Source organism: Nomascus leucogenys, chromosome 20, assembly GCF_006542625.1.
Source record: "Nomascus leucogenys isolate Asia chromosome 20, Asia_NLE_v1, whole genome shotgun sequence".
NCBI lineage: Eukaryota > Metazoa > Chordata > Mammalia > Primates > Hylobatidae > Nomascus > Nomascus leucogenys.
This window is the reverse complement of record NC_044400.1, coordinates 56,084,916-56,157,004: the sequence shown is the minus strand read 5'-3', so window position 1 is coordinate 56,157,004 and position 72,089 is coordinate 56,084,916.

Sequence of the window (72,089 nt, the reverse complement as noted above, 5' to 3'; positions counted from 1 at the left end):
GACATAATGAGGTCAGGAAAATGATTTGAAGGTTTTAATTAAATGGTGTACTTTTAATCCATCTTGCTCTTTTCAGCCCCTTTCCTCTATCTCTTCTACCTTCAGAGCTACTGGTACCTCTAATTCCAGAGCCTTTCGATGTTTCCATAGCAAGTTTTCTTCCTTTTTGTTGCCTCCTCACTCACAAGTAGTTGGATTTCATCCTTTTATTCTATGTTAATTCTATTACCAAACATCTGCCTATTTTAAATTCTTACAATTTTGTTGGCCTTGCTCATCCAGTGTCATTTCTCTAGCATTCTTCTGCTTTGTTAGTGTATACCTTTTCTTTTCATTATAATTATTTCTAAGGTGTTTTGGATATATACAAGCTAAACATCTGCATTTAAGCTTTCATGGATGTTATGGACTGAATTGCATCTTCCCAAAATTGTAGGTTGAAATCCTAATGCTGATGTTACTATATTTGGATATAGGGCCTCTAAGGAGGCAATTATGGTGAAAAGAGATCAGAAGGGTAGACCTTAATCTAACAGGACTTGTGGCCTTATGAGTAGAGGAAGAGATACCAGGAGTGTGTGCACACAGACAGGAGGGTATATGAGCACACAGTGAGAAGGCATCCATCTGCAAGTCAAGGAAAGAGGACTTACCAAAAACAAACCCTGTTTGCACCTTCATATTAGACTTCCAGACTACAGAACTGTGAAAAAGTACATTTTTGGTTATTTAAATCACTCAGTTTTTGATATTTTGTTATGGCAGCCTTGACAGATTAATACAATGTGAATCATTAAATATCACTTTATATTTCTTAACAAATTAACCATCTCACTCATGATTGTAACAAACAGATCATTCTCCGTCAAATTGAGGAATTTGCTCAGTCTATTCAGGGTACTGTAAGTAATTTGGGACACTAAAACATTTATAGAGTACACTTTTGATTTTTGTCAACACTCATCAATTCTCAATGATAATATATTAAGCCTGTATCCTCCCTTGAAAATATGCTGTTCTTTGGCTTATTTATGTTCTTATTTATGTTCTGTGGCTTCTTTTGGGTCTTTAACATGATAGCCCTACAATGTACTGTGCAATCTTTCTAAATTCATTACATAGGGATCAATCTCAGATGTCCTGCTCCATTCCAGAGGCTCTGAAATAGTGAATTAGGGCTCTCCTCCCGGGTCTCCGCAGAATCCTAACCTTTTTCTCTTTCTCTGTCTTGGTCATGGGACTCTAATCCCTTTCTTCTAACATTTTATCTTTTATGCTTCATTTTCTCACAGTCATTTACTGCCTCTTCCTAGAATGGCTCCACGAAAGTGATTAAGTCAGAGGTTGCAAACTCAAAGTATAAGTTTTGAATTTCTTCTATAGATTTTATTCTATTTGTATTTTATTTTGGCCAATAAAATGTTTTCCTATTTCAACCAAGTTTTTAAATTATAGATCTCAGTTCTCACTTGAAAAAATTGTAGATCTGACAACACAGACTACTAAAATATCTATTGGAGATTAGTAATGCTACCTAATTTTATGTGAAGGATGAGTATTTTCCTTATAGAATGGATGCGTGTATACCTGCAGTCAGTCTGCTTCTCTCTTTACAATGTCCAATGTCATTCTTATATACATTTGATTTGACAAAATAAGTTTTTATTTCAAGAAGTAGTAGAGTGACTACAAAGAGTTCCGCAGGCTGGGCACCAAACAGGCCCAGAAGATGTAATTTACATAGGTCATTAAGTGGATGACATTGCCCAGGTTCGTGTGCTGGAAACCTAGCACAATGATACAACTATACACAATAATCCTTAAACTTTGTTTTTCTCTCATATTCTTCTTTTTCTTCAGACATAAATATTCATTAGGCAAAGAAACACAAAGTTTTGTTTACCTCTTAGAATGGAGATGGTAAAAGTATCAGGACAACAAAACAGAAGTTAATATCTCAACAAATTATCCTAACACAGTAGTATATAAGAATAAACATTATTAAGATATAATCCATAGGAGTAAAATATTTAACACAAATGTCGCTAAAGACTGAAAATACTTGTAAAATGTTAAGGGCTTTATGAAATTTCCTTGACAGATAAGTAGTCTGTTATGGACTGAATGTTTACATTCCCCCTAATTCATATGTTAAAATCTGAATCCTCCATATAATGGGATTAGAAGGTGGGACCTTTGGATGGTAATTAGGCCATGAGGATGGAACCCTCATGAATGGGACTAATGCCCATAAAAAGAGACCCCAGAGAGCTCTCCAGCCTCTTTAGGTCATGTTGAAGATACAGAGACAAGTTGGCAGTCTGCAACACAGAACAGGGCCTTCACCAAAACTTGACCGTGCTGGCAACTTGATCTCAGACTTCTAGGCTCCAGAACTTTGAGAAATTAATTACTGTTGTTCATAAGCCAGCCAGCCAATAGTACTTTGCTATAGCAGCACTAACTGACTAAGATAGAGTCTAAATAAAACATCAAAAAATTGTGATTGCCATTGTAGTAGAGTACAGGACTGCAAACTGGAAGGTCAGAATTCTTATTCTTAATCTTCCCAGGATGCACTGCCATTATCTATTAAAAAAGGAACTAAACTAAGTGATTATTCAAAACGCGTTTAATGTTTAGATTCTTTGAATATAATAAGTACTACAAACTCTTTCAATTCCTAACTCCGGAAGAATATAACATTGACTAGTGAATGCTCTTTTATGGTTGTTTCTAAAAGAAGTTTTTAGTAGAATGATGTTTGTGCTCAGAGCAATCTTCTACTGACTTACGTTACTTGTAGTACCCTCATTTGTGATAGAAGAGGCTTTGGTTTGACTTGTTTTTTATTATTATTATTTTTCTGGAAGCCACTGCAGATTTAATTTCCCTTTAAGCAGTAGACTAATCACACTCTCTCCTTCACCCCACAGCTTGAACAGATTGAGAGTTTTAATGGTGAAAACATTCAGTGCAGGTAGGGAAAGCCCAGGAGGCTCCAGGAAAAGAGCCCTAAATTTAGTAAGTAAGAGAGATATAACAGCAGCATGAGTTCTGCTGTTTGGCTTCCAGGAAAAATTCATTCTTTATGCATTCTCATATTCTCAGTTTCTCCCTCCTCTTCCCCCACCCTGTGCAACCTTGTTCCTATTTTTCTGAATTCTTATCCTTTCAGTACTCAGCAGACCCAGAAGAATAGAAAGCTGCTTGCTGCCATCTCTTCATCTAAGCCCCTCTTCTTCAGATTAATTCTTTATCTTTTGTTTCTCAGATCTGAAATATATTCTTTGCAAGACCATTACATTTCTAAGATTTTTCAGAACTTCATTAATATCATAATTGGCCAGCATCTTAAAACACATTTTGATGTATTGTATTTGGTGATTATCACTCAATTTGTCAATATTTATTGAGTACTCATTGCAAAATCAGAGTAGCAGGAAAAGAATTAAAAAAAAACACTATAAAATACAAGGTCAGCTATGATAAAATGTTAGCTGGAAAGGCATATCCTTTAGATGAGACCCTAATCATCTCCTTGTTTCGGAACTATATATTCTACTGGAACTAATAGGAGGAATGAAACAAGCTATGGCAGAGAATCTATTCAAGGACTGAACTTTCAAGTTCAGAGGATCTTTCTTCTCAGCGTTTATCTTCCTAGAATCTAAATGAAAGTCCAGTTAACAATATTTTTTTCTTTTACTATTGCCAGACTTCACACAAATTGGAAATATTTTATTTCAAAAATTAATGAAGCTATTCTTGATCAGACATTTCAACTTTTTTTTATTTAGCCTTGATTATTAATTTTAAGTATAGTATGATTTTATACCAGTGTGGTTACATACCATTTGAGGGGAATGCTAATTGGTTATTATTTAATGGAAAAGTAAAAAATAGAAAAATAATAAATTTAATAACCATATCAAGACTTTATATTTCATGAATAATTGAATATGAAGCTGTGTATTTTGTATTTAGAGTGGTTTTTTTATTGTTTTCTGGAGGTTGCATGCTGCTGCTTTTAAGTCTTTTTTTACCTAATTTCTCCAATCTAAACTCTTCCTTTCTCCCTCATTTGTTTTTGTTGTCCTATGTAATTGACATCCATTTTTCTGCTGCCTTGTTTGTGATTTCTCCACTGTTTTTAGGAAGCTTTTCGTAGATACCAAGGCCCACTGTGGTAATTGCCTCTTGCTCTTCACTGTAATACTACATATGTTCTGCCGTGCTTAGCAAAAGCAGACTGTATTGCAGAAAGTTTCAGACAAGATGTTTTGTAACATGGGTTCAAGTTACTGCTCCTCCACTTAAAATTTTTGAAGCTATAGTTTTCCATTTCCAAAATGAATTGAAAATGTTTTCTATCTCATGGGTATATTGAGATTTAAATAGGGAAAAATGTAATATTGCACAACATGTTAGGTGTGACTTGTCTTCAAAAATACTGTAGGCTCTGTGAAAATAGGGATTAAAGTTCCTGAAATTTTTTCCTATTGTTTTGACTAAATCTTTGAACAATATAGGTATTCCATAAATGTATGTTGGTTAGTTGAATCCCAAATAGAGCTGTTGAAAACAATGCTGAATCTCTGTTATTAGTCAATATACTTTTCTTTCTAGTACATGTAATAAATACATAGCTGTTGGTAGTCATTATATTTATTGCAGCACCATTTACAATAGAAAAAGCTTGGATCCAACCCAAATGCCCATCAATGATAAACTGGTTAAAGAAAATGTGGCACGTATACACCATGGAATGCTATGCAGCCATAAAAAAGAATGAGTTCATGTCCCTTGCAGGGACATAGATGGTGCTGGAAACCATCATTCTCAGCAAACTAACACAGGAATAGAAAACCAAACACTACATGTTCTCATTCATAAGTGGGAGTTGAGCAATGAGAACACAAAGACACAGGGAGGGGAACATCACACACCAAGGCCTGTCAGGGGATGGTGGGGAAAGGGGAGGGAGAGCATTAGGACAAATACCTAATGCATGTGGGGCTTAAAACCCAGATGACGGTTTGATAGGTGCAGCAAACCACCATGGCACATGTATACCTGTGTAATAAACCTGTATGTTAAGCACATGTATCCCAGAACTTAAAGTAAAATAATTTTAAAAAAACATATTCCATACTACTGTTTTGCCTTTGAGTGTTCCTTTAGAAAGTGCTGACCTCTGTAAAGACAGAGAGATAGATTTGCAGAAAGTTATTTGTTGTATTTTCTATGAACTAAAATTTTCTGTTTGCTTCATATCTTGGAAAGGCAGACAAAGATAATTTGAGGGAGAAAATCTGTCTTCAAGGCCACAGGAAATGTTTAGTTGAAATACGTTTTTACACTTTTATGTGAAATTCTCATTTGGTGCTACAAATATCACCTTTAAAAACACTAATTCCATTTATTTTGTATAATTTCTTATAATATTCTCTTTTGCCTTTTTTCATGGAGGGCTGTTTCCAGAAATCTCAGGTCAAATATGGCTCTTACATCTTTGAACTTCTATAGAACTAACTTATTTGGTGTAACTTGAATGGCCTTTAACATTATTTGTTGTGAATTTATTTTATTCTTGTCTTAATACATTTTATGAGCTTCATGTGGACAGATAAAGTCTTCTTTTCCTCTTAGTAGGTACAGTAGGCTGATAATAGCTCCCCAAATTAATCCACATCCTAAATCCTGGACATGTGAATGCTAATTTGTATAACAACAAAGACTTTGAAGAAGTGATGAAGTTAAGGATCTTAAAATAGGAACATTATACTGGATTATCTGGATGGGCACTAAATACAATCACATTTATCCTTTACAAAGGGAAAGCAAAGGGAGGTTTGACTACACAGAAGAATAAAAGGCCATGTGATCAGGAAAGCAGAGATTAGAGTGATGCAGCCACAGGTCAAGGGATGCTGGCTACCAGAAGCTCCAGGAGACACAGAATGAAATCCCCCCCAGAGCCTTCAGAGGGAGCTCGACCAATCTGAAACATTTATTTTGGTCCAGAAACACTGACTTTCGCCTTCAGAACCGTAATAGAATAAATTATGGTTGTTTTATGCCACTAGGTTTGTGATAGCATTTTTATAGTAGCAATAGGAGACTAAGATAATGGGCAAGGTCTTTTTTTCTGTTTCAGTAGATGAATGTTTGGTGTTCCTTAAGAGTTTTATTTTGTGCACTTTCTCATCTCTCCTCTTCTCTTCTTACTTACACCACATGTTTTCCCTGGACAATATCATAATCCTTTAATTTCAAATTATATCCATACCAGATGATTTACAAATGAATCTTTAGACCTGATCTCTCTCTTGGGCTCTGGATGCTTACATCCAGCAAGTTAAGAAAATCTGCTTTTTGAAATCACTAAAGCACCACAAAAATTAACATGCTAAAAAGGGAATGAGTTATGCATAGCAACATTCTTCTTCTGAATTCCATATCTCAGTAATTAACACCAATATCCAACCAGTAACCCAAGCCAGGAACCTCGGAGTCAGACTTGAGTTCGTTTTTTTCTCACCCACTGTTTCTCTATAGCCTCTAAATTTTTAGATGATAGCACCAAACATTTTCTCCAATATATTCACTTCCAAAACGCCATGCCACAAGTTTTCTTCAGGCCACTATGAAGTCTTACCTTAAATGGCCTCCTAACTTTGCTTCCAGTATTGTACACCCCAAACCTGACTCCATGCAGTCAGAAGAATATTTCTGTAATGCAAATTTGCTTACTCCATTCCCTTAATTAAAACCATGACATGATGTCCCATCAGCCTTAAGATGAAGTACAAATTATTTAAGGAGCTCTGCAAACCCCTTGGGTATCTGAGTGCAAATGATACCTTGAGACATAATTTCACATCTCCATTTCAAAACCTTACTCTCTAGTCATATTACATTTTTATTAGAAACAGCAATGTTCTTTTATGCCTCCAGAACATGGCTTATGCTATTCTCTGTGCTAGAATGTTCTTCATGCTTCCCCATTCAACCGAAAACTCAGTCTTCAGATTTCAATGAAACTTCAGGTTTCCTCTGTGAAACCTTCCCTGACATCTCACAGACTAGATAAGCAGCCTCCATCATGTGTTCACACACATATGTGTTCGATATTTCCCATGGTAGCTGTCCTCATAGTTTATTTTATTCTGATTGTATACTTGTCTGTCTCTCCTGACAGACTATAAGAATTAGAAAGGCAAGGGCCACATCTGTAGCCTCACCCCTAGTGATCAATTAATGTATATTTGCTGAATAAAAGACTATGGGTAGAGAACAAACTTTAAGGCTGCAGGAAAAGATGCAGCATTTATATATTCCTCTGGACTTTAATACTATATTTGCTCATAGAAATTTACTTCAGATAATAAAAACACCAAGGGTTGAACATCTGACCTCAATACTGTTTTCATTTTAAGAGTATATTATATTAATATAACAGAAAACTTCGGTACAAAATGACTGCCAGTATAGTAGATTTCTTTCCAATTAAATTTTCTGCAACATGCACTTTTTAACTTTGCCTTCCACTCACTGTCTGCCGTAAATGAAACTCAAACTTACATGCATCAGGTCTACAAAACCTCACATGATGATCAGGTGATGTTGTCTGCCTGACAACATTTTGATTTCACAGGGTTACTTTCTTGCCTCATGTTTATTTGTGCGATTACTTGAATTTTTATTATATTTTGCCTTTGCTACCCCATAAAAATTTCATTGAAAAATGAATATAACAATGCCAGCACTCATAGATCTAAGTATTATAGACTCACTGACTTTTCTCAGGACAGAAAGCCATGTTTTGCAGAAGTGGGACATGTAGCTGAGTGTGACTCCTGTTTGATAGAAGCCAGTTATAGTGTCCTCTATGAAAAATAATAGTTTGGGCATAGTCATGTGACTCAGGTGCATCCATGAACTGTGATAAGAAGTCTTCTGAAGGAAGTATGGGAAAGTTCACATTCTTCTTAAGAAATGGACATAAGGTGCGGGCATTTCTTTTTAGTTCGACTTAGGCCATTTTTTTCTAAAAGCAAATATTGGATGCAACTGCTGCTGCCATCTTGACTCAGAGAGGTTCCAAGAAAATCACACATGGGCCCATAGAGAGCCGTAACTTGACTGAGCTCTGAATTTTTTTAAAACAAGTATTGGATGTGCCCTACTTCAAATTTCTTATATAAACAGACAAAATGTCTCCTAATTCTTTATGCCTTTTTTTATCAGTGTTTCTTCTGTTTCTAAAAATGGTACCCATACATATATTGTAACTTAAAGATAGAAATTACTAGGCATGATAAACCTGTGAAAACTCAAATCCTAAATTTAAGATTCTAACTGAGCTTAGTCTATCAACTATGTATTCAAATATAAAGAAAAAGAATCACATTCAAGACCATGTGTGAAACGGTAAAATGATAACATAGTTTGCATTAAAAATCCAAAATATAATTAGGAATTTTATGTCACTTTTCACTTTATTGTGAATGAAAACTGTTTTGTAATAAATAAGCCTGACTTTTTTAACTTCTGTGCCTCCCACTTTTATGTGTATGTGTGTCCGTGTGTGCGTGCGTGTGCATGTATGCTTATTTGCAATTGTGTAACTGTGTAAAAGTCCAATCAAATAATATATTTACTTGATTTATATATATATATTTTACATATAATTTTTATTCTGTATAGCTAATCATATTTGAGAGTGAGTACAATTGTGATCTCATCTGCTCTTAATTTTCTATCATCATTTCTCCAATGTTTATAAAATTCTTCAAGTAGTAATTTTTGTTCTCCAGATAACGTGATATAAACTTACTAAACACAACAAAATCACATTCCTCAGTCATTGCTGGGTACATAATTTATTCTGGGTAATTTTGTTATTCCTGAATAAAGCAAGGCAGTGCATTTTCTCTACAATGTGGTCAAGATATGTAGGTTTCTAATATCAAATAAAAAAGTAAAAAGAAGCAATCAGCACAAAAGTTCCTTAAGCCATTTATTAAATCTGTGACTTTCAAATCCCTATCCACTTTTTTGAAAAGTACTTCTAACCAAATAGCTTTATTATTGTTTTTGGGTTTTGTTTTTGTTTTTTTTTTTCTAGTACTAAAATCATGATCCATTTTACTTCTTAACTTGTGGGGAGAAAAGTTTATGTGTTTTTCCTTCTTACTTGGTTCCGTGTCTATCGTTTAATAAGACCAAAAGTGAAGGCACCTCGTTCATCTTACTCCCCTCAGGTATATTCTGATTCACAAGGCTGAAAGTCTGCTTGTCTGATTTTCCTTTGGGGAACTTACTGCACTAATGAGCACTCAGGTGTAATTCATTGGAAGAAGTTTTGCAGGTGGAAGCTGTTTGTTACTTAGGGTGAAAATGAGCATACTATACCAGTGCAAAATGATTTATTACAACTTTTTGCAATACAAGCAAAATGATTCCTACTTGCCAAGTTTTGCTTTATGCGCAAAACTTTATATTTTAACAGAAGTCACCATATTCTTGATATTAATTATGGTAGTATTTCCAAATAATATAACTTCCAGACAATGTTTGGGTGCTACTTAGAAAAACTTTTCTCGAGGCAACATGCCAGATGTATAAATCTTTTGGTAGAAGTCTTGTTAAAAAAATAAAAATTTACAATCATATTTTTAAATATCCTATAATGCCACATTATAATCCTATCTACTAGAAAAGATCAATCTACTTAAAAATATGAGCATATATTCAAGGGCTTTCTATTAATGAAAATTACTCAAACTGCCTTTACTTTCATAGAAATGATGTGATCTCATGTGACATGACATAGGCTGTTCACCATTTAGTTTTACACACACATAATATTTTGAACAAAGTATTCCTATATTTAATAGGGTTTTAATTTTAGCTCCTTCAATTTTGGATTGGTCTTCATGTATTTTATGTTTAAAATATTTATCTTGACATTTGTAGAGGCCTCTTATATATGATAGCATATATCATCTTGTTTCTGTAAAACGTATAATAAATAAGTCAGTGGTAAAAAGAACCCAGGATACCATTTTTTTTTTTTTTTTTGAAACAAGTCTCACTTTGCTGCCCAGGCTGGAGTACAGTGGTGAGATCTCAGCTCACTGCAACCTCTGCCCCCGGGTTCAAGCAATTCTCCTGCCTCAGCCTCCTGAGTAGCTGGGATTACAGGCAGGTGCCACCTTGCCCAGCTAATTTTTGTATTTTTCGTAGAGACAGGGTTTCACCATGTTGGCCAGGCTGGTCTTGAACTCTTGACCTCTGGTGATCCACCTGCCTCGGCCTCCCAAAGTGCTGGGATTACAGGCATGAGCCAACATGCCTGGTCCCCAGAATACCATTTTAAAGAAAGCTGGATATTATTCTTTCCTGAATAGCTTAGCAGGGCCAGTGTTATCGTTTTCTACCTTTATTTCTGTCATCATAATTTGTCAGAAGGAAACTTCCAAGAAACATTACTAACATTCTGTCTTCTGCATTGGATGAAATTCTGTCAGCTGATGGGTTATTAGAGTCTATTCTCTTTCAGTACCTAAAATGTATAGTTCAGCCATGAGGAAGAATCTCTTCATAGTAAGATCTTTGACTGGCATGAGCTTTTGTACTCAGGATAATTCTGAAGCTTTTTCTGGAGTGGTTTGCAAACATGGCTTTACAGACTCACTGAATTAGAATCAAAGTTTTCACATCACCTTCTCTGGGGTGATGACTGCAGCCTCTCTAGTATCAGACTAAAGACCTACATTTGGCAATTTTAGTCTAGCAAGACAAAGAAGGCATTGGAGTGGCTGGCTCACTGCTATCAACAATGGTGGTGATGGTATTGTCTGTGTTAGGGACCAGAGTCTCAGTTGGACATCAATAAAGCCTGGTGATAGTCCCAGTTTTGACATTGACTAGCTTTGAGACCATGGCACTTGCTCTATCTCACAGGACTTCAGCTCCTGACATGTATAATTAGGAAACTGGACTAGATGATTTTCAGTACCCTGACAGGAAATTTTATGACTCTTCAATATCCTTTGCTCTATGAAAAGATATGGTATGAATGTTTTTGCATCTACTTACAGGTTGTAATGAACCATTTGTTTTGATTGCCTTCTTGGCCCCACGTAGATTTTTAATCACAAGAATACCAACATCATTGACACAATACTTAGATTGGATGAATAAATATAATTATTATGAAGGTTCTGGGGGAGAATCAGTTCCATCTCTCTCCCCTATCTTTTGGTGGCAACCAGCAATCCTTGGCATTCCTTGAATGTAGATTTAACACTCCATTCTCTGTCTCTGTCTTCACTTATTGTTCCTCCTATATCTCTGTTTCAGATTTCCCTGTTATAAGGGCACCAGTCATGTAGCATTAGGGCCCATGCTAAGGACTTAATTTAACTTAGTTAAATCTGCAAAGATCCTACTTTCAGGTAAGATCACAGTCACAGGTACTGGGGCTTAGGAATATAATACACATTTCTGGGAGTTACAATTCAACCCGTAATGTTCTTTTCATAAGTTGAACATTTTCTTCCACAAAAATAGTAAAAATTAATTTGACCTCTATTTTCAAACTTTCAGCATTTAAATTAATTTTCGTATCACTGATATGTGCCGTACATTTTTCTGAACAATTAACCCCTACTATCTCATTAAATTTCCAGCACAAGTTTAAGCAGCAGAGATTTTAATCTTTTCCTTTCTCTCCTTTCTTCTCACTCTGCCTCATCAGTGTGATTCCAATCTGTCCTCCAGATCTTCCTCTGTGTTGCCTCTATATACATTCTAGACATCCTTCCTCATTACTCAAAAGGCATACAGTGATATTATTTTCTACTTGTCATGATTTCAAAAATAAAACTTCCAGACTGGGCGTGGTGTCTCGCGCCTGTAATCCCAGCACTTTAGGAGGCCAAGGCGGGCAGATTACTTGAGGACAAGAGTTTGAGACAAGCCTGGCCAACATGGCGAAATCCTGATTCTACTAAAAATACAAAAATTAGCCTGGCATGGAGGCTCATGCCTGTAATCCCAGCTACTCGGGTGGCTAAGGCAAGAGAATAACTTAACTTGAGCCTGGAAGGCTGAGGTTGCGGTGAGCCGAGATCACACCGCTGCCTTCCAGTCTGTGCAACAGAGCAAGACTCTGTCTCAAAAATAAATAAATAAATAAAATAAAGCTTCCAAATTAGCCTGCTCAAATACATATGAATAGTTATGGATATATGAGTTGTCCTTTCTAGGCCTGATTTTTAAAAGTTGAGGCTTTAGAAAGAAAAATATATGTATCATCTAACCATAAGGTCTAGTAATTATTTTAATGGAAATTTATAGGCTTGAATTCAAAAGAGTTTGATGATGAATCTGTGCTCTGCCACAAAGTAGCTGGCATATTGAGTTTCTTTTAATTTCTGTAAAGTAGGGATATACAGACAGCAGGTTAACATTGTCATTTCACAGATGAGAAACTGAGGTAAATGAAGGTTGAGTAACTCACTCCAGGCCACTATTTATAAATAGAAGCAGTCCCAAGCCTGTATTGGAATAGACTATTCTACTTTTATGAGGCTATTTATAATAATTAAATGAGATAATATGTTCTCCCATAGAACTTCTTCACATTTTCTGCTTCTTTAAAACATGACTGCTTGGCAATGAAAGAGCTCATTTCAGTTATTAGTCACGTTACAATTTTCCTAAAGACCCCTTGTTATTGCAAATCAAAGACCAACATCATGTACTCTTACCTTTGATTAATTCTCATAACCCCAGGCCAGAACTAAAACCAAATTAATAATGAAAAAATACATGAATGAATGAATCATTAAAAAAATATGTTTACTAATGTAACAAACATATCTGTAATATGCTTATATTTCTTTTTCTGTGTTACACACATTTAACAATATTTATGACTGTCTTAGCTCATGCTTCCATAACAAAATATGATAGGCTGGGTGACTTAAACAACAGTCATATTTCTCATAGTTTTGGAGCCTGGGAAGTCCTGGGGTGCTCACCAGTTCCATGTCTGGTGAGGGTTCTCTTCCTGGCTTGTAGGTGGTTGCCTCGTTGCTGTGTCTTCACACACATTTTCTTGGTACATGCATATGAACAGAGAGAGACCTTGGGTTCTTCTGATAAGGCCTCCAATACTATAGGTTTAGTACTCTACCCTTATGACCTTATTTAATTACCTCCTAAAAGATACATCTCTAAAAACAGTCATATTGAGAGTTAGGGCTTCAACATGTGAATTTTGGGGTGACAGAATTCCATCCTTTGAGTTACTCTTACCTATTTCACTTAAAATTATTTATATTTAGATAATATGAGACTGAAAGCAGAAAAAAACATGAAACAATTTAAAATGTATCATAATGAATGAGTTTCATCTTTAAATTTTACAGTAAGTCTTAATTATTCTATAATGATTAAAGCATCAGACTATTTTAGCTTGCCTATGGATATCTGTATCTAGATTTGAATTTTCTTGTAACATTAGGTAGAGATTGTTTTTCCTATCGACACAAAAACTATAAAAACTGTTGGCATAATCTTATTGTAATTAAATTCCCATTTATAGAAAGTCTAGTGTTTGAACTGAAATTGTTCTATTTCCATAAAACTTAATATGCAGAATCTTATTATCAGTGTTACTACTCAAATGTTAAAAAGCTCAGACTGTGAAAACATGGTTATATAGTCAATTTCCATTTAAACATAGAGCTTTAATAGAGGCATCAAATATGCTATTTACTACATTAATACTTTTGCAAGTTTTCTTGAAAGAAGGCTTTTACCTTCCTTTTTACAACTGTATTAAAGACAATTATAGAAGAGCTCCCTCAATTTTTAGATCTAAACTCATTGCCAGTAAGTCCATTATCATGCTCAAGTTATGCTTTGAAAGGGAGGCACTGTGCTTAGGGTGTTCCAAGGAGGAACATTATAGCAGTTTTAAAAGCTTCAGGGCATCCCTCACAGTATAAGCTGGTTATATATTCCAGGCATCAGTGGGCCACGGGATACATATACTTTCTCCCATTTTCTATACCCGTACCTCATCACTTCAGCATCTTCAGTAAGATGGAAAAATACCAATTTTAAGGCCAAAAATATGTGGTTCTTTGAATGCTTTTTTTTCTTGGTATAGTTAGCAGGCAAATAACATACTGTCCCTCTTATATATGAAGACATTATCTATAGTTGCCTATTAACAAGGCTTTATCATTAGGGTTTTATATTATGTAGGAGTGATAAAATTACTTGTACCAACCTACATGCTTTTTTTTTGGTATATACTTGTGTGTGTTTACCTGTATGTATGTGTGCTCCAGAGAAAGGGAGAGAGTAGGGGATGTGCGGTGGGGGAGTGGGGGGAGAGATAGATAGATACATAGATACATAGAGAGAGAGAGAGAGAGAGAGAGAGAGAGATTATGATTTCCTTATGTTCCAATTACCATTTTAGATTCTGAGAACACCAAGATGAACTGGCTCTTTCTTGTTAAAAGTCTATCTTCTGGTAGGGAAGACAAAGATGAGCTCGAAGCTGTTAAAGTATCGGTTCTGTGTGAATTTGTCTAAAATAAGAGAATACTTTAATATACTTTAGTAGCACAGAGAAATGCATGATAAATTCCACTCTACGGCTTAAAAAAGAAAGCCGGGAAAAGCTTCACAGCAAAGGTAAATGTGAAGAAAAGAATTAACTTTACCCAAAGAGAGGTCTTTTTTTTTTTTTTTGTCCTGATTCCTGATTCTTGGAAGGTAATTTCTAAACCCTTCAAATTTCCCAAGTTATAAATGTGTCTTTGTTATTCATGGTGAACTCTTAGACCACGTTATAGAAAAAAATGTATTCGATGATACTTGTCAAAGCATGGTAAAAAAGACTTTTTTTAAAGGACTATCTGGTTAGATAGGGACCATGGCAATGCAATTTTGCAGTGGATAAGAAAGATTAGGCTCAACCCCAAATACATGACAGGCAAGTGGCAAATTACATTTAGAGAGCATGGTGAGTGTTGGTGGATGGAAAATTACTAAGAGAAAACTTCAGAAGTAAAAAATATCCTGGCTAAACCCACCTAACAGAATTTTTGCTGAAGATAGACCAGGGTGATTAGACATCATCATGGGATAGTGGAAGATGAGGAACCCAGTCAACGATCAAGAGTGATCAAATATCAACAGTGAGAGGTTCCTGCTGAACTGATTTAGCAAAGTTTGTTGTTAAAACTGGATCTTACAAGGAAGTATTAGATGAAGATGAAGAAGTTTCAGGAGCCTGACTAAAGTTTGGCCAAGCAAAGAATCATTGTCAACTACACCTAATAATTCTCTTTTCCAGATTTTTTGAAGTTACATTGACAAATAAAAATTGTATATATCTGAGGTGCACAAAGCAATGATTTAATGGATATATACAGTAATATGTCCATCACCTCATAAAGTTACCTTTTTTTTTTTGTCATGAGAACACTTGAGAACTACTCTTACCAAATTTCAAATATAAAAGTTGTGTCAGTATAACCAAGCATGTGATTGAAGGGTTGGAATTTTTGTCACCCATATTGCCAATAATTCAATCAACTGTGCCTATTTAATGAAGTCCTAATAAAAACTAAGAAGATGAAAGTTCAAAAGAGCTTCCTGGTTTGGCAATACTCCATGCAAATTATCATGAAACCACCTTTGCAAAAATATAACAGTAAGAGAAACCTGACATGACTGACTCCATCTTGCTTCTAGCTACACAGACTGGCTGTCTTTGCTCATTCCTGGACTTGGGCCAAACTAACTTTGGGAGAAATTTGGTTTGTAGTTTAAATGATAACAGCCCTTCCGCCAAACTAAACTGTTATTGTAAAACTAATTAAATACTACCAAGTTAGAAGGGTGACTTGAATTCTAAATAATTACCAGGCATTATTCCAGAAGTCATAAGATTTGCAACATTCCCAATTACTCGTGCAGTAACATCACTATTGGAGAACCCATGATGGGCCTTTTGAGGTGTCTTTTCATGTTTTTGCATTTCTAACAACTGGATGGGCCCACCTGGACCCACCACTCAGTCTTGTATCCCCCACTCGAGAACAGCACAAGAGGACAGCTTTGATTCCCTATGATTTCTTCTCCAGCCCAACCAATCAGCATGCTCCCTATTCTAACCCCCTGCCGACCAAACTATCTTGGAAAAACCCCTAACCTCCAAGTCTTTGGGGAGATTGATTTGAGTAATAACTCCGTCTCTTGCATGGCATGGCCAGCCTCATGTCAAATAAACTCTTTCTTTACTGCAATGCCATGGTCTTGGTGAGTTGATTTTGTTTGTGCAGTGCACAGGAAGAACCCATTGGGCAGCTATAGTCACAAAAAGATAAGAAGGGGGTAAGTGTCCCTGAGGACATAGATCCCTTTGTAGTTTACTTCCTAGACTTCACCCGATATGTCTCTTTCTTTGGCTGTCATGAAATTGTGTCTTTTTGTTATTAAAAAATAACAAAACCTGCTATTTATATATAGGCTTTTCTGAGTTCCTTGAGTTGTTCTAGTGAATTGTTGAACTTGAGGGTAGCTAGAGGAACAAGCCTGATTTTGTAATCAGTTGATACAAATTAGGGTGGCCTTGGGCAAACCCAAAACTTTCAGATGCTGTGTAACATGAGGGTAGTCTTGTGGAGACCATTCCTACACTGTGCAATTTGCCTAAATCATTACAGCAGCGTTATTTAAATTTGTGTTGACAAACTTGTGGATTTTGGTAGCTAGATGGATATTTGCATAGAGAATGAGGAATCCTCCTACGATGTAATTCACCCTAAGACTGAAATACCAAACTTAGATTGTTAGTGGGAAGGGGTGTGCTCAGAGTGGGCATTCTGTTTTACATTTAATATTATTTTTCCCTTCTAAGACCCATCTTTATTCTCACTTGAGTCATATGTAAACTGAAGGGAAAAATGGAGGCATAACAAATTAAAATCATGAGACAGTTCAGTGAAAACTATATTAGGCTGCTGAGGCACAAATAGCACTGCCTCAGGGCTATTTGGGGCAAATAAGTTGGATTAACTCTCTTACTCATTTTGATCTCCTGCTATGCCTTTTAGTATTGTGTAACTTATAAAACTAAAAGCTAAATTTTATGACTTCCTTGCAAGTAGGAGTTTGAATATTATTTTCATTTAACTGTTTAGGGCTTGATTTGGAAAAGAATGCAATGAGCAGAGAAGCAAGGCATGAGCCACCCATTACCAGAAATTGAACACAGCATTATTTCCAGAAGCTGTATTGTGACTTCCCCATTTTTCAGATCATACCAATTCAGTGACTCTGGAGCCAGTCACTGTAGTGGTGACTTCCATTTTCCACAGGTAACATAATGATTCTGTAGTACAGGACACTCCTTTGGCGTTCTTGTGTGAGGTAAACTTCTAGAAGTCATTCCTGGAAGCTTAAATAAGTTTGTATGATTAGGAAAAATGAGTCTTCAAGGCAGTTTTAACCCATTTCTTAACCTAATTATATTCAGTTCAGCAACTAAATCCTGACTGATAAACTATGATGACCTTTTAATAGAAGATATACAAAAAATTAAAGGAAAACATCAAATTCCTTAACTAATGTACTCTACTTGGAGGATTGTTAGAAATATAAATTTTCAGGTCCAACCATAGACCTACTGGAATCAGAATCTGCATATATATATATATATATTCTGCACATATATAATCTGCATATGTATCTTCTAGATAGCATATTATATTTATATTTTATATATATATACTCTGATAGACTACATATTAATATATATTTATACATTCTAGCAGAGGAAAACGAAGTAAAAGAAGTAAATTTAGTGACAACTTCTAAGGAGAAAATACAACAAGATGATGTGTTACAAAGTAATTCGGGCAGGTCCTGCTACTTTAAATAAATTAATGGGCAGGGTAGGCCTCTGAGAGGTTCTAACATTTGAACTGAGATGGGCTTGGTGATAAGGATCCAGGCATGAACAACCTGGAGAATATTTTACACAGAAGCTCTGTCAACTGCAAAGGCTCTGAGACAGAAATGGTTTGACATGTTCAGATAACAGAAAAGCTATTGTGACTTGAATATGGTGAGTAAAAAGAAAATGAAAAGATAGGAAAAGGTAAGCAAGAACCCGATATACAGGCCTGTCTCTGACATAAAAAAGAACATTGATTTATACTAACTGCAATTGGAAGAATTATTAGTGGATTTTAATCAAACAAGCAGTATGATATGATTTATCTTTTAAAAAGATAAATTGTAGAGAAGAGATAATAGGATTGAATAAATGAAAGAGAGGAGTTTATTTTATTACACATCCAAGAGACAAAAGTAGCTTGGATTAAAGTAGCAGTAGTAAAGATAAGGGAGAAATGAAAATGTTCACCATTTTATATATTATTTCAACAGGACATGGAAATGATTCTGATAATCCTGAGATGAACACAGGAATGGAAAAGGTTTGGTTGCAGGGCTATTACAAACTCTGTTTTTGTACATTCTGCAAAACTAGATTGAGATATCTCTTAGATATAAAAATAAAGAAGGCAGATAGATCCCATAAAATGAGGCTAAATTTCAGAAGAAATGTTAGAGTTACAGCTGAAATTGGTTGATCATCTGTACTGGTATTAAAAGCAAGAGGCTTGGTAAAAACTCTCCGATAAAAATATGTATATAGAGATAATTGAAAATGTTAAGAGCCAATTGTTGGAGTTTCTCTTGCATCCCCAGAATAAGTAGAAAAAAAAAAAGGGACAATGGCAATGGAAACTAAGAAGAAAAGTCAGTGAAATTAGAGGAAAAGAAGACATGTGTAGGCTGGGCATGGTGGCTTATACTTTTTCAGGTTGAGGCAGAATTGCTTTGAGTCCAGGAGTTCAAGACCAGGCGGGGCAACACAGCAAGATGCCTTCTCTACAAAACATTTAAAGAATTACCCAAGCATTGTGGCACATGCCTGTAGTCCCAGCAACTCAAGAGGCTGAATTGCTTGAACCCAGGAGTACAAGGCTGCAGTGAGCCATAATTGTGCCACTGCACTCCAGCCTGGGTGACAGAACAAGACTCTGTCTTAAAAAAAAAAAAAGACATGTATAATGGGTATGCTTTTGGTACAATATAACCTTATTACTTTACAAAATATTACAAGAACAGACTGGTAGGTATGGAATCTACATAAAAAGTGGAAAGACAAAAACACAAGCATCACATCCAAAGGAATATGGTGAAAGTTATACTAAGAAGGAATGGGGCAGTAATTGAAGTAAGATGTAAGCTTAAAATTCAGGCTTTCATTTAGTTTTATTTTGTCTAATAAGAGATAAGAAGGGATGTTTGCATGCCAGAAGATTATTATTGTGATAAAGAGAATACATAGATTTGCAAAGCAAAGGCTCTTGCAATTTACAAGGAATGAGATCCAGAAACTAAGAAGAGAATCTTTTTTATGATAGAGCAAAAACTTCTTGTTTTTAATAGAAAGGAACATTGAAAGCAAGTATAGAAAGAAGTAGGTTTTTAAGCATAGTTATAGGAATACAAGCCATTTCCTATTTTTTCATCTGACTTACAAAGAGAGTTAAATACCAGGAGTTTTAGGATAACCATGTAGTCTTGCTCTTCGTGTGGTAACTAAAGCAAACCAAAAAGTAAATCATGATGGGATTGGTTCTGTTAGTCTTTTGTAAGAAGGTGGCCCAGAATTTCAAGTTTGAGTCCAGAATATTTAGCTAATAATTATTGACATTTAGGCAACATTTATCTAGTTATTGTATGGCAAACCTGAGCTTAAAAGTTTTATTTGAATCTAGATTTAGCCCAATGACTAAGTTTTGTTTGGTAAATAAGGTTGCAATGACTTCTGACACAAACTGCCTAGAGTTGGACCAATCCTCAGAGGTTAAGAGCATAGTTCTCCACAATATTTGTCTCATCTTACTTCAGATACTAAACGCTAACTTAGGGGCCCAGCTTGTGAACAAATTTGGAGGTTTTCAATGTCCACTCAGGTTCAAATAATTGCTAGAATGACTCATAAAACTCAGGTCAGCACTAAACTTATGGTTAAAATTTCATTACAAAAGATACAACAAAATGAGTGACATTATGCAGACTACTGCCAGAGAAGCTCAACCATGTTTGGTGTCCAGAGTTTTTATTGGGGTTTCATTGTTTAAGCCTTATTGATCTAAATATTGTCCATGTGGATGAATTCCATTTCCAGCCCTCTTTCCTCTCCAGAGTTTGGTCTGATAACATGGACTAAAGCCTCAACCCACTAATCACATGATTGGCCTTTGTCTCATGGACATCCGCCATCTGTGTCATCTTATTAGCATAAACAATGAGGGGCTCTCTCTCAGACATCTTGTTAACATAAACTATCAGGTTTGCTCCCAGGGGTCCACATTTCTTGTCACTTGGAAAATTCCAAAGATTTAGAGATGAGTTTCCAGAAACCTGGGGCAAAGACCAGCCAAATTCTCTATTTCCAAGGTTTAGTGGTTACTTCTCAGGAACCAGGATAAACATGGGCCAAATTCTTTATTATGCAAAGATGTAATTAAAAATGTGGGTCTGATTCTCTAGAAAATCAACTTAAAAGGAATTAATTTAACTGAGAAGAAAATCCATGTGTCCTATATTTTTGTGCTTTTTTTTTTTGACTTTCATCATCTACATGCTGTCTAGAGCTTGAACATCCATCTTAGATCATAAGTTGACCTTGAAGATGAAAGCTACACTCTAATACAGGGCTCAGTAAACTATAGCTCATGAGCTAAACCCAGTCAATCACCTGTTTTTGTATAAAGTTTTATTTATATGGGTTTGAAGTCATATATATTTTTTTCCCTGTTGCCTAACGCTACTTTTGTGCAGTAAAGGAGAGTTGACTTTTTGTGTGAGAAGAAGAGTTGAGTGGTTATGATGGAGAATATATGTCTTGGGCATATTAAAATATCTTCTGTCTAGTTTCTTAAGTTTTCCTACCCCTATCTAGAATGATGAAAAAGAAAAGAGAATGTCTATCTCTTTGGCAATCATAAAACTTTACACCAGTTCTAGACAACTTACCTCCCAGCTTCTTTCAGGTGAAACAGAAATAATCTTCAACCTTGTTTAAGACAGTGTTTTGTATGTATGTATTTAGATATACGTAGCCAAATCTTGTCATTAGTGATATATCCATTATGTAGCAGAATTGCTACCTAATATTTAAAAAGTACTTTACATTAAAAACTAATACATTTAAATGTTTATCATGTGAACATTTTGCCATATGTCATTTATTTCTCTCTTAGAGAGGTTTAGGTACTTTTTTGAAAATTTATGTCAAAGCCTTATTTTGTTAGCACTCATCAGAAAAGTGCTAATTGGAAAGAAAAAAAAGAATTTTAAGACAACTATTAATATCCTTCCTCTTCCTCTAACGTGATTTTCTTAATTTTCAATGAGCCAACATTTGCTGTGATCTAAAATCTTTTGAGAATATAGTCATTACTGTAAATATCCCACAGCAAGATATACGTTCTACTAATTGCCATATGTCAAATTTACAATCTCCCCACTTAGTAAAAATTTACCAGTTTACTTTTCTGTGCTCAATGTTAGTGATAATATTTCTTACAAAAATATTATGTCTTCATTTAATAGAATATTCAGAACAAAATTGGCGGAGTTTTCTAACATTTTATATAAAATCCTATTAACATCTGGAAGGCTCTTCATTGACATTGAATAAATGCTACATTAAGTTTTAGTGTTTTATATCTTATAGTAGATCAAATAACATCCCAATCTATATCAGGCAAATGCCGTGGTTATAAGAATTTACAGTAGTACCTTAGCCTAGTTCCATAATTACACATTTATTTAACCAATTAAGCATGAAAGTGGCATTATTGTCAAAGATATGATATATGACCTGAACATAATTTGGTTAATGAGGAACAAGAAATGCCTGCTAAGTAGGGCAGGTATTCTGTTAGCAGAGACTGCTAATTGCCTCTGACATATGTCGGATTGAATGGCCTTATGTGAAAAAAAATGCTGAGTGGAGAAATCATATTGAAAATAGACCTCACCTTTTTATTTATAAAGTGTTTGTAGACATTTAGCTCTATGAAGTTGGAAAAAAAATTTTCTGTGGACCGTAGTTGCAAGCATTGTGCAAATTCTCCTGTGTACTCAGTCAATGATAAATAACTACTGCCATTTCAGGGTTTTGTCTGTTATAAACTTCTAGAGAAAAATCTTTACTCCGAATTTCTAATTATCTAAGCTCCCAAATGGATCCACCCACAAAATCCCTTGGCTTAATTTGAAGCCAAGTCTTAACTAATAGCATTCCTTTAACTCTTTCAACTCTTTCTCTTTTCTTGTAAATAACAAAGACAATCAACATTTTCTCTGAGGATAAGAAAAATCTTGAAGGTAACAGGTTTTTTTAATTCTATTGTAGGATTTCAGTGAAGTTCCATACTGCTGGTTGACAAAGAATTAATGCAAATTTAAGCAAGTCCAGAGAATATAGCATGGTGTTTGAATGTAATATCTGCTAGGAAATATGAAACACCAGATAAAAAAGAAGACTGAAATACAAGGTAGTTGTCCTTACTGATGAAAAATAAAGAAAAAAAAACTCATGACATCTTGAAGTCACTGAGATAATTCAGTATGATTTCTAGAGTCTAGATTTGTGACTCCAACCAGTCTGCATTAAAGCATATAGAAATGGTCCATCTGAGATAGTAAAAATGATCTATTTTATATAATTCTCAATGTGCAATTTGCTAATATGGCTGTTTTTAAAATGCTACATTAAGGAAGCAGTGTAGCATAGAGATGATCGTATTATACAGTTTTTACATCTACTGGGTATATTGTATTGGTCAATTTAAATAACTTCCCTGTAACTAGCTTTATGTAATGAAATTCTATATATTATTATTAACCATATAAATTTATCACACAAAATGGTACTTAATATTTACATAAAATAGTCTTGTCTGCACTCCTACCCCATATCTTCTCCCTGTCACCCAAAAAAGGTGATGTTTTCTCTTAAACAAATAGTACATTCAATTTATAGAAAATATACATGAACTGCACTAAAATTGACATTGTCAGCTTCACAATTCATTTCATTAAAAGCAATATTTTTGAGAAAACAATAATATATTATCTTAATGTTTTCCAGCTTTCCATGTCCAATTTTAGTTAAGTTAATTAGTATATAGAAATAATTTTTAATTACTTGAAAAAATTATACATAATTTAAATGTAAACATATTTTTAACATTAAATTTTTAGATACGTTGTTTATGTTTGGTTCTTTAGAATTAATTATTTCACTGTTAAAATTATTAGTAATAATCCAATAATTTTATGTTCCTTTAAAATAAGTGTAGGTAAATATGACTAAAGAAGTTTGAAAACAATTTTTGTTGCTAGTTTTTAAAAATTTCATGTAAGTTGGGAATATCAAAGACAATACTTTTTTATGTAACATGTAATGCAATTCCATATTGGTGTGTACAGTTACTATTTTGTTCCAAAACTTCAAATCATTTATAATTACATTTTATTTTATGAAAAATGTAGTGTGCTCATCTGGTAAGTAATAAAGGCATCAAACTCTGATATCTTAAATAAAAAATACTTTCAATGTTCCTTTTTCTGGTGATAAATTGAAAAAAATATATGTTCTGTATTCTTTCCATTTGTTATTTCCTAATCGTATTTTATTGAAATCTGTGACTCGTATTTTGGCACAATTCCTAACTGAGATAAGTTAATTCTAGTGCGACTAAACACAGGTTCACAAGTCTTAAGTTTTGTCCCACCTCCAAAAAGAGCAAATGTTATGTGTATTTTTAGCATTTTCAGTCTGGCCACACCCAAGCTACTCATATTTATCACTTTTCAACCAGATCCATCAGCTCGCAGGAACTGACACCCAACTCAAATATGGTAGATCCTGCTCATTCCAGCTTTTGTTTTCATGTTCAAGTTTCACATTTTCTTAGAATTTCCTCTAAAATTAACCATTTGAAATTACACTAACTTTTAAGATCTCTTGTCTCATTTCTCTTGGAATCACTAATGGCTGGATACTTCATTCTCTAATATCCTGTAGAAATTGCTATCTGCCTCAATGAAATGCAGCAATGAATGAGTTACCTTCATAGTTGTTTCTGTATTTCAGAACTGTTAGGTGTATCTCTGAAATTTTTATGGTCTCTGGAGAGCAAAAACAGCATATTATTCTTTTTTATTTCTCACAGCTGTAGTTAAAAAAATGTGGCAATGTTTGTGAATTATATTGTTAATGTCCAGGTGATACCTGTGTGAATTAATATATGTTAAATATTCAATGTAATGCCTGCCTGATGCCCTGACTTGGAGTGCTTAGTGATTGACAAACATTATTGTTGTGATCTTTACTTTCTCTTTGTTGCTCTTCTTTTTTTAAACCTGAATTTCTCAATCTTTCTCTTGCAATTATATCCATTTTACAAACAATTTTATTTGGCTTTTCCTTCTCTTTTAGGGTTTAAATGTTGCTGTGTTCTGGTACTAGTGTTCTTCTCTTTCTATACTCCCTCACTTATTTCCTCATTCACTTACACTTGAGAAATTATTGATGAAAAGTGAGATTGGTTTGATTATATATGGGTGGGAGACAGATAAACAGAGCATTCATTATTTTTTATTTACCCTTTTAGGATAATAGAAAGGTAAAAATTTATAAGGGAATAGGGTGTAATTATAAATTAGATGTTTCTAAAAGATTTAAAAAATATGTAAAATTGGAGAAGATGATATCAGATAGCTTCATTGTTTTCAATGAAGCAAAAAGAAGGTAATTATCAAAGAAAGAAGTAGAAAAATTTGTTTAGGCATATTAGAATCTTGAAGATTTTGCATTGTTACTAGGCAAAAACAAAGATATCCGACTTCAGACAAAAATTAAAATTAACTGCTGGTGCTGAAGTCTGTTGAAGTGTTTTTTTTTTTTTTTTGAAACAGAGTCTCGCTCTGTCGCCCAGGCTGGAGTGCAGTGGCATGAACTCAGCTCACCAAGCTCCACCTCCCAGGTTCACGCCATTCTCCTGTCTCAGCCTCCCAAGTAACTGGGACTACAGGCACCCGCTACTACGCCTGGCTAATTTTTGTATTCTTAGTACAGATGGGGTTTCACCATGTTAGCCAGGATGGTCTCGATCTCCTGACCTCGTGATCTGCCCACCTCAGCCTTCCAAAGGCTGGGATTACAGGCGTGAGTCACCACGCCCAGCCTGAAGTTTTTAATGTAATAAGTGCTTTGCACTGACAAACATTCATCTTAAAAGATATGGTCTCTGTCCTTTAGCAACTCAAAGAATAGTTTAGAAAATAAGCACATTAAAATGTTACAGGTGGCAAACTTTGGTGAGTGCTGAGGGATAAAGATATGCTAGGGATTTTAAAGTAATGAAAGTATACTCTCTTCCATAATATATAGGTAGATTTCCATGAGGCTTGCAATCTACTCATCTGACAAAGGGCTAATATCCAGAATCTACAGAGAACTCAAACAAATTTACAAGAAAAAAACAACCCCATCAACAAGTGGGCGAAGGATATGAAGAGACACTTCTCAAAAGAAGACATTTGTGCCACCAAAAGACACATGAAAAGGTTTTCATCATCACTAGGCATCAGAGAAATGCAAATCAAAACCACAATGAGATACGATCTCACACCAGTTGGAATGGTGATCATTAAAAAGTCAGGAAACAACAGGTGCTGGAGAGGATGTGGAGAAATAGGAACACTTTTATGCTGTTGGTGTCACTGTAAGCTAGTTCAACCATTGTGGAAGTCAGTGTTCTAGATTCCTCAGGGATCTAGAACTAGAAATACCATTTGACCCAGCCATCCCATTACTGGGTATATACCCAAAGGATTATAAATCATGCTGCTATAAAGACACATGCATACGTATATTTATTGCAGCACCATTCACAATAGCAAAGACTTGGAACCAACCCAAATGTCCAACAATGATATACTGGTTTAACAAAATGTGGCACATATAAACCATAGAATACTTTGCAGCCATAAAAAGTGATGAGTTCATGTCCTTTGTAGGGACATGGATGAAGCTGGAAACCATCATTCTCAGCAAACTATTAAAAGGACAAAAACCGAACACCGCATGTTCTCACTCATAGGTGGGAATTGAACAATGAGAACACTTGGACACAGGAAGGGGAACATCACAGACCAGGGCCTGTTGTGGGGTGGCAGGAGCGGGGAGGGATAGCATTAGGAGATATGCCTAACGTAATGACGAGTTAATGGGTGCAGCACACCAACATGGCACATGTATACATATGTAACAAGCCTGCACGTTGTGCACATGCACCCTAGAACTTGAAGTATAATAAAAAATATATATGTATATATATAAAGAAATTATAAAGTTCAAGAACTGGGAAAAATGGACTTGTTAACTTTCCCTTTGACTGTTAAGGGCTTTCTAATGCTTTCATACATGTGCCACACAAGCCATGCTAACATATGAAAATAAACTTGACAAAGTTAATGTGTTTGAAGAGTTGGAATGCTACAAGAAGGAATAGGACATGAATACATGTTGTTATAATACAAAAGTAAAATGATAAGTCTTAAAAGATTTATAAACAATCAAACATGAGAAATAACCTCTTTCTGAATGTATGTCTGCTCTGATTCACAGATTGTATTTAAGCTGCCAAAAGTCTAATTAGATTGGCTATTTCTATGGTTTATTTCAAATTGTCTCTTCATGCAACCATGAAAATTTCTTCACACTTTTCTTAAAGTTCAAGAATTCATAGAGAATGGTGCTTAGGGTTCACGTCGCAACTTCTTTTAATATCTGTAAGCCTTTGACAGGATTTTAAACAAATATGAACCTAAGTTTTCTTTTGATGATGTTGGACATCACTAGTGCCCTGTGATCCTGAATAATAGCAATGATTAAGAAATACCCCCACACACACTTTTTGTGTTCTGGAATACAACTCGTCAAAAACACTACCATTTCCCATGTGACTTAGATGTTCCACCTGTTTACCTATAACAAGGCCAAACACAGAGCCTTATATTTATTAGCTGAACTGTTCTATTCTCATTCAATCAAATGAAATGCTTTGTTTATCAATCTTTGGATAAGATTCTTTCCTTCTACCAGGTTCCGAACTTTGGCCCATCCTAAGCCTATGCGAGAATACAATCCCTCCTTAATGGCCCCTTGCTAGAATAGACTGACCTCAGCAGTCTTGTTCATTCTCCTTTCTTATATCCAGTTCTTTCTAGCCTTATTACTCTTCTCTATAAAACAAAAGTTCTTTTCTGTCTAACTTTCAGATTGTACTGCATATATTTTCTGCCTATTACAATAGTATCTTTCCCTTTATTAATATAATTCTTTCAAGTAAATCTCTCCTTTCATAAGCCTGGATTGTTTTTTATTTCATGCTTCTCTATAAAGTTTGGCAGATAAAGCTGAATTTTACCTGAATCATGTGGTTCCATGAAAGCAACAAATTGGACAGTTAAAATATCCCATTCACCATTTATTTTCTAAAGGAGCATCTCTGCCCTGGTCAAAGAAAAATTATACCATAGCAAGTTAATCAGTAAAGGAAGACTTTATTAAAGACTATTACAATAGAGGAGAGAGATTGAATTTGACTTCAGTGAAGCAGAAGAGGAGAGATTTTAAGTGCCAGGGTGAGCTTGTGAAAAAGTATTAGAGAACATTAGAGGGAAGGATGATCAATGTGATCAGGACACTTTTGTTTCCTAATTGATACAGATGGGGACTCTGCCTTTCTTGCTAATTACAGTTCAAAGGTTTGGCTTCCAAGTCCCTGAGAAAGACATGCCTGCATTGTAAATTGGTAAGAAGCTGTAAGAAGACTTGTCAAAGACACAGAAAAAGAATCCACAACTAAAAGTTTTCTAAAATAAATACTCTAAGAAGAGGAAGGTCAGTGGCCTATGTTCAGTGAGAAACCTGTTTAAATTTTTGTTATTCTTGGGGGACTATGAGGCTGTTGTGGTCAACTTGCCTACTCTGAGATAAAACCTACTTCCACCTTTCCTCAAAGACTCAGAGAAGATGCTTCTCCTTTATTCCTAATGAAGTCCATAAGAATTCAGGATGCCTCCTTTGTTTACCTGCCTCTGTAAAACCATGCATTACTATTTTCCCCTCAATAATAAATATTCTTATCATAGTTGCCTGGATTTAATTATCTCCATTTTCTAGTGCATCTTGTCTTTCACAAGATAATACTTCTTACTGAATTTTATTTTTCATAAAGATTACATAAGATGCTATAAACCAAGTACTTGCCTGATACTTTCAATATGGGTAATTTTCAAATACTCAAACCTACACATAATATTATTGTGAATATCTAAAAAAAAGTGGTGCTTCAAACAAGTGTCTGGTTCTATGGTTAAATATTGTCACTTCCTACAATTAAATATAGATGGGATTATGTCTGCTCTTAACCAGGTGATAGGCTTAAGTGGAAGTAAGCTCAAATTGATACCAATACATATACGAAAGAAGCAAAGAAACACAAAGTCTAGCAAAGAAGTGCAGAGCCTGGAAAAGAAGCACAAATCCGTCACATTACCTGTTTTTCTAAACTGCCCTCCTCTGTCACCAGACATCTTGACAAGTATCTTATAAGGAATGGGTCATTTTGAGTCAGGCAGAACCACAAGATGATGGCAGGTTAGGCAAATATCTGTTGGGATCAGACAACAGAATCCTACACTAATGCCTAGAGAGTGGTAGACACAAGACCAACCAGGAATCTTGACCTAGAGATTAATTCCATACATTCCAAACTGCAGGGTCTGCTGAATTCTTATGTCCTCTTTTTAAGAATATCAGGATTCATTCAGATATTCTAAGCAACTACTTTGCTGAATTTACTTCACCCACAAAAAATTATGTTTAACATTACTCATACTAAGTACTGATTCCTCTATGCAGAGTTCAATGAAGTTATATAGGTCTTTTTCTATAACCTTTGGAGTATAAATTCCTGATTAGTCTTTCAAATACAAATAAAACATGCTTAGAATATGAATTCCTTATTTGAGTACTTCAAATCTTAGCTAACGTTCCCTAGGTTGGTACTTAGCTCTAACTTGTATAGAAATACATGGCACTGTTTCCAACAAACTACTGTTGGTAAGTCGTATTATACATGACATCACTAATGTTTTGTGTTCTGTTTTTTATACATATTACATAATAAATTTGGATCCACTGAAAATCTTGAGTATATCATTTTTGTATTGGCTTTTTATAATGTGTCATTAAGTTTAGCCCAAAACTGCCTTCTTGCATACTTTAATTTTGGCCTAAGTGTTTCTGCATACATAATGAACTGTTACCTAACTGGATGTGGAAACAGACTGTACACTACTCTTCTACCAATCACAGAGTTTTAGACAATCACAGGTCGGCACTGTTTAAAATATGTTCAAATAAGTCAAACACTGAGCAGTAACAAATTCAGCTGTTTCAGTACCTCGCTTCCATTTTCCTTACGTCACTTTTCTTTTACTGTCCATAAATATTATCTGACCATTTTGCAGCCGTGGGGTCTGGGGTTGCTCTGAACTTATCCCAGTTCTGGGTGCTATTTGATTTGTGAATTGTTCTTTGCTTTATTAAGCTCTGTTAAATTTAATTTGTTAGAAGTTTTTATTTTACCAGTAGTTATATACAGTAAAGTTCTTCTGAAGACGTCTAACAGTTTGAAGACATGATTTCTAAGCAGGTAGACTTAGAACAGAGTTTTACTTTGCTGAATGTTTCATAGGTCAGTCTCACTCTAGCTAGTCTTTAGGTTTCATTGTGGATATCTCTTTATTTTCCCCATCGTCTGATCTTATTTAAGTCTATAAGAGGCATTTGAAGACTTAGGGGCAATGTAGCAAATCTGAGTAAAAACAGATGCTTTCTGTGTTTTAAAAAAAAAAAAGAATGCAAATTAATCATTAAAATAAATTTAAACTTAAGCAATTTTTATTTTATATTACATAACAGATGCCAGACATATAAAGACAGGAAGCATACATCAAAATAATATTTTCTTCTGAAAGACCGAAATACATTCTCTTTCCTATAGTGCCTGAAAGAGCTAAAAAACAACGATAAAATAAATATTTTTTAAAGTGTAGCATCAGCTCTTAAACAGACAGTGCTGACATTTTGAGATGTGAAAGGGAGATTAATTTTGGACAGAAAGACAGAGGATGCTAAGAATATCAATGCTTTTTTGGTCCATAAAAATACATATCTTGACTGTTTCCTGTTTCTGTTCTCTATTTGCAACATTATCCACACATCTACTACTACCCTTAAGGAAAGCAGACAAATGAGAACACCATTTGAATGTGTGTAGTTGAAGTATTTTGAGGGCATTTTTTGAAAGAAACTATTTTGAAAAATATAATTTTCAAAGAAAATACCAAAAAATTATAGAGAGGAATTACCATATATTAATTGCTAAATGTTGCTTTCAGATTGCTTTGTATGACGTTGCTCCCTTCTTGAGCCTTTTATGTTTCACATTCCTTACAAAGTACTTCACTGGGCTACTGGTTTAGACAGGCTACCTAGAACTCGAATCACTCTAATGGTGGAGTGATCATGACAGTGATTTCAAAAATAAGCAGGCTGAGGTGAGGATTTAAATAGAGATAGGATTTCATTTATTCCCACTCGTTTTTTCCAGTGGACAGTTTTATTAACGCTTAAAGTGCCATCATTTAATAGCTTTTTCAATTAACGAATGTCTCCAGAAAGATCTAGGATGACACACACACACAAAAACACACACACACATTCATATACACACATACTGCTAAAGAAAGGCTAGATTACAATCAGTACACTTACTTTGTGTAAAAACTAAGAAATATTTTCCAATATGTAATACTTACTCTACAGACAGTGGAAGTACAGTTAGCAAGAGTTCTTCATGTTTTTTGTTTTCTCTCCAAATATTCATTCCTTTATATTTGGCAACATCATACAAATTTTTCGTTTGAGGAACAGCTCCCCAGATTCTAGGTCTGTGTGTTTTAAGATGGACTGATGCCACACTTGTGGTTCTAAGGGATGATGCAAGATGCCGCCCAGCACAATTTGTGTTTCATGTCCTACCCAGTTAACTCAGGACTGGACAAGTGATCCTGGTTGGTCCAAAGAGACAACCCAAGATATTCACTAGAACTCTTTGAATTACAGATTTATTAAGCCAGTTGGAGGTGGGCATTGCCAGTCATTGTCACACCAAAGAGTGAGACAATGCTTGAAAATCAAGCCAATTTAAAGAATCCAGAAGGAGGGGTCAGGGCAGAGACAGAGAGCTAGAGAGAGAGAGAGAGAGAGAGAGAGAGAGATCCACACAGAGAAACACTTTATCTCCATGAAATCGTTTATGCAGCTAGATCCAGCCCTGTATAGAATAACAAATCTATTCCTAGAACGTTCACTTACATGAAATAATAGTTTTCCTTATTTGGTTATATAAATATAAAGAAGAATTCTGTCTCTCAAAAATGAAGTATTTTGGTTCATAAAAAAAGAGCTCTTCAGATGACTAAGCCATGAACTCCTTTAGGAACTTGTTAATAAGCCACAGATTTTAGTAATCCAATTGATGTATCCTTTATCATCCTAAATGTTTCCATCTATATAAGAATGTGAGAGCTGCTCTCCTTCATTTGTTGAGTTGTGGAGATTATTGTTTCAGATTCCACAACAAAAATATTACTTAGATTAGAAGAGAATATAATTGATTCTGCTTTTCTGTAAAACTTTAAAAGTGTAGAACATTGTATTTTTCTCATCTTTGTAATATGTATTTTTCAGCTTAAAAATCCACCTCCCTTTGTTGCATAAAACTCCACATAAGTCAGTTTCCATTTTCAAAATTAAATCAGTGCTATAAATTATAAATACTCTTGTCGTGAAGAAAATGCAGTTAAAAAATAAAACTAACCTTTCAGTGTCTTTTGAGATTGTGGGAAATTCATTACTTTGGTAAAACTTTAATAAAAAATGTTATATCACTGAAATATTTTTTTTGTGGTTGTTTTGTCTTTTTATATCTTTGTCAGGTCTTTTCATACAGAAGTTCAAATTCAAAGTATGTTTGGTCTCATGCTAGAACAAACACAATATCTTGAAAAAACAGTAGAAAGTATTTCTAATTCTAATAAGAGAATTCTTTTGTTGTTTTATTTTGTTTCAATACCTTGCCTTTATCGAAGATAATTAGTTGAGAAACTGAAAGACCATATTTGAATGTGTATTCAATAGGATAGATTAGATAGCTAGAAAGATACATGCATACATATAGATATATAGAAAGAGATTTATTATGAAGAATTGGAATATTTGATTATATAGGCTAAACAGTCCCACAATCTGATGTATACAAGCTGCAGGCCCAGGAAAGCTTATGGTACAATTCCAATCCAAATGTAAAGCCCTGAGGACCAGGGGTGCCAATGGCCTAAATTCTGGTCCAAAGACCCAAGAACCAGAAGCTCCAGTGGCCAAGGGCAGGAGAAGCAGACTGGCCGGCTCAAGCAGAGAGGGCTAATTCATTCCCCCTCTGCCTTTTTCGTTCTATCTGTGCCCTCAGTGAATTGGATGATGCCCATCTGTATTACTGAGAGTGTAGTCAATAACACACTGTACACAGTGTACTTATTTAAATGGTAATTGCTTATGGAAATGCCTTCACCGATGAATTCGGAAATAGTTTTATAAGCAATTTGGATATCTCTTAGCCCAATTAAGTTGGCATATAAAAATTAACCATTACAGACTATTACTAAGAGAATGAAAGAATATATGTGTTTGCCTCTTTCTAGAAGAGGAAAATAATATATTTGTTTGTTTTGTTTTGCCATTTATTTTACTTCTCCCTTTTTACAACTACTAAATTGCCAACCACAATGGAAACATGATGTGAGATAAGCCCTTGGTTTGAAAGCTATTATGTACGTCATCATTACAACCAAAGAGCGTGAGCATAATTGGTTTTGGGAGCCTGCATGCCTTTGTGCCAGTGACTGAGCTGCTTGAAATCATTGCCAGGGTCAACGATGATGATATCTACTGCAGCTATAGTGGGACTAGCCCTCTATGTGAGGAATAGCTCATGTAGTTATGCATCATGCTGTGGTCAAAAATGTGTGACTGATGGCAACAGGGCAATAAGTTAGCATCTATCATGACCGAAGAAAGACCTGCTGGAGGTATCCGTGGATTTACTGTAGGTGCAGGTAGCACCAGACATAACAACCATGATTTTTTGGATAACCATAGATGAGGCAGTGGAGAACAGATTGAGATATTCATAGATCTATGAGAACTACTCTCAGCAGAGGAGTCCGTGATAGGTTACAGAGTTCCCTACTCTGGACAGAATGTCTTGCCATTCCAGGCTCTCAAGAAGGGCCTCATCTCCAGGTCTTGAAACTGACGGCTACACAACTATTCACAGGTGGCATCATGTATCTCCAAAAAGAGCCATCCCATGCCGCTGGACATCACTTGTGCCAAGGTGTACCTGGATGAAAAAACAAGACATGTTAATTGGTATCCAGCGACAATGCCAATGTGTGCTATGACTCCTACACAGGAGCAGGTCATGCACAGCTGGCTTCAGCAGTGATACTGACATTGTAAGCTGACAAGCTGAAAAGCTGGCAGGGCTGAGCCTGTTGCCACTCTCAGAGAAGAATATCTGGGCCCAAAAGAAGGATCTCTACATCAACATCTAACCATATGAGTCCTTCCAAAGCCACAGATGAGGTGCCCATTGGCAGCTTCCAGGGTATTAGAGTCACAGTGTTGGAGCATAAAAACAGTTTGTACTTCATGGAGAAGTACAATTAGGAGCTGTCCTGGAAGTCACAGGTGAGCAAGCCCCCACGGAGAAGATTATCAAGATCCTCACCATTGTCATTAAGGAGATGGTGACCAAGTGGCAGGAGAAACTCTCTTTCAGTATCCTCTGTATGTCAATCCCAGGCATTAAGCTTCTTGACACCAAGGGACTCACCATGGCATAAGTTAAGCAGCTTAATGATGGCAAGATGTCAATGAAAGACACCTTAGATCTGGGCATCATTAAGATGCTCCTCAAAGGTAGTGGTGGTGTTGCTGGTGCTTTTGGGCAGACTCCAAGGAAAGAGTGACCAGCTACAAGCCTATGAAGTGGTGCCTACTCAGGCCTAGTATATTAGGCCATTCTTGCATTGCTATAAAGAAATATCTGAAGCTAAGTAATTTACGAAAAAAAGAGAGAGAGAGAGAGAAAGATTTAATTGGATCATGGTTCTACAGGCTTTACAGGAAGCATGACTCTGGCAGCTACTTCTGGTGAGGCCTCAGGAAGCTTACAGTCATGGCAGAAGGCAACAGGGAGCCAGCATGTCACAGAGTAAGAGCAGGGACAAGAGAAACAGAAGAGAGAGGTCCCAGACTCTTTTAAATAACCAGATCTTGCATGAACTAACTGAATGAGAACTCATTTATTCCCAAGGGAGTAGTGTTAAAGCATTCATGAAGGATATACCCCCATGATCAAATTACCTCACACCAGGCCCCACCTCCAACATTGGGGATCACATTTCAACATGAGATTTGGAAAGGAAAAACATCCAAACTATATCATTCTGCTTCTGGCTACCCAAATCTCATGTCCTTCTCAAATTTCAAAGTACAATCATGCCTTCGTAAGAATCTTACAAGTCTTAACTCATTCCAGTGTTAACTCAAAATTCCCAAAACCTTATATAAAACAGCAAGCACCAAGCTAATCACCCCCATCCCTGAAACCTCATGCGATTAATCTATTTTCAACGTTTCCTAGTATGTTCCTTTAGAAATGCTTCCTGGAAATAGTTGTTTTTCCGCATCCTATTTTTTGTTATCTGTATTTTAACTAAGAAGTTTTAGTTTGGTTTACTAATACATTGGCTTACTTTCACCAACTTACTTTGTAATGTCCATTAGTCCTACATTTCTGTGCTTGTGTTTTTTAATGCTCATGCCTTCTTTTGCATTGATGGAGCTCTTATTAGTATTAAAATTTTCATTTTCTTATTCCATGCTTTCTTGTTTATTCTCTTGATTGCTTTGTCTATTTTATTTTCTAGAGGAGAGATATAAAATCTATTTCCTAGGGAGGCAAATGTGGCTTAATACCTATTTTTGTAAGTCAAGTTTTATTAAAGCATAACCATGTCTGTTTGCTTACATATTGTCTCTGTCTGCTTGCAAGTAACAATGGCATAGTTGAGTAGCTAAGAAAGAGATCTGACTGTCAAAGGCTAAACATTTACAGAAAATGTTTGCCAATCTTTACTCCACAGGAAGTTACTTTCAAAAGTTCACCATATACGTTTACATTAATAATTCAAATAACATTTTATCTATTCCTATGAACAGTGTAAGGTTTCCCAAAACACTTAGATTATGATTCTCTCTTTTCAACATACGTGTTATTTTTTCCAATATTTTTAGTTCTTTTTTTAAAATTCATAAGTTAGATAATAATAATTGTTATTCTTGCTGCCGGTGGCTATTTGCATTTAATTAATACTTTTTATTTTGCTTACCATTCCTTTTGTACCTTATACTATTTGTTTGTGCTCAATGTCTTTCTTCCTCAGTTCACATTCTGTAATTTTTTTAAGTCCAGTTATCTTGGCGGTAAGCTATATTACCATCAAGCTATTTTTTCATCAATATATTTTTTGTTTACTTTACCTTCTTTTGTGATTTGTTGTATACATAACTCCGGGCTGTGAATTATTTTCTCTCAAACCTTGAGGATATTATTCTACTGCATGAGTCTTCCACTGTTACTACCAAATACTCTGCTGTCAAGTTAAAAGCCATTTCTTTGTATGTGACATTTAAAGAAAACTTTTTTAGCTTCTTTTAAGCTCTTATCTTTGTCTCTAGTATTCTACAGTTTTACTATAATTAATCTAGCCATGTGTTTATTTATTCCTATCCTTTTTGACACATTTTGCTTTTTTATTTTATAATTCATGTTTGTCATAAATTTTGCCAAATGTGTAGCTATTGCTTTTTAAAATATTGTATTTTCATCTGAAACTCCAATTGGATGGCAATCCAATTCAATCTATCCTCAATACCTTTCAATAACATTCTTATATTTTCATCTTCATGTTTTGCTGTGCTTCATTATAGATTAATTGTTTGAGAGTAACTTCCATTTAATTAATTTTGTTGGTTGTATCTAATATGCTGTATTTCCTTTTGATTAATTTAAAAAATCATAATACATTTTTTATTTTTAAAAGGTTTTTTTAATTTACCTGCTCATGTATGATAGTCTTTTGAAGCTTGAATATTTCTCCATGTGTCCTAAATATTGTTCATATATTTCAGTCATAGTTATTTGATATCCCGTGTCTAATTATTCTAATATTTTCAGGTTTAAATTTGTTGGGGTAATTTCCTGATGATTGTCCCTTACATTAATTTGATTTTCTCATCTGCTTTAAATGTACTTTGAATGTGAAAGGATTTTTAATGTACTTTGAAAGTGGGTTGACCACTTTATCCTTCTCTTTGGGAGACTTGCAGACCTACATGGGAAAACCTTCCAGAGAAAATTTGCATCTACTTCTTTCAGTAGCTAAGGGCCCCACAGAGGTAGGAATCACATTAGTCCTCCTTGAGGATCCCGGCTCAATTGAGACTCCTGGGTTTAATGAACATGCCGTGCATACAAACCAGACCAAGTTTCAGGATCTGGATTGTAATACCGCTGCTGGCCACTGCTATAGGGACATGATCATCGATCATTTCAGATATCCGTTTCCTAGAATCCACTGTTCCAATCCCAGCATATGAATCTTTTTTTCCATACTGTGAAATTATATGTAGACTTTACATCTTGTGAGACCATTATTTCCTTACATCTTGTGAGACTATTATGTCAAACTGTGACATAATAATGGTCTACTTATTCTGCAAAAGGAGAGTTCTTTCAAAAATTTTTTCCACCATTAATGACAACGTGGACATTCCCACTTCTCTCTCTCTTTCCATTTTAGAGCTTAATTTTTTTCATAGAACTTATCTTTTGTTTTTATCACCTATTTGTTTATTAATTTTATAATTTCTCAGATCCCTTATGGTTGATGTTTACTGTTTTATTTATTTCCCCTACAGCAATGTCTGGAGTACTGTTAGGAATCAAGACATAAATAAATAAGTAAAAGGACAAGCTAAAATAAAGCTGAATTCATATATAATGTGTGGTTAAATTGGTATCTACTCAGAGTTATTTCTCCTTCTATATCTATGTATTTGAATATTCTCAATTTTTCAAGAACCAATTTAAGCATTTCCTTCTTCATATAAATCTGCTTTCTGCCTCTAACCTATTTGTAGTGGTATTTTTAATATGTTGTAGCATCTTTTACATACTCTCCTTTTACCTGAAGAAATTCCCATATGGATCCCACATTCTCAAGGTTGGAAATAAAATTCAACCTTTTAGCTCTCTTTGTACCTATAATACTAGCATGTGACCTAGGTTCTGACAATCAGAGATACCTTTATGAGCCTAATGAGAAAGACAGCATTGATGTGAAGTAGCTACTTTTTGGACTCTGTTTCTGGTACTCAAGGTGAGGCCTGGTTGAGAGTTATCAATGTCCCAGAAGTATCAATGGAAAATGTTTTACCACTGAAATCTAGCCCTCAGGGTTCTATGACATGAGCTTTGCTGCCTGTGCCTAGATGAGGTGGGATGAATTTGTGTGTTGGCTTACTGATTGGTGATTTGGTTATGGTTCTGGTTACATTGTTCTTGGCCTGGTATAATAACTTTGACTTTCCTGGAGATTATACAATCTACCTAATACCCTTAAAAATTCTTCTTCTACTTAAACAAGTGAAAATTGGTTCTTTTGTTTCCAACTAAGAATTCTAAATAATATACAAATTTATCATATTATACCACTTTATAATTTTCCAAGAGTTATTTCAATTATATTTTGGTAACATTTTTCCAAATGAAGGAAAAATTTGTCTCTTTATGCATTGTCTGACACCATTCTGTTTTATTGTTTTTGATAAAATACTTTATCACACTTAATTTAGTCAATTTATTTATTATTGATAGTATCATTCATATCTTTAAATATTAGACCAATCCAAAACTAATAAAGTCTCTACCATTTTACCTTTAATATCTTGTTGCCTGCTTTTCTACTCCTAAGGACACTGTAATACTCACCTGCCTCCTTTACTCACTTGCCTCATTCATTCTTAGTTAACATCTGCAGAAAGCAATCCTTTGATTCTTCTGCTTTGCAGAAAAGAGAATCATATTTTTCTTTGTCTCTATGAGGTTATATATTTATTTATGTAATTGTTTTTTCATTATATAACTATGGTAAAATATAAGTTTTATTAAGAAAAGGACAGAATGTATTGTTCTCAACATTTTATTGACTGTATTTATCATAGCACTACTACATAAAAAGCAATCAATCAATAAATGTTAGTGTTGATAGACAAATATTTATTAGTACATACATAATTAATACTATATGAGAATAATTAATAGAAATAAAAATTTATATGCAATTATATTTTTGTTAAATAATTAAATAAAAATATCAGACAGTTTATATGACCACACTATTCTAATTATAAAGCCAAACCAAATATTTTTCAAGTCAACTTTAAGCATAGGAGAAACAGGTAATTATAAGTGAGTTTTTATACTAATTTGAATAGTCATGTGCAAATGGAGGTATTTGGTGATTATAGAGAGTCTTAATATTGAGTTGAATAGAATACATAGTAGTGATAGAAGTATTGTGTGCTGTTGAATGTGTCCAAATATATATGTACAAAGGTCGTATTTATGCAGTGATCATGTTTACCGTTTTTGAAAATGCAAATCATGGAAATGAATTATCTTTAAGTTTGTTATCTTTATGATGTCAAACTCTTATAGAAAGTAAAGATTTAAAAAATTACAAAAGTAAATTTATCTTAAGATTTTTATTGTCAAAGTCATATTGAACAATGAGAACTCATGGACACAAGAAGGGGAACATCACACTCTGGGGACTGTTGTGGGGTTGGGGGACGGGGGAGGGACAGCATTAGGAGATATACCTAATGCTAAAAGACAAGTTAATGGGTGCAGCAAACCAACATGGCACATAGATACATATGTAACAAACCTGCACATTGTGCACATGTACCCTAAAACCTAAAGTATAATAATAAAATTAAAAAATAAAAATAAAAATAAAATATAAAAAAAGATTTTTATTGTCAAACTAGGAAAATTTTAAATTAATGAATGTATTACTTTTTATTGCTACATAAGACATTACCTCAAGACTTAGTGACTTAAAACAGTAATTATTATTTATTGTTTTTACAGTGTTTGTTGGTTATAAACTTAGGAGTAGGTTGGCTGGTGCTTCCGACTCAGGTTCTTAATGAGGTTGTGTTGAGAGATAAGCTGGAGCTGCAGTCATTCAATGTGCTTCCGGAGACCAGAATATCTTTTTTCAAGGTGGCTCTCTCACATCACCAGCAAATTATTGCTGAATGCTGGTGGGAAACTTCTGCAGCTCTCCATGTACGTGCGTTTCTATGGGGCTACCTAAGTGTTCTCATGGCATGGCTATGGGCTTCATCCAGAATGAGCAATCCAAGAGAGCAGGGTAAAAGTTGCAATACCTTTAATGACTGTTCTGTGCAAGCCACACGCCATCACTTTCAAAATATTGACCACACAGTCAAGTTTGAAACAATACGGGAGGTCATTATTGAAAGTCATCAATACATAGAAACGGAGATCATCAGTGTACAGCTTGGAGGCTGGCTACCACAGTAAGAAATCAAGAAAATAAATATGTTTTTATTAAACAAAAACAACAATTTTTTATGAAAAATTTTATGTTCATATAATTTATTTTCATCATTACATAATCACAATCACACAAAATTACTTGCAGTGGTATTACATATTAATCTTCTATTGTTTATTCATTTGTTCGCTTCCTAAGGAGAGAGATTAATAATGTGTAGCAAATCCATGTGAAGGTTTATCATTTGCACTGAAAAAAAAATCTTTTATCATCCGTATTTCTTCCTCATAAGGAAGCTCAAAATGCATCTTGCCATATGATTTAGAGCTAGATATTAGTGAGGCTGGGAATAAAATCACAATTTTGTATTGTGGCTTCTAACCTCCTCCCTAGTCCACCTTTTCTGCATAGAAGAACCAATGTATTTAAATAATCTATTTTTAAAATAACCACTAGCAAAGTGCTTATGTTTCTTCACACACCCTTTTTTCTTTCCTTTCTTAATTATTTTTATTAGTTAATTCATTACTCAAGTATAAATTCACAAAAACTTCCCTTCTAAATGGAATGCCATGCACATAGATGATAGTAAACGCGTACAATGTACATTTTTTGAAATATGTACTATAGTAAAGTCTATTTTTTACTGTTTTGTGGAATATAACAAAAGCCAAAGATAGCTTTTTGCTAAAATTGCTTTGAGGATGGTTGCGAAAAATAAAAATTAAAAGAAAAACTCATACATTCAGAAAACAAAAGTAATATAGTAATCTAATATAGTTTGTCAAACTCGATACACAGGTAATATACAGATAATTTCCCAACTTTATTTTTCCTAGTCCAGTCGTTTCTCCATATTCATTGTGGGACTGGTTTCAGGGACTGCCCTCCCCCATACCAAAATCTATATATGCTCTAATTCCTGATATAAAGTGGTATAGTATTTGCATATAACCTATGCACATCCTCTTGTATATGTTAAATCTTTAGATTATTTATAATACCTCATGCTTTGTAAAGGCTGTAAATATTTGTTATGCTGTATCTTTTAGGGAATAATAACAAGAAAAAAAGCTTTGTGCATCCTCAGTACAGATAGAGTTTTTTTTTCTCCCAATATTTTCAATCCTCAGTTGGTTGCATTTAAGGATGCAGAGCCCACAGATATGGAAAGCTGATTGTAATTATAATTGTTTATTGACCTTACATATACAGCTACTAAGAAAAGTGCAAAGTCAACAAATTTAAAATGTTATTCTTTCTCAATATCTGGGAGACAGGCCAAACTATCATTACCATGACTTAAAAAGAAGAAGATAATGGGGAGCTAAGAAACTCTTCAGTTATCTAATACGTCTTCAATATTAGAGGGTCAGCTAAAATTGTTCTCACTAATAGTTAAGGAAGGAGAACTTGGAGGGAAAAGGTGCATAAATGTTAGCCTTTATCTTTGTGGCATAATATGTATATTTTTATTATTATTATTATATATATTATTATATTAACCAAATAGGTCCTTTTCCCCTATTTGGTTCCTGACACAGAACTCCTAAAACCCTTAACATTTCCTGAGAGATTAGAATGATAGGAGCATCATTTATTATTAATAATTAGATGATTTCAACCACAGCTTGAGTTTATGCTAATAAAGTGATTCTTGGCAAACCCTAGATAGCTTTAGCATGGGGGCTGGTCACTGAGGAACCTACAATGTAATTAGAAAATGGAACTATCAGCTCCACTTCTTGGTTTTTAGGAGGTGACAGAGGCTGGAGACTGACTGAGACCACCCATGGCCGATGATTGAATCGAGTATGCCTATATAATGAGGCCATATATAAAATCCTAAATGACAGGGTCTGTGAACACATCAAGGTGCAAGGACAGTGGCGGTGGTGTACCTGGAGAGGGCCAGGAAGCTCTGCCCTACCACATACCTTGCCTTATGCGTATCCTCCATTTGTCTGTTTCTCCATTGTATCCTTTATAATAAACTGAAAGAGTAAGCAGAACACTTTCCTGAGTTCTGTGAGTCAGCCAATCAGAAGTGTGGGTAGCATCATATCCCATTTTTGCCTGGCCTGTGAAGTGGGGGCTGACTTTATGGGTGAACCCTTAAACTGTGAGGCCTGGACTAACTTCACAAAGCATCAGAATTGAACTGTTCGACACCCAGTTGGCGTTGGAGGATTGTTAGAAAAAGGACATGGATTTCATATTGGAAAAAGCCACACATGTGCTGTCAGGGAAAAGATATTACAATAATGTTCACACAATCTCGTCTTCATTTAAACCTAGTGATCTTGCAATTTTTAAAGTAGATGGTTTATGTTACAGTTGCTTATTGTCTGAGGATTATTTTTAAAAGGTAAGAATAGAGAAACTACCTGGGATTCGAAAGGGAAGTTTGAAAAAATTTAGATTGTAAGTGTTAAGGAAGGATCTTAGAGAGATAAAGAACTAAATAAAAGCTAGAAGAGTGTTTAAGTGAAAAGGCAAAACCAAAAGCATGAGGGATGAAGCTTGTCATTTACGCATGCACATTCAAGTTTCCTTACAACTCAGAAATGTAAAGTGGTTCCTTTCCTACCTTGGCACATAAGAAAATGAGGAACTTCTAAAAGCATCTGGAGACAGTTTTTTTTTCTTTTTCTTTTTTAAGACAGTTACTACTTAAAATAAATCAATCACCTCTGGGGGTAGCAGGACATTTGGGGAAATGTTAAAAGAGGCTAAAGACCAGTCGGAGAATGAGCACTCTTTTGAATTAAATTTATGATACCAAAAGTGTTAAAATGTTTGGGAGTCACTCATGAAATATAAATCTAACATAGGATTTTATGATGTTTGCAGACACACACACCACAAACTTCATTATTAAGCCTCCTGTTTTATTGGTATAGTTTTAGATTAGAGCAATAATTTTTGAACCTTTTTTTCTTAATGTACTATCTCATTTTGTTTGGGTATGAACACCTGAGTCTCCTTATCTCAAATGCTTTGATTTGCTAGTCAAGAGAGGAAGGAAAAACCTCTTTTACTATTTACTACTTCCTGAGTAGTAAAATGCACGATTTTGTTGCAAGGTGGGAAACCGTTGGGAAAAAAAATTCTGAAATCCTGAATTTACTTTGAGAAGGTATTTTGTAGCCTCCTACATTTTTTGTTGTTGTTATTGTTCAAGACCTATGGTCAGTTTGTCTCATTTCTAATGGTATCGTTAGAAATAACTGTACATATTAGTAATTTGGTTGTGCCGGTAGAAGAATAGGGGATGGAAGAAAGGATGAGAGGTAAAAAAAATTTAATGTCAAAATTTGTATCAAGAAATTTAAAAAGATACTATTTGTTTTTTAGTGATTGAGTTGATGCATAGTATTTTAATCTATCTAAAATGAATTGGATTTTGTAACAATTTCACAAACTGAAGTGGATTTTATTAATTTATATGTTTCTTAATGTAATAGTGATGCTTTTCTTTAGACATTAATAAGAATTAATCAATTATGATTGTAACAGTGGAGAAAACTAATTACAATCATCTCAACTAAAAAATCTTTAGCTATATCATCATTTTAAATTAAGTCTGTGTTTTTAAAGTGTCAATATAAAATTAATATAATATTAATATTGATAATGAGCATTCCTTTAGAACCTGTCTTGTCTTGTAAAATGTATCTTCAGTATTTTTCAATCTTACGAAAGCCTCTGAAGTTAACCAGTAGTATTTCCATTTTGTACTTGGAAAACTGAGATTTTAAAAAGATAAGTAACTTCCACGTTGCTACCCAAGAGGCAGCACAGCTGAGATTTGAATTCGAGGCTCTCTGACTCCAAATGCTACGCTTTCTCCTCTCTATCACATTTCTCTCTTTCTAAAATTATTTTATATTTTCGGGGGTTTTAAAAGTTAGTAGATAATATGTTCTTTCCATCTCGATTTCAGAACTATTTGAGAAATAAGGCATAGGAAGTAGAAAAATGAAGATCAAGATGTTAGTTTTGGGAGATATGGTTGTATTTATAAAGTAAAATAGGCTTCTTGGTACTTCATCTTTGAAGTGGAGAGGCTCTCACACCCAGTCAGAGACAGAACTGGACAACTGTAGGCCTCTTCACAGAACAGCACCTCATTACTAAACCTAGCTTATAGTGTAGAGCTGAACTTGACCTCACCAGTGAGGCAAGGAAGGGGTGCTAGCCTCAGTTTTATCTCCTAAATCTAACCAAGTAAGAAAATGATCTTTCCTCTCCTGGACCAGAGTTCGTGAGGGTGGGAGAAAAGCTAGGAGGGGCTCTCATGGACAGAATCATGATTATTACCAAACAAGTGTACTTGTTTAAGTGTCTTCATAATGTATTATCAGCATAGTTTGACCATGTTCAAAGAATGGACAAAGAAGAAGCTTGGGTTACTTTATACCTTAGCCTGCTCTAAAATAAGATACTAATAACTATGATATGATATGATGATATGATATGATATATGTAATAAAAGTAAATGTTAGAATGCTAGTAATTAATGTTGTAATCAATGAAGATATTACACTTCGGAATATATTCAGATTTTTTTAAATTATAGATTACAATTTTATAATTTTTTTTCTTTTTTCTCTTTTTTTTTGAGACGGAGTCTCACTCTGTTGCCCAGGCTGGAGTGCAGTGGTGTGATCTCAGCTCACTGCAAGCTCTGCCTCCCGGGTTCATGCCATTCTCCTACCTCAGCCTCCTGAGTAGCTGGGACTACAGGTGCCCGCCACCACGCCCGGCTAATTTTTCGTATTTTAGTAGAGACGGGGTTTCACCATGTTAGCCAGGATGGTCTGGATCTCCTGACCTCGTGATCTGCCCGCCTCTGCCTCCCAAAAGTACTGGGATTACAGGGGTGAGCCATGGCGCCCGGCCAATTCTTATCTAAAATAAAACTTAGATATTTAATTATTTGAAACTCTTCCAAAGTTTCAAAGAAATATTTTCAATCACTTGAAAGTCAATGCTAATTTCTGAAATACATATGTCACCAGGGATGGATGACCTAATTTAGATGAATTGTGATTCAAGTTTTCATCTAAAATTCATGATTGACCTAAATCAAATGTGAAAGCTTTGAAGTTTGGTTCACTTTATTCATTACTTTCCTCTTTGTATGTCTTTTTGTTTCCTGTTTCTGGCTTGAATTAGAAGCAGAACCACTAGCAGTGTTAGAAAAGCTGTTTCTATAATGATTCTACCCAACTACAAACCTAAAATGTACAAGTTTCTACAAGAATTAATATCTAGTTTTTCAGTATCAGGAAAGACATTTTAATAAATATACTTCCTTTTCCGTATCATGTGATTGTTTAATTAATCTTATTGACACAATTTAGTTGCTTTGATAAATGTGTCTTTATATTTTTATTTGCTGAAATATTTAGAAACCAGTTCTTATTTCAATATGTAATGACTCTATCTTCAAACATTCATTTCCAAATTGGCAATATGCATTTACACAAAATTAAATGCAAATCTCATGTAGGAAAAAATATTTTTATGATAAGTTTTCACATGGCTGGCTTCTAAATTTTTATATCTTGGCTGGAATATGCCCTCCTACAAAAGTCCTTTGGTAATATCTATTATATATAACATAGCTCTAGTCATTATCACACTGTTTTAGTTCTTTCATTGAAAGATATAGCTATTGGTTAACACCTTGTTTTTATTTGTTTATTAAATAATTGTGTTTCTCCCTACATTACCAGGTAAATTGTATGAGGCCAGTAGCTCATACTAAGTGCTAGTTTAATTGTTTGAAAATAATTAATAAAAGAAGCTAAATTTGCCTTCCATTTGCTACAAATAATATATACACCTCTCTATATATTTCCACTTGCCTTATTCCTATATTATCTACTTACTATATGTATATAAACGTGTGGGTATATATGTGTGTGTGTATATAATGAATGTATACAGCCAATTCATTTTATTCACAGTAGTTGTGTTTTATAAAATAGCCATGAACACTGAAACAAGTACTGAACCACTGCTCCAAGGAGAAATACAGTGAGAGTCCTGCAAGCCTGTGATCTCACATTTCATCAACCAACTCTCCATTTGTATTATATAGTTTCTTTTAAAAAACATATCCTTGTCAAACAAGCCAGGTTCATCAATGTTGAAAACCTGCTCTTCCACCTGATCCATTTCCTGCATAACAGAATCTACCTTGCCTGCAAACTCAACACTTTTCACACTGCATTGGCTTTTGAGACATATGAGCCAGTCAGCACTAACCAAGAGGGGTTTAACATTTTCTTGATCCTGGGCAAAATGACCATACACTTTGGTCTTCAGCCTCACAACAATGTTCGCTATGCTTTTTTTTTTTTTTTAACCAGTTTTCATTTCATGAATCCACAAATTTTGTCACTTTTCCATCTTTTACACAGGGCTTTCTGGTGCAGCCTCATGTACAGAATGGCAAATTTTTCCTTTTTCTGTATGTACCATATTATTGACTCATTAACATTGAATTCACAGCAACAGCACAGTAACTCATGCCTGAGCAAAGGGTATTTAATACACATATTTTCTCTGTAAGGTACATCACAGCCTTCTTGTGCTAAGAATACTAGACAGCACTTCAACATTATGTATGAGGTCATTTTAAATAATGAGATCACCAATCAAAGGCACAAACATGAAATAAATGTGTCATGAAATAGATTGCAAAAAGTACAGTTGTGTTTACAGTATAATAGCTGTTGTTTCCAATATGAGATTGCTGTTTACAGTATTAAGAGGGTTGTTCAACCTCAGTTACGTGCTTGCCTACAAATTACCATAAACTCACCTTGACCATTGACTTGGGGATTGCAAATAAATCTTAACAAGGAGACAAATTTGAAATAAAGGATATAAAATTGAAGAATAAATAGGATTGAATCTATATCTTTATGCCAATTATTCTATAAGATCTTTAAGTGCAGCTAGGATTTATTGAACTTCAGAATTCTGTTACATAGTAGGGCCTCAATTTCCTGTGCTTGAAGTGGTATGACATAGAAACTATTATCTACTGACAGTATACTCAATGTGTATATTTTGGCTTCAGGGCACTAGATCTACTTTGATCCATCACTAAAATGTGATTAAAGGCAATATCAAGACCGCAGCTTAAGAAGACTGACAATTATGCAGATAAGCAGAATCTCTAGAAAAGTGATCTGAGAGTTTAAATCTAATATAGAATTAAAATTCTAATTTTACAGTCTGAAGAATAAGGTAAAATATGGGAGAAAGGTTTAATAATTCCAAGAATACCTAATGTTTAGCCCATTTTTCTTCCATTCCTTTTATCCCTTAATATAAGGACTAGATTTCCATTTTCCTACCACTTTCTGATACATATATCTCTTATCCCCCATTTGTGACATAGGATTTGTTTGTATACTCCCATATTTTTATAGAATAGGTTCTGGGACTGATACGAACTGAATATAATTGACATGGAGTAAAGCTGGAGAATGTGAGGACTAACGTCTTGACAATTTTGCTATTTAACACAATTAAATAATAAATAACACAGTTTATATGAGAAAATATATCAAAATTTACAAAGAGCTAACATAAAATAGTAATTGGATTATGTATATAAGTTTGCATGTATGTAAGTTGGATTTATTTCATTATTTCTATTAACTGGACTGACATAATATTTACAATGCCTTTAAAACAAAAAGCACAATTAAAAAGCCTATAGACATAATTAAGCTAGTTGTGGGAAGATAATTATAGTTTTTATTATTTAAATGTGAAGTTCAAAGAAGAATGTTGGGGATATAACTCTATAGAAAGGTAGGAATCAGATCCTGGAATATCGTGTATGTCATGATAAAAAGCTCTCAAAATTTTTGTATAGGAAATTTCTTGAAAACAGCTCCAAGCTCAAATTAAAAACAAATGCACTGTGTTTTAATGTACAACCTCCTGTTGATTTCTGGCTGTCTCTCACTTTATCAGTCTCATACCCAAGGAAAGAACTTATTCTCAACCTCACCTGTTTCAGATTTCTTCCCTTTGTCTACCAATGTATATTCTATTGTACTATTCCCTCATGTCTCCTGGACAAAGCTGTGTGGATTAAGACTCAAAATGTACCTCATTTAGAGTCTTAAGTAATCAAATTCAATTGCACTTCCCCATACTGCCTAGAATCACATACCAAAAGCTATTCATTTAACTAATATCCACTGAGCACTTTCTATACATGACGCATTGTTGTAGGCACATATAATACAGGAATGAAAAAAACAACAAACAGAAATGATTGTCCTGTGGAGCTTACATCCGAGTGAGCGTGCTGATATCAAACAAGAAAAAAAAGAAAAACAGCCTCCTCCCTCAAAACACCATTGTTTCTCCCAGGAATTAGTACGGAACATCCTCCAAACTGATTCTGATTTTTGTGACAGTAGTTTCAGTATTTCTGATAATGGTTAGGTCCTGAAGAAGCACCTTTGGAAGCAGATGATGAGAAAGAAACAGGAGATGGTCCAGTGGCATCTGCTTTATCTCTGATGGCATCCCCTCTTAGCTTGCTGTTTTTACGTTTAGTTTAGTTAAGTTCTATTGCTTATAGATGGTCTCCTTGGATTACTTTCTTGAGTCCATTATACAAGAAAGGTATTAAAATTTGCTCTGTAAAGTGTCAGAAAATCACACTTAGACCCTTCTATCACTTACTCTTATGAACCCTTTTGAGTCCCTTGCATCCTTCTGGAAGCAGACATCAAGACAAAATTAAAGGTACAAGAAAACTTGTTCACAATATCTATGAAAGATAAAGCAGAGAGGAGCAAGAGTAGATGGGAAACATGTGCAGACAATACAGGTCTGAGAGAAAGGAGAATCAAGCCCCAGATAGTAGTGCAGCTCTGAGTGAGATTTGACCAGTCTAATAGGAAGCTCTGAGACAACAATTGCTACAGAGGAGGCCCACGCTGGGAAGAAATGCCTGGATTCTATCACTATTATCTTAAGCAGGCATTGAATCCTGGCTGCTTGGGAAGAGTGTGGCCTCAGTTTAACCACTGCAGTTGATTCCAAAGGTTCTGTAGCTGAAGCTGTCAGCTAAATGCTCTCCTTGCAGTTGACTGGAAAGCTCTTTATTGAAAGAAATTCCTGGAGGTGCACCTCTGTGATGCCACATCTATCAATCACATTTATCCTATATTCTTCCTTTATTATTATTTTTTTGGCCTTGCTTGCTGAAGCAAATCTCTGGAACTCAATCTGATTGCCTTTCCTCTGAGTGGCAGATAACATCCACCCTATCTATACCATTGTATGTATTTCTTCTCTCAAGCTACCTAAGACTGGATGTGAGTGGTATACACTTCTCTCGAGTTTTGCTTTCTAAAAGGTATTTATTAAACATATACACACATTTTTGTCTACACCTTTTTTATTTTAACTATTTTCCTGTTTATCTGTATAAACATACAATAATAATAATAATAAGCAGAGAAAGTAATAATTTTTATGATATTTTAATGATCTGAGAATAGAAATATATGATTTAAGGTGCTTGATTGTTTTTTAAACTAGAAGTCTTCTAAATTTTTGAATTCTACAGTTTACTTGAACATGAATTCAATATTGATGCACATTTCCAAAATCTTTATGAACTATTCCCTCTGTTATTGACAATCTTTACTAGTTCTTGTTTTTGTTCATCTTTACCACACCCTCATTTACCCTTAAAAAAGCCTCCTGGATAATTTTTTATTCTTCATTTTTTTTTCACTTTTTAATGGGTGGTCTTTTATCTTCATGCATTTCTATGGTATATGTATATGATCTCCTAAAATTCGTATATTGAAACCTAATGTCAAGGCGATGATATTAAAAAGTTAGGCCTTTGGGAGATAATTTGGTCATGAGGGCAGAGCTTTCATAAATGGGATTAGTGCTCTTTTTTTTTTTTTTTTTTTTGAGACGGAATCTTGCTTTGTGGCCCAGGCTGGAGTGCACTGGTCTGATTGGCTCACTGCAACCTCCGCCTGGTGGGTTCAAGTGATTGTCCTGTTTTAGCCTACTGAGTAGCTGGGACTACAGACCCACAACACCATGCCCGGCTAAGTTTTGTATTTTTAGTAAAGATGGATTTCACCATGTTGGCCAGGCTGTTCGCCAGGCTAGTCTCAATCTCCTGACCTCATGATCCACCCGCCTCGGCTTCCCAAAATGCTGGGATTACAGGCATGAGCCACCGTGCTCTGCCAGGATTAGTGCTCTTACAAAAGAGCCCTGAGAGAACTTTGCCCTTCTGCCATTTAAAGGTGCAGCAACAAGGCACCGTCTATGAGGCAGAGAAGGAACCCTTACCAGATAACAAATCTGATGGCTTCTTGATCTTAGATTTTTCCAGCTTCCAGAACTGTGAGCAATAATTTTCTATTGTTCATTAGTTACCCAATCTAAAGTATTTTTGTTATAGCTATTTGAATGACCACATATCCATCATGGTTTGTTAACAAATTAGTTTATGGTTTTTTTTTTTGAGACAGAGTCCCATTCTGTCACCCAGGCTGGAGTGCAGCAGCATACTCTTGGCTCACTGCAATTTCTGGCTCACTGCAACTTCTGGCTTACTGCAACCTCCTCTTTCCGGGTTCAAGAGATTCTCCTGCCTCAGCCTCCCGAGTAGCTGGGATTACAGGCATATGCCAACACTGCCTGCTAATTTTTGTATTTTTAGTAGAGATGGGGTTTCACCATGTTGGCCAGGCTGGTCTGGAACTCCTGATCACAAGTGATCCACCCGCCTCTTTCTTCCAAAGTGCTGAATTATAGGCGTGAGCCACCGGACCCTGAACAAATGCTTTCTGTCTTAAGTGGTTTTGATTATGGATATCTGGTATTCTTCTGATGATCATGAAGACAGCTATTGCATTTTGACTCTGCACTAGCTTTCAATATAATGTGACAGATGATGCATTTTCTCTGAGTGTACTTTTATCTTCAGAACACAGTATTTCTTAAGGAAACAAAACTGACTATTTACTTGGATATAATTTTTGTTTGGAATTGTATGACTTAGATCTATGACTGAATACAGACTTATCAGGTTTTTTTTGGCAATAAAAAATCTTCTTTTATTAAAACAATATTTTACATAATTATGGGTACATGTGAGTGTTTGTTACATGCATAGAATGTGTAATGATCAAGTCAGGGTATTTGGGTATCCATCACCTTGAGTATTTATTATTTCTATGTGTTGGTATCATTTCCAGTCATGTCTTCTAGTTATTTTTATTAAATATATTGTTGCTTTACTGAGCTTTTTTTGCTGATCACAAACATTTACTCATTCTTTTAATTTGAAGGATATTTCTGATGTTTAGTGTGCTTTCTAAAATAATTTCTTTCTTGGAGTAAATTAAAATGGGTACTTTTCAGGTACAACACTAGCCTAGCTAAAATAGGAAATATTTGTAAAACATAGGTGATAACAGCGTTAACGACCATTTGTCAATATGAAACTCAGATATGTTAATTAAATAACTTTATAATTAAGTAAAATTATCAATTTATTAGGTAATCTATAGATAAATTACAAAATATCCCCTAGGTATAGCTAATGTTGTGATTAATAATAACATATTGACATATGAAGCTATATCAATAAATATCTTATACACTTCCAAGGAAGAATTTGGGCATTTTAAATACACTATTATTGTAAAGATGTATAGAGTTCAATACTAGATTCTTCAAAACCAAAACTAATTAGAAAAGTCAAAATTGGTCAAACTGAAATGTGGTATTACTGCAGCTAATATGGTAGTATCCTGGAAATAAAATACAGACAGAGTAGAAATACAAAGTTCTTATTATAATCTAGTGCAGTTTTTTAGTATTACTGTATTATTTCATTTTCATATTAATGTAAAGCAAATAAAGTAGATCTTAAGAGAAGTAAAGCATAATAATTAAATTTAAAAGTTATCATATTTGAAAAATGTACTAGCTTAGCAGAAAGATCATAGTCTTTATTTTCAGGAAGGATTCAGCTTAAATTCTGACTAAATAAAAGTTACTTTACCTGTTGAAATGAAAATTTCCAGTTATAAAATATCAATAACTTAACCAATTTTATACGTTTGTGGAGATAAAGTATCTGCTGCAGTTAGTGGTAAATATTAAGTTCTCAATGACTGAACATTATAAAAATAATAAAATTTAATTACATAATAAGTTCTCTGTATCATGGTATTATAAGAAATGCTACAAAAATACAGGTATTATAATAGTATACTTATATTACACTTAAAAGAATTAAAATAAGTTGTCATTTTGTATTATTGTTTTATGTTTCTATTAATCCTGTTTTGGATATAAAATACACTTGCCTAAAGAGTCTTATATACCCTAACTCAGTTCAAGAAAGCTTGTTACAATACAAGCATAATTAAAAACTAAATTGGGAAGTAAGCCTAAATTAAGAGATTCTTGGGCAGCTTGTCATTTGGTTTGTGTCAATGAAACCTCCTCTGTCTCTCCACTATCTAGCTGGACAGTTATATATTAATATGCTTGCCAGCCTTTAGTAGGATGATTGGACACACAGAAGTCCTGAATGTTGAAAATACTTTTAAAAAACGAAATTAATTGTATATATGGTATTAGCCAAGAGTTGAGTGTCTTAGAGGAATATGCATTTTGCATGCAACTGCTTTGGCAGACTGTTTTCCCAGCATAGCTCTTTAGAGCTCTCTGCTATGATTCACTTATCTGTTATGTGATGCTCACGGTGAGCAATGAATTGCTTATGAGTCAGCAATACAGAGTGTTGTTATTTAAAACATTACAAAATACTCAGCTGTCCTAGCAGACAAAATGACGTACCAAAGGCAGAGAACTAACAAAAAGTCAAGAAGGCTGCTTAGCCTTGTAGTTTCATTATCTTGTTACTTGAGAGTACTCGACTCAAAGGTCAAAATACGAGGAAAGAAGAGCAGAACTTAGGAGTGGAGTGAGAGAACCAAGATTGCCTTGTCTCTTTCAGCACTGACTAAATTCATAGAACATCCTTAGAGGCCCGGAGAGATAAAGAAAAAGCTACAATAAAGTTCTTAGACACTTCATGGTGACTATTTATTTCATTGTGCAATTGATTACAACATAAAACTGGGACACATCAATAATTGCACCCTTAAAATTATGTTTCACTTTAAAACTTTGTATTTAACAACTTTTATGCAAATGAGTCTATAGAAAGCCACAACAAAATAGATAAAAAGCCACAAGCACCATACAGCAATTATGGCTCATTCTTATCAATTTATAAATAAATTTGTCTTTTTTAAAAAAGAACTAAATTACATTTGGACTTAATTTCTAACAACAATATTTTAAAATGCGAATGGTGCATAACAGTCACACAACGCTACCACATCAGAGGCTAGACCCAGAAAACAAGAACTACATAATATCTAATTAAAATACCTCTTTGCATAATTTAACTTAAAGCAAATAAGAAAACAGTTAATTAATGTTTTTAAATAATAGATTTGCGTCATGACTTGTATATCTGGACAAACTGCATGTTAACTTGGGTGAGATTTTTGATGTAATTGATAGAGCAAGGGATTTAGGGTAAAACAGAAGTAGGTAGGCAAAACAGCTCCAACACTGAAAGCTTGTTTTTAAAATATATTTTTCTTCTTACTCTCTCTCTCTTTTAAATTGTATTATTTTATTATTATTATTTTTAAACCAGGAGTAAGCCATCTACTTTTCTCAGCCAAGATTTCTTGTCGTGTAAAATGGTGAAGCTAATAACGATTTTGTGGAGGACTTGAGTGTTTTAGAAATGTATATAATGCTTCTCACATAAAAAATAATAAATGGAAACTATTGTAACTTGTTTAAGAGAGAAACTTGACTCTGACATTGGTTACATATGTATATGCATATGTCAACCCTCACCCAATCGTACAGCTTAAACATGTTCATTTTACTGTACTTTCAGGAAATTTACTCTAACAAAGCTACAAAAAAATCTACTTTGAAGTGACCATTGCATATTTTTCTCTCTTTTTGAACAGTAAACAAGAACATGTAATTATTTCTCTATCCTTTATAGCATATAAATATAAAAATGACAAGAAAAATAATAACGTGTTATTTGTTGCTTTTTATTTACAAACACTTTTGAAAAAATCATATGATATTTATAGACAACTTATGAGATAGAAATGCAGATTTTAAAATAAAAAAAATCTAAAGGTCAAATAAACAATTTTTATAGTTAGAAAACTCCTTAAAGTACCATGGACCACCATCAAATTTCCAGAAGCTGAGTCATCTCAAAATACATACTATGTAACTTAATAGGTCTTTCTATGTATGAAATTACATAATGTTCTGCCATAAAAATTTCAGAAGATTTACAGCGCTTCATGGAAAACATGAAGGAAATATATTTATGGAAATCATATAACAAAAAGAAAATAGCAAGGAATTATGTAGCACTAAACTGTATCTAGGAAATGCCAAAGTTCAGAAATGTACATATTCCTCCCCCTCCCTCCCTCCCTCCTTCCTGCTCTTCCTTCCTTCCTTCCTTCCCTCCCTCCCTCCCTCCCTCCATCTTCCTCCAGTCCTTCCTCCTCCCCCTTCCTCTCTCCCTCTTTCTCTCCTTTTCTTTCTTGATTCTTTCCTTCCTTGTTTTCTTTTTTCCTTTTTACTTATCTTTCTCTAAAGTATTAAATTCAACTATGCCATTGAAGTCCCTTGTGTCTACCCACGCTACTTCCTATCAGAATGTTTTTGGTTATTTTATATTGTATTGTGTCTTCAGTATAAATTAGAGAATCAAGTTCTCCAAATTTGTTTTTAATTACTTAGGAAAGAATTGGAATTTTAACAAATGAAATCTATTTAAGTACTTAATATATATCTCCTTATTTATTTTTTGGTCTTCATAATGTTTTTAAAATTCCTCAATGAAGAATTTGTATAACATTTATAAAAGTATATATGTGAGTTTTATTTTCATTCTGAATTTAGAAACTTTATTGAACTACTTCATGTATTTGATAAGTTCCAGCTATTTTCTGCGAATCTTATTGTTTTATATAGAGATTCATTTAACCCGAAAAGTCATAATTATGGTCCATTTTCTCAATTTTTACCATAAAAATTGATATTTCTCCTTATCATTTTAGCTGGGCATATTTAAGCTAGCTACATACCATTGCATGGTTGATTAACAGTGTATTTAATATTCCCTATCATTGCACATTTAGGTGGTTTTCTAATTTTTAATCAATAATTAGCTAAATAAACACAATAACTACAACAATGATGATTTTTTTAGAATAAATTCATGAGGGTAGAACGCTTGGTGAAATATTTTTAAAAACATTTTCGCCAGGCGGTGGCTCACCTTGTATCCAGCACTTTGGAGCCGAGGGGGGATCACGAGTCAGGAATCGAGACCACGGTGAAACCCGTCTCTACTAAAAATACAAAAATTAGCGGCGTGGGGGGTGCTGTAGTCCAGCTACTCGGAGAGGCTGAGGCAGGAGAATGGCGGAACCGGGGGGAGGTTGCAGTGAGCTGAGATGCGCACTGCACTCAGCTGGGGACAGAGGAGACTCCGTCTCAAAAAAAAAAAAAAAAAAAAAAAAAAAAAAAAAAAAAAAAAAAAAAAAAATTTCATACATGGACTATTTCAACACAAACTAAATATATTTGCATTTTCCATAGGGATGCCTCACTATCAGTTTTCCCATAGACATGCTAGTTCAGGACATTATGCTTCAAATCCTGTTTATGGATCACATGAGTAATGTGATTTCTTAGTGTAATTAGTATTTTTTATTCTAGTAAAGTGCTTTAGCTTAGATCTGTTTTCATTCCTCAGTTGCTCATTCCAACTAGACAGCTTCTTGGAAGATTTTAAACATACATATATCGTATATATATAATAATATATCTTGACTCTAAATATGTGTGTGTATATATATGTATATGTATATATGTATATTTATATGTATATGTATATATGTATATATATATATATTATATATATACATATATTTTTTGAGACAGAGTTTTGCTCTTGTTGCCCAGGCTGGAGTGCAGTGGCACAGTCTCGGCTCACTACAAACTCCACCTCCTGGGTTCAAGCAATTCTCCTGCCTCAGCCTCCCGTGTACCTGCGATTACAAGCACCTGCCACCATGCCCGGCTTATTTTTGTATTTTTAGTAGAGATGGAGTTTCACCATGTTGGTCACACTGGTCTCGAACTCCTGACTTCAAATGATCCACCTGCCTCAGCCTCCCAAAATTCTGGGATTACTGGAGTGAGCTACTGTGCCCGGTCTGTATATTATGTATTAATAGATAATATATGTATAAATATATGTATATTATATATAAATCTATGTATATATAAAATATGTATATTTAAAATAACCCAGGGAGCTAATTAGAATGAGCTATGTATATAATATATATATTTAGAGCCAAGATATATGATTATATTTATATTACATATAAATATACCTAATTGTATTGTATAAATATATATGTATTTAGAGGCTGGATCTTGCCCAGGATGCCTTTAACTACTGGGATCAAGTGATTCTCTTGTCTCAACCTCCCCAGCAATGGGTACTACAGGCATGCACCCCTCTTGCCCTGCTTGATTTTGAATATTTCAAATATTACTCTCAATTACTTGTTTTTAAGTTGAATTTACTTTTCTATTGGTACATTTTTTCTCTTGCTGATTTATTTTAAAACTCTTTAAATGTTTAAGAATATTAAAGCATTAAATAGAAAACTATAAAATAGACACTAATTTTACACACATATTTTTGGCATGCTTAAATTTATGGATATTAAAGATTTTATTGAAGGGAAATTGGATTAAAGAAAAAATAAAGTGCCCCAAATTTATGTATGTTTTTTTGATACTTTGAAATAATGGGATCCAGCCCACACTAAAATTATTGAACTATTCCTTCATAATAATGCACAAAAAGAGGAATCACTCAGTTGTAAAATTTAAAGTAATCTTATTTCTTTCCTACGTCATTTGTTAAAAAAAGAATATACCATTCGGGCCAGGTAGAAACAAAGAATCTATTCATTGACAAAATGAATTGATTAAATATCATTTGCCTATGACAAGTACTGTCAGAATAAAAACTGGGCTTGTGCAGACCAATAGAAAGCTATTTAAAGGGATACTAAATGTTATAACCTCTCCTCCATACCCCCAAATCATGCTGCTATCACTTTGCTTTGTGAAAAACGAGAACTGAGTTGTATAAAATTGTTTAACATTAAACTTTAATCTGTCAACAGCCTACTGATAAATACAAATGTTCCACAGTGCTTTCTGCTATTATTTTAGACATTACTTGAATGTAGTTTCTAAACCCATATATCAAATCAAAGTCGTAAGTTCCTACTGAGTAATTCCACCAATATTTCCTCCATAGCTTTTTGTGCTTGAGTTTCTGTTATCTAGTAGATACATGTTATTCCTAGGGAATAATGCCTGTTTTTATATTGCAGACCTAGGTGTATTATTGTAAACTAATACGTTTCTAGAGTTTTGAAAGCAACACTTAACTATTTTGTGTTGTACCTTACAACAAAAACATATTGATTTGAACCTGAGGGCAAACTATCCCTGCCACATGATGAGTGTCAAGATAATTGATGAGTGCATCTAGCGTTTATCAATACTCACTCTAATATGATTTTTTGCTTTCTATAAAACTTAAAAAATTTCTCTGCATTCAAATGAATAATAAAACATATATTTTTGCAGACCTTGTTTATATTAGAATAGTCTTGAATTTTATTTTATTACTTTATTATAGATCAAATTTTAAAGTCCTATCATTCCATAGCTAAATGTAAATAAGTATTCCATAGTTTAAAAGCTAATCTCATAATTTCGTAACTAATTTCATAATTAAATATAAATGGAATATAATGCCATATTTTAAGAGAATTCATTGTTTAATTATCTGAATTAAGGCTCAGTGCCATTTTATGTTTTTTTGGGATAATTAAGTTATTTCCTTGGTGAATTTTCTATAGCTAGTGGTTTTACTTATAAACTCAATTAAAGTGGTTCAGTTCAAAAAATACTTTTGTGCTTAATATTTTTGCTACTAGGAAATGAAAGTAAATAAATCACATTCCTTTCATTCAGTAAGTGTATTAGTCTGTTCTCATGCTGCTAATAAAGACATACCTGAGACTGGGTAATTTATAAAGAAAAAGAGGTTTAATGGACTCACAGTTTCATGTGGCTGGGCAGGCCTCACAGTCAGAGAGGAAGGTGAAGGAGGGGTAAAGTCATGTCCTACATGGCAACAGACAAGAGAGTGTGTGCAGGGGAACTCCTCTTTTTTTTTTTAGATGGAGTTTTGTTCTTGTTGCCCAGGCTGGAGTGCAATGGTGATCTCTAGTCACTGCAACCTCCACCTCTGGGGTTCAAGGGATTCTCCTGCCTCAGCCTCCTGAGTAGCAGGGATTACAGGCATATGCCACCATGCCTGGCTGATTTTGTATTTTTAGTAGAGAAAAATTTAGTAATTTTTCTCCACGTTGGTCAGGCTGATCTTGAACTCCCAACTTCAGGTGATCCACCCACCTCGGCCTCCGAAAGTGCTGGGATTACAAGCAAGAGCCACTGCGTCCAGCCAGGAACACCACTTTATAAAACCATCATATCGTGTGAGACTTATTCACTATCATGAGAACAGTAGGGGATTCAATTACCCCTCACTAGGTTCCTCCCATGACACATGGGAATTATGGGAGTTCCAACTCCAGATGAGATTTGGGTGGGGACACATCAGTAAGGTATAGACTAGTTCAAGAAGACATATAAACAAGAAAACAATGTTCTATGAAAGTTGTTAAGAAAGACAATGAATAATGCTCAAAATAGGCAGTTGAAAATAATTTTATTTTTGCTGTTCTGAACTTATTTCCTGCCATTTAAATATTAATGTGTTTTATAATTATAAAAGAGGCAGAAGAAAATTGTTTCTGCTTGATGTTTATAAATCACAACTGGCATATTACTATGGGTCATGGATTTGTATTATATGAAACAATAAAGAAAACACAAATTTATATGCTGTTGGCAAATAAAAATTATCATAGATATTGTAAATATATTAAATTAGTAGACTTTTGCACATTAAGGCTACTTTTTAGGTGTGGGGACAATCAGTCTAAATCAGTTTTGGCATAAAACTGATGTTTTCACAAACAAAAAGCTCCCAGGAAACTTTCACACAGGGGTGACCCTTTATGTGAGTTTTGAAAGACAACTGAGTGTTCACCAGAGGAGCAGGGAAATACATCCTTAACTAGGAAAAACATGAATACAGGATTTGAGCTGGGAAAATACACGGTGAACCAAAGAAATGGTGAATAGAAATCACCATGATCACGTACGCGCACGCGCGCACACACACAAACGCAAACACACACACAGTCTTCTAATTTCTTGAGAGAACAATTTGATCTGCCTGTTCTCTGATCTGTCTCTTCTTAAGTGGTCTGCAGCAAGTAGATATTCAAAATTGTTTGCATAATAAGTAAGAGAAACATTACAGGTAGGAGTAATCAATACTCAATACTCTTTCTTCCTCGTTAGGTGTTACAAACATACTTGTTCCAATTAGTGGCATAATTACTGTAGCTGAAATTAAACTATTTGTTTGATGAAACAAGGTCCATTTTGGATGTATGTTTGATATTTATTTGATATTTTAATAAATAAATAATCTTCCAAAAAAAACTGATATTGTCTTTATTGTCTTCTCATGTTTCCAATTTCCCAGAATGCCAATCTGATTTGAAAGCATTTTTTTCTTTTATTTTTCAACTACTAAAGATGTTTCATTGATAGAACAAAGATATCACTTGACCTGATTTTACTCTATTCAAATATGTAAGTTGCCCTCATAAAGACAAATGGAGAAGGTTGCATCCCCCAGTAGTTTGAAGATTTTCCTGGTAAAATGGTATCATTATTTCCTTAAATACCAAAGCTTACTTTGCTGATTTGAAAAGATTTTTTATGAAAACCAGCTGAACAAAACTTGAACAGTTATATCTTAGTTCCACACCCTGGAATGAATAAATTATGAGTTTAGATATTCTATTTTTAGAATTAAAAAAAATAAATCTACTATAAAATAAAATTTTAGAAAAAGTTAAAAATAAGATGTTACCAAGACATTATTTAACATATATAAAATACTTTTTAAATGTCTAGTATAATCAAAGCACTTAATAAATGCCATGAGTATTATTGTCATTACTTCAATAAAATAAAATGTAAGATAATCCTTTTTCTTATGATAGTGCTATCTTATTCAACAGAAATGTTAAGTAGAAATATCATAGTGATTTGTGACATGTATGCAGTCATTTACATGAGTGATATGCAACCATTTTGTATTAATTGCCAGTTAATAAAATACTGGAATACTCCCATGCAGATTTATAAATAGCCACTACCCTGAGCTCCACAGTGTCTTTTTGCCATAGCTTTGGACTTTTCCTAGGGTTTCCCATGATTTGCCAATTGAGGGATGAATGTCTTAGGCAGCAGACATCCTCAGCTCAACTGCATAGGCCAGAGTCCATTCTGGTTGATGGTTGCTCATTCTGTACCAGAAATTGTTAAATAATTTTGATTTCAGGATTTATAATAGATCACCATGATAAAGTGAAAAGTATATGTGATATGGTTTGGAAGTGCGTACTCTTCAAATCTCATGTTGAAAAGTGACCTTTAATGTTGGAGGTGAGACCTAGTGGGAGGTGCTGGGTCATGAGAGTAGATCCCTCATGAAAGGCTTGGTGCCCATTCCACAGTAATTTGTGGTAATGAGTTCATGTGAGATCTAGTTGTTTAAAAGAGTGTGTTAACTTCCCCTTCTCTCTCTTGCTCCCTATCTCACCATGTGACACACCTGCTCCCTCCTGCTTCGGCTTCCACCACGATTATAAGTTTTCTGAGGCCTCACCAGAAGATGCCAATGCCGTGCTCTTTTGTGCAGTGTATACAACCATGAGCCAAATAAACCTCTCTATTCTTTATAAATTACCCAGCATCAGGTATTCCTTTATAGCAACGTTAAACAGACTAACACAATGTAAGATTTGAAACATGTTTTGATTATTATTCTACTTTTAAATTGGGCAGAATTAAAGCCTTGGGTTTCTCCTTTGCAACAATGGTCTTATTTTATATACCATTCGCTTTGTGAAGATAAAAATGAAGTTACACGTATAAAATTATCTACAAAGTAGACCTTAAAAATTAATTCCATCTGAAAGTTCTATTAATATTTTTACTCCTAAATTTATATGAAATACTTTCCAGACTCCAGATGGGTTAAGCAAAGGATTTCCCAATGATCTGTTTATTTGACCTAATATTCATAGTTATTTGTACCAAGCACTGATCCAGCCATAGGGATTCATCATGTAACAAAACAAAACAAAACAAAGAAAACAAAGCAAAACAAAACAAAACAGGACAGTTCCATTATAAAGAAGCTTATAGTTTCATTTGGGAATCAGATCAAAATATTAAATTAATTAATAATATATATTGAAAAAGGTTATGATGATAATAAAACTGAAGCTTCTGCACTCTCATAATACCTTTTTTACCACAAAAATATAGCTTTTTTCTGCACCTAAATTTAAATTATTTCAAGCTAATAAAATGTGGTATTGGAATATGAAATATTTAATAAGTTTCTGTTTTATTAAAAAGACAAAGTAAAAATCAGTGAAGTTCGAATTGGTCAAGATATGAGTATAGGAAGACAGATAACTTCAGAAATATACAGAAACTGGCTCTCCTAACTACAGGGTGAGAAAGAATACAGAAGACTAATAGCATACTGAAATCTTGCTAAGTCCTACGGAAACAAGAAGGGTAACTTTCTATAATATATTGAAACCAAACATCATTTTGTGGATAGATTTACTTCGTGAGCTCATTAGAGATTCGTTATTTTTATTTTATTTTGTGTTTGAGACAGGGTATTGCTCTGTTGCCAGATTGGAGGGCAGACGCATGGTCATGGATCACTGCAGCCTCGCCCTCCCTGGCTCAACTTAAGCCTTCTGGGTAGCTGGGATTATGTGTGCACCACCATGTCCAGCTAATTTTTAAATTACCTTTTTAGAGACAAGGTCTCACTATGTTGCCCAGTCTGGTCTCAAACTCCTGGGCTCAAGCAATCCTACCACCTCGGCACCCCACAGTGCTAGCATTATAGTTGTGAGCCACCATGCTGAGCCGATCATTATGTTTAAAAGATTGCTTTATATGACAGTGGCCTCTAATCGGGGGATCTTATGCCTGTTGACTCTAGATTTCCGCCTTGATTGCTTCTAATAAATATTAAGTATGTTTCTGCTTGGACTTTACACTTACCATGCCCTATTATGATAGCGCAATAGATGGCTTTCTCTGCCTATCAAACTTTAAAAACCCGGAGTGAAGATGGGGCTGTCTTGAAGTAACTGCCCAATTCAAGCAAAGTTTTTACTGCTTTTGGGTCCTGGCTCACAGAGGCAAAAGGAAACCTAATTCCTACAGGTACTCTATACTGTCCTATATAAACTGCATTAAGATCTGTGCCACTTCTTCATGACGAAATTAGAAATCATCCATGCAGATTACGGTGATCCACAGGGAAAAGATTCGCAGTTTTATTTTGCTTTAGGAAGTAAAATATTCCATGGTAGTTTATGATTTTTTACAGTTTCATCATCACAGAATTTCAAAAAAAGTTCTCTCATTTTACATATAGTGTGTGTGTACATATATATATACCCACAAATATATTTATATGACTGTGTAATATTAATACCACTGTAGATTTTTTCTGAATATGTTTTTGTGTATATATTTACATCCATAGATATGTACATATAATCTATTATCATATATATATCATATTGGTAGAATGAGCAAAAAACATATATATGTGTCTCTGTTTATGTATTTTTTATTTTATGTAATATTCATAAGACTTAAAATAGTTCATAAACAATGGAAAGCACCTACAAACTATAAAAGATACTTATTCTGTCTTATATAGGAATGAACAAATATATAAAGAATTAAAAAAATATTAGATATCCCAAGATACTTCTCAGTTATATTGACAAACACCATATTTTTATTGCACTAAGAACAACTGAAGACCTATGTGTAAATTTGATTTTTATCTACTGTCAGTGAAATATTGATGAAAGTCGTAAACAGATTTAGCAAACAGACTTACCAACATTGATTATTTCTGGAGCAATAACAATATCTAAAAACTATCAAGAGGATGGATTCCAAAAGAAACGATTTTTAAATCAATAAAAGCTCAAGTTGTCAAATCCTTCTTTCTTAAAAGAAAGTTAATGGCTTCTGGTTTTCAAAAATCAACATTTGCTTTGGTATAAAAAGCATGATTTTAGAGAATCTATATATTTACGTAATTATTAATTCAGTAAGAATTCAGTTAAGACACACACAACTTGAAGACTGGCAGAGTATTTGGTAAGAATGTAACATTCTACTACAGGCACTCACACTGAATAAAAAATCTTCCAACTGAAACATTCTGGCAATCTTTGGGTAGAAGTTGCCAAAGCATTCAGAAGTAAAATTTTATTTTTTATCACAATATAAAATATGTTTTCTGTTGATATTTCATATACAATTGAAATTCTCATTGAAATAGTATAATTATTCAGTGTTTATCTTGAAAAATTTAAATTATAAAGAACTTACATTTTATTTGCTCAAAGTTGACATTCAATTTTAAATCAAAATGTGACATTAGCACATAGTCAATAGTGTGTGTTTTCTATTTTTAAGGGCTCAAAATATAGAAAATAAGAATTTTAAAGCTGACAGTTGTTAGAGGGTCTAGAAATATACCTACATTGTGTAAAAAGGGAAGTGCATTTAGAAGAATGCGGAAAGGTTTAGAGCTTTCTTTCCCCACTACAATTTAATTTTGGCTCTATGACACTAAAATAGATTATTAACATAGCATTGATCTGGGCTTGTTTCCAAAGTTATCATTTACAAAAATGTGTTCTATAGAATACTAGTCTATGGATATGTTCCTATTCAGACCTCCTGAAAAAAAAACAGGCCTTGTCAAATAAATTTGGGACACTATTCATCGTACTTTCTTTCTTTTTTTTTTTTGTTTTTGAGACAGAGTCTTGCTCTATCGCCCAGACTGGAGTGCAGTGGCGTGACTTGGCTCACTGCAACCTCCGCCTCCTGGGTTCAAGCCATTCTCCTGCCTCCGCCTCCCGAGTAGCTGGGACTATAGGTGCCCGCCACCACTCCCGGATAGCTTTTGTATTTTTAGTAGAGACAGGGTTTCACTATATTGGTCAGGCTGGTCTCGAACTCCTGACCTCTTGACCCTCCTGCCTCAGCCTCCCAAAGTGCTGGGATTACAGGCATGAGCCACAGCACCAGGCCCATAGTACTTTCATCTTGATGATTTACTCTGCAGCAATTTCCAAATTTGGTTTTTATTCTTTTTTTTTCCTTGACTCTCTCTAGAGAGCAGCATTTTCATATACAAGCTTTGCTACACATTACTAAAGGGAAGCTAAAAATGTGATTCTGAAAGATTTTTTGAGATAAAATTCTACAACGTTTGAAGGACAAGATAAAAGTTTTGAATTTAATTATATAAGTGTAAAGTGACACCAAAAGAGAATGAAATCATTAAAGGGGTGTTTTAAGGTGAATCCAGCATCACTGTACAGAGAAAACTTTTGTGAAAAAAATTTGCTCTAGGGAGTGCCCAGGAGGTTACTATAACAATGAAAGTCCTTTGCTTTGTCAGATTGACCAAATCCAGACTTTCATATACATATTCAAAATGGTATCTACTAATTGGTGTGGTTTTATGTAGGTTCAGTCCATCATGTGTTATTACATATTATTCCTCCAAAATTCTGTTGCTTCTTCATTTTTCTGCGCACACACACACAAACACACACACACCCCACAGCCTCAGTTATAATTTGTCTCATGCTGTAAATAAAATGCCTATACCTAAATTTCATTTCTAACCCACCCGTTTCCCAATTTTGGGATCATTTTATCCTCTTATTTACTTTTATATTGGAGAGAAGAGTTTATTAGAATCAATTTTATCTATTGCTTTCAGAATTCTGTAACTTCAATAAGGTCTAAAAAGGTTAATGCCCTTTTATTAAAATGAATAAGCCCAATTTCCTCAAACTTTTCTTTCAAATAATATCATTGATTCTAAAACACTGTGCTCTGTCCCCTCAAGGGTAATTATGCCTTTAAGTGGCTACATGCCAAACCAGTATTTTACAATATGTTCCAGCCATGTCCAGAATTACGTAAGGATTGCTCTGGTTGAAATGGAATTGCTCTAGTAGAGTATCTTATCTGCTATCTTTTAAGCCATATATTAGGCTTTAGTCCACAGGTATTATAGTAGCTCTAAAATAATTTTCTTCTGTCAAGGTCATTAGCTTAACTCCCATTTAGCTGAAATTAGCAGATTTATTCCTTGAGTCTGTCTGGTCATAATTGTCCTTCCCTAAAGTATCATCTTACTTCTTACTATGAAATTTTATATCCTTTGTTGCACTCTCATTAGTAAAAATAAATTGCATATGTGTAATTTTTAATTATGTAATTTTTGTAAGTTCATGGTAGATATTTTAACTGTAAATAATAGTTTAAAAATACAAGGTGAAATATGATAAAAATCATCATTAATTATATGAAAAAAATTAATTTACAATAATAATGGAACATTACCTTGCTCCATCCTTAGGTAAATATTTTTAGAGATTATGCAAACTCAATTATTTCATAAATTAAATTAAAACTAGTAATAATATAGTACAGGTGGGGAAGCTCTTTCTATTCATTCACAATCTGCTAAATGCCTTTGAGAATTTTGCACAATTCTTCTTGGTCTTCCTTCATGCACACTATGTTTTCAGTAACCATGAATTCATGAAAGATTGATGGCTAAAAGACACAACGGTACTTTAAAAGGAGGATCTAAAGGTGCTTTAGAAGGAGGATCTAAAGTTTTAGTTTACCTCTCATTTTTATTTAATTCCATCCACATTTTGGTGGAGCTTCAATTTAAATGTACCTTGAAGATTTTCTTGACATGGCTAGAGTGATTTGATTTTGGAAATCATATTAGATTATAAAAGTCTACATTTAGCATAAAGTAGTGAGTCAATACTTTTTTTTCTTTTGTAGAGACGGGGTTTCACCTTGTTAGCCAGGATGGTCTCGATCTCCTGACCTCGTGATCCTCCCGCCTCAGCCTCCCAAAGTGCTGGGATTACAGCCATGAGCCATCGCACCCGGCTCTCAATTTCTTTTTTTTTAGATTTCATGATGTTCTACAGCAAATATACATAGTAGAAAAGTTGCTCAAATTCAGATATCTTGTCCTTTTTAAATAACATAGTTGTTTTTCATGACAAGCTTTGAGAAACCCTTTAAGGTCAATGGCCAGTTGTAGGAATAAGTAGCTCAGTTGTCTTTTTGGTCGAGTAAGAAGCTGTTTTCTCTGTGTGAAAACTGTTGGCTTTTTGATCTATGTATGCTATTAGACAGAGTGACGATAGATGAAGTAATAGATACAAAACAACGTACTTGGTTTGCTATTTTATTTAAAATGAATTTTTCCTACTTTATTTTCCTGGCTGAGTTCAAAGTGAGCAACATAAAAAGCAAAAATATGGATATATGTTTATTATCTTAAGAGCCAAGCTAACCTTAATATTATGTTAATTCACTTTAAATAACAATTGGTGGGGGTGGTGGTGAATAAACAAACAAATATATAAATAAATATATTGCTCCATTTTACATCTGAGATTTTCAGCCTTCAAGGGTGATGCGGAACATTGGGTTAAGTAGAGAATTGAAAAAGAAAATATTTTAGTTATGCATAGACATCACAAAAGTAGCATCACTGACACCAAAAAGCAGATATTTTAGGGCCATTATGAAAAAATAATATCATTCACTTGCTTGCTCTAATTTTATATTTCTTCAAGTGAGGCAAAACTTTTCATTCTCTTACTTAATATTAATCTTAAATCAAGTAATAAATTATTTTGATGAAAATACAAACCCAATATGAGTGACTAATACTAGTGACTTTACTGCAATAATTACTTTGGAAAAGTACTTGACAAAGTACAACTGAAGACGGGTGCGGTGGCTCACACCTGTAATCCCAGGACTTTGGGAGGCTGAGGCAGGCAGATCACAAGGTCAAGAGATCAAGATCACCCTGGCCAACATGGTCAAACCTCATCTCTACTAAAAATACAAAAACTAGCTGGGCGTGGTGGCACGCACCTGTAATCCCAACTACTCAAGAGGCTGAGGCAGGAGAATTGCTTGAACCCGGGAGGCGGAGGTTGCAGTGAGCCAAGGTGGTGCCATTGCACTCCAGCCTGGTGACAGAGCGAGACTCTGTCTCAAAAAAAAAAACATGGCTGAGGAAAAGGGTTTATAAAAAAACTTTATTCAGTAAAATGTTCACAAAGAGATGGTGTGGAAAAAGTGAAGTCGATTTTCTGATACCATCGTTTCTGTTGGCACCAGCCCTGAAACATGAGCCTGATATTTTATTTAGCAACTTTCTGTTTCTGCATAGCATGAAGCTTCTTTAAAAATATGTATATATGTATATATGTTAAAATACTGATCTACTCATCTTCCTCCGTGTCTCCTTCTGTAGAAGAATAAGCTAAGCATAAATTCTGCTATATCTGGTAATCAAGAAACATTCAGGTGGCTTTCAAGTAACTACACACAACAAATGTGTTTTCCGTTTCTCTTAACAGTATGTTTTCTCTGAGATTCATTGGGAAAGGATAAATGTCTCTCTCATGTGTATTCAGAAGCTTCTTTACCTTACTACACAGCTGGCCAAGGGTGTCATGGACCACCATAGCTATTTTGCTGATCATGTAAACTGCTGGAGTGTCCTCTCAAAATGCAAACTTCTTGTCATCTACACACGAATACATTCTATCACATAGGCTTAATGTGAGAATTATAGGAGACATAAATGTAGAAATTCCTAATTCGGTGCTGAACACATGATTGGTGACTATTACCTCCAATCTTGCTCTTTTCTCCATTACTCTTAAGTCTGCTTCTTTGTGGAAGAATAATTCATTCTAATTAATACTGTGTAAATTTCCACACATCATTCAGTAGATATCATTCCATTTCAAATAGATTGATCCTGGCAAGAATTTTAACTTTTCCCACTGGACATTTTCTCAGATTTGAGATACTTATAAAGCCAATCTCAAGGGGCTCTGGCAAGACAGAACTGAATGGCATTTGGCATCAAAAATTTCCAGATGACTGCTGATATGGTTTGGCTGTGTTCCCATCCAGATCTCAAACTGTATCTCCCAGAATTCCCACATGTTGTGGAAGGGACCTGGAGGCGTGTGGGAGGGAGGGGGTAATAGAATCATGGAGGCTAGTCTTTCCCCTGCTATTCTCGTGATAGTGAATAAATCTCACGAGATCTGATGGGTTTATCAGGGGTTTCTGCTTTTCCTTCTTCCTCACTTTCTCTTGCCATCTCTGTGTAAGAAGTGCCTTTTGCCTAACGCCATGAATCTGAGGCCTCTTCAGCCGAGTGGAACTATTTAAGTCCAATTAAACCTCTTTTTGTTCCTACTTTCAGGTATGTCTTTATCAGCAGCATGAAAATAAAGTCATACAACTACTAATGGGCATGGCATGGTACAGAATGTGGAGAAGAGTAGGAAATGGGAACAAGCTTAAAAATGCCAAGATCCAGATTGTGTGCAGTTGTTGTCATTACTTTTAATGGCAAAAACCACAATTACTTTTATACCAACCTAATAGTTTTTTTTTTGAGGTCTTTGTAGTATGCCTGTTTGTTTGTAATTTTTAATTATTGTGGGTACTTGGTGTATATTTTTATGGGATATATGGGATATTTTGATACAGGTGTGCAATGTGTCATAATTACATTATGGTAAATGAAGTATCCATAACTTCAAGCATTTATCCTTTGTGTTACAAACAATTCAGTTATATTCTTTTGGCTATTTTTAGAAGTATGATTAAATTATTATTGACTATAGTCACTCTGCTGTCCTATCAAATACTGACTCTTGTTCATTGCTTCTATTTTTTTGTACTCAGGAACCATCCCCTGTCCCCCCAGCCCCCCACTATGGTTTCCAGCCAGTAGCAAATATCATTCTACTCTCCATCTCCATGAGTTCAGTTGTTTTATTTTTTAACTCCTACAAATAGGTGAGAACATGCCTAATCCTCTTTGTTCCAATGGCCCAGTAGGTAATCTCAAATTACATACAAGCTTACAAGCACTTTCACTGCACCCTACAAATTTTGATATATAGCTATTTTTTCATTCTGTTCAAAACAGTTTCTAATATTTCTTGTGATTTCTTATCTAATATATGTTTTACTTACAAAAGTTTTAATTCCCAAATACTTGGACCTTTTCTCGATTTTTTTATTATTAAATTCTCGTTTAATTCCATTGTGGTTAGAAAACATACTTTATATAATTTCAATATTTTAAAACATGAGATTAGGTTTATGATCCAGATTATAATTTTTCTTGGTAAATATTCCATTTGCATTTTTAAAATGTGCATTCAACTATATCATACATATAAATGAGGTCTAGCTGGTTGATGGTGTTATTCAACTCTTCTGTGTCTCTACTAACTACTGGTTCTATCAATTATTGAGTGAGCAGAGTTAAATCCACAATAATTATAAACTTGCATATATTTTACTTCTAGTTTCATGGGTATTTTATTCACATTTTTCAAAGCTGTTAAGTATATTATTTTTATATATTCTTGAAGAAATGCCCTTTTTATCAGTAGGAAGTGCCTCATATTTTTTGTTGCTATATTCCATATTTTGAGGTCTACTTGATACTAAGATAACCATTCCAGCCCATTTTTGAAAATTGCTTTCACAGCATTTTTTATATCTTTAACTTTTAGTCTTTGAATATTTTAATAATTAAAGTGTTTTTTATAATTAGTGTATTTTATAATTAAAGTGTATTTTGCAAACCACATACATTATAGTGTTGATTTTTGATCCACTTTTATAATCTGTAGTTTATTCATTACTCTGTTTAGGTAACTTACATTTAATACAATTAACAATACAGTTTGGATTTAAAATATATTACATTGCTATTTGTTTTCTACTATTCCCATCTGTTGTCGCTCCTTTATTTCATCTTTGTCTGCCCTTGTTTGTGATTTGTTTTTTTCTAGATTTTGTTATTTTTAGATAAACCTTCATGTTTTCATATTTTTGGTGGTTGCTTTTGGGTCTACAATAAACTTCAGTAAATCATCAAAGTCTGTCTTCTAATAATAGTATGCCACTTCATGTATATTGTAAGTACCAAATGATATTCTATTTCTGAACTCATGCCTTCATTTGCTATTATCATACTTTTGCTAGTATATTTGCTAGAAATATCTGAGTGTATTATTATTTTTTAAAGAGTTATGATGGTTAATTTTATATGTCAGCTTGGCTAGGCCACAGTACCAAGATGTGTTGGTCAAACACCAGCTTGAGTGTTTCTGTGAAGGTAATTTTTGAGATGAGATTAACATTGAAATCAATAGACTTTAAGGAAAGAAATTTAGTCTTCATAATGTGGTTGGCCCTCATCTAATCACTTGAAAGCCTTGAAAGAAAACAGAATGAGGTACATGAAAGAAGAGGGAAATTCTGCCTTCAAAGCATCTTCAGACTAAACTGCAACATCAGCTCTTTCCTGGGTCTCCAGCCTTCCTGTTAACCATGCACATTTTGGATTTGCCAGAATACACAACCAAATGTGCCAATTCCTAAAAATAAATAATATACCAGAAAAATACAATTATATATATATACATATATCTATATATTTGTACATTCTATTGCTCTGTTTCTCAGGAGAATTCTGACACATTCAATGATTAACTTTTTAATTAATTTAAAAGAAAAATACCTTTTATAATAATCTACATATTAAATTTCTTTGTCATACATTATATATTTTGTGTAGGTAAAGATATTCATATAATGTCCCTTTCCTTTTGCCTGAAGAAATTCCTTTACATTTATTTTTGTAGTGCATGTCTTATGATTATAAATTCTCTTAGCTTTTGATTGTTTAAGAAAGACTTTATTCTGTCTTTATTTTAGACAGGCATTTGCATTTGAGCATAAAATTTATGGTTGGCCAGGTGTGGTAGCTCATGTCTGTAATCCCAGCACTTTGGGAGGCCAAGGCGGGAGGATCATGAGGTCAAGAGATCGAGACCATCCTGGCCAACATGGTGAAACCCCATCTCTACTAAAAATACAAAAATTAGCTGGGTGTGGTGGCACACACCTGTAGTCCCAGCTACTTGGGAGGCTGAGGCAGGAGAATCACTTAAACCCAGGAGGTGGAGGCTGCGGTGAGCCAAGATAGTGCCACTGCACTCCAGCCTGGTGACAGAGCGAGACTTCATCTCAAAAAAAAAAAAAGTATGGTTGACAGATTTTATCTTTTGGTACTATAAATATCTCAATCCATTGCCTTCAGACTTGGATAGTTTCAAATGAGAACACTGCTATCAATCTTAATTTTTTTTCGTTATGAAATGTATCTTTTGAACTGTGGCTCCTCTAAAGCTTTTATTGTCTATCGTTTCTTTTTTGCAAGTTGTGTTTGATGAGTCTTGTGTAGTCACGGTCTTCTTCTCCTTTTCTTCCTTTTTCCTCTCTTCTGCTCTTCCTCTTTCTCTTCCCATCTTCTTCCTCCTCTCCCTTTCTCTTTTTGCTTTGTGTATGTCAAAGCTTGACTTGTTAGT